Consider the following 72,089-nt stretch of genomic DNA (forward strand, 5'->3'; position numbering starts at 1 on the left):
CTGTGTGGAATATCAGCAGGCAGCCGGCCACTCCGGGCCACCAGGCCCTGGACATGAACCATGGCCTTTCCCCAGAGAAACAAAAGTCACCAGGCCAGGTTCCTGATGTCAGTTTGCAGGAGGCACTTGGCACTGTCAAACCAGCCACAGTTACCTGTGGGGGCACCTTCCATCTGGGAGGTATCCTCAACCGTGAGGAATTTCAGCAGGCAGCCGGCCACTGCAGGCAGCGGGGCACTGGACAAGAATGATGGCCTTTCCCCAGAGAAACAAAAATCACCAGGCCAGGTTCCTGATGTCAGTTTGCAGGAGGCACTTGGCACTGTCAAACCAGCCACAGTTGCCTGTGGGGGCACCTTTCATCTGGGAGGCATCCTGATCCATGTGGAATTTCAGCAGGCAGCCTGCCACTCGAGCCACCGGGCCCTGGAGAGGAACGATGGCCTTTCCCCAGAGAAACAGAACTCAGCAGGCCAGGTCGCTGATGTCAGTTTGCAGGAGGCACTTGGCACTGTCAAACCAGCCACATTTGCCTTGGGTGGTACTTTCGGTCTGGGAGGCATCCTGATCCTTTTGGAATTTCAGCAGGCAGCCGGCCACTCCGGGCCACCGGGACCCAGAAAAGAATGTTGGCCTTTTCCCAGAGAAACAAAAGTCACCAGGCCAGGTTCCTGGTGCCAGTTTGCAAGAGGCACTTGGCACTGTCAAACCAGCCACAGTTGCCTCTGGGGGCATTTTTCATGTGGGAGGCATCCTGATCCATGCGGAATTTCAGCAGGCAGCCGGCAACTCCGGGCCACCAGGCCCTGGATATGAACCATGGCCTTTCCCCTGAGAAACAAAAGTCACCAGGCCAGGTTCCTGATGTCAGTTTGCAGGAGGCACTTGGCACTGTCAAACCAGACGCAGTTGCCTGTGGGGTCCTTGCATCTGGGAGGTATCCTCATCCGTGCGGAATTTCAGCAGGCATCCGGCCACTCCAGTACACCGGGCACTGGACAAGAATGAAGGCCTTTCCCCAGAGAAACAAAAGTCACCAGGCCAGGTTCCTGATGTCAGTTTGCAGGAGGCACTTGGCACTGTCAAACCAGCCACAGTTGCCTGTAGGGGCAGTTTTCATCTGGGAGGCATCCTGATCCATGTGGAAATTCAGCAGGCAGCTGGCCACCCCTGGCCACAAGGCCCTGGACATGAACCATGGCCTTTTCCCAGAGAAACAAAAGTCACCAGGCCAGGTTCCTGATGTCAGTTTGCAGGAGGCACTTGGCACTGTCAAACCAGCCACAGTTGCCTCTGGGGGCATTTTTCATGTGGGAGACATCCTCAACTGTGTGGAATTTCAGCAGCCAGCCGGCCACTCCGTCCGCTCTGGGCCCCGGAAAAGAAGGATGGCCTTTACCCAGAGAAACAAAAGTCACCAGGCCAGGTCGCTGATGTCTGTTTGCAGGAGGCACTTGGCACTGTCAAACCAGCCACATTTGCCTTGGGTGATACTTTCGGTCTGGGAGGCATCCTGATCCGTGCGGAATTTCAGCAGGCAGCCGGCCACTCCGGGCCACCGTACCCCGGAAAAGAATCATGGCCTTTCCACGGAGAAACAAAAGTCACCAGGCCAGGTTCCTGATGTCAGTTTGCAGGAGGCACTTGGCACTGTCAAACCAGCCGCAGTTGCCTGTGGGGGCATTTTTCATCTGGGAGGCATCCTGATCCATGCGGAATTTCAGCAGGCAGCCGGCCACTCCGAGCCCCCAGGCCCTGGACATGAACCATGGCCTTTCCCCAGAGAAACAAAAGTCACCAGGCCAGGTTCCTGATGTCAGTTTGCAGGAGGCACTTGGCACTGTCAAACCAGCCACAGTTGCCTGTGGGGGCACCTTGCATCTGGGAGGTATCCTCAACCGTGCGGAATTTCAGCAGGCAGCCGGCCACCGCAGGCCACTCTGGGCCCCGGACAAGTATGATGGCCTTTCCCCAGAGAAACAAAAGTCACCAGGCCAGGTTCCTGATGTCAGTTTGCAGGAGGCACTTGGCACTGTCAAACCAGCCACAGGTGCCTGTGGTGGCACCTTCCATCTCGGCGGCATCCTGATCCATGCAGAATTTCAGCAGGCAGCCGGCCACTCCGGGCCACCAGGCCATGGACATGAACCATGGCCTTTCCCGAGAGAAACAAAAGTCACCAGGCCAGGTTCCTGATGTCAGTTGGCAGGAGGCACTTGGCACTGTCAAACCAGCCACAGTTACCTGTGGGGGCACATTCCATCTGGGAGGTATCCTGATCCGTTTGGAATTTCAGCAGGCAGCCTGTCACTCGAGCCACCGGGCCCTGGACATGAACCATGGCCTTTCCCCAGAGAAACAGAATTCAGCAGGCCAGGTCGCTGATGTCTGTTTGCAGGAGGCACTTGGCACTGTCAAACCAGCCACAGTTGCCTTGGGTGGTTCTTTCGGTCTGGGAGGCATCCTGATCCTTTTGGAATTTCAGCAGGCAGCCGGCCACTCCGGGCCACCATACCCCGGAAAAGAATCATGGCCTTTCCCCAGAGAAACAAAAGTCACCAGGCCAGGTTCCTGATGTCAGTTTGCAGGAGGCACTTGGCACTGTCAAACCAGCCACAGTTGCCTCTGGTGGTACTTTCGCTCTGGGAGGCATCCTGATCCATTTGGAATTTCAGCAGGCAGCCGGCCACTCCGGGCCACCAAGCCCTGGACATGAACCATGGCCTTTCCCCTGAGAAAAAAAAGTCACCGGGCCAGGTTCCTGATGTGTGTTTGCAGGAGGCACTTGGCACTGTCAAACCTGCCACAGTTGCCTGTGGGGGCAATTTTCATCTGGGAGGCATCCTGATTCATGCGGAATTTCAGCAGGCATCCGGCGACTCCGGGCCACCAGGCCCTAGACAAGAATGTTGGCCTTTCCCCAGAGAAACAAAAGTCACCAGGCCAGGTTCCTGATGTCAGTTTGCAGGAGGCACTTGGCACTGTCAAACCAGCCACAGTTACCTGTGGGGGCACCTTTCATCTGGGAGGTATCCTCAACCGTGAGGAATTTCAGCAGGCAGCCGGCCACTGCAGGCAGCAGGGCACTGGACACGAATGATGGCCTTTACCCAGAGAAAAAAAAGTCACCAGGCCAGGTTCCTGATGTCAGTTTGCAGGAGGCACTTGGCACTGTCAAACCAGCCACAGTTGCCTGTGGGAGCAATTTTCATCTGGGAGGCATCCTGATTCATGCGGAATTTCAGCAGGCAGCCGGCCACTCCGGGCCACCAGGCCCGGGACAAGATTGATGGCCTTTCCCCAGAGAAACAAAAGTCACCAGGCCAGGTTCCTGATGTCAGTTTGCAGGAGGCACTTGGCACTGTCAAACCAGCCACAGTTGTCTGTGGGTCCCCCTTGCATCTGGGAGGTATCCTCAACCGTGCGGAATTTCAGCAGGCAGCCAGCCACTCCGGGCCACCGTGCCCCGGACAAGAATGATGGCCTTTCCCCAGAGAAAAAAAAGTCACCAGGCCAAGTTCCTGATGTCATTTTGCAGGAGGCACTTGGCACTGTCAAACCAGATGCAGTTGCCTCTGGGGTCATTTTTCACCGGGGAGGCATCCTGATCCATGCGGAATTTCAGCAGGCACCAGGCCACTCCGGGCCGCCAGGCCCTGGACATGAGCCATGTCCATTCCCCTGAGAAACAAAAGTCACCAGGCCAGGTTCCTGATGTCAGTTTGCAGGAGGCACTTGGCACTGTCAAACCAGCCACAGTTGCCTGTGGGGGCACCTTGCATCTGGGAGGTATCCTCAACCGTGTGGAATATCAGCAGGCAGCCGGCCACTCCTGGCCACCGTGCCCCGGACAAGAATGATGGCCTTTCCCCAGAGAAACAAAAGTCACCAGGCCAGGTTCCTGATGTCAGTTTGCAGGAGGCACTTGGCACTGTCAAACCAGCCACAGTTACCTGTGGTGGTACTTTCGGTCGGGTATGCATCCTGATCCGTGCGGAATTTCAGCAGGCAGCCGGCCACTCCGGGCCACCGTACCCCGGAAAAGAATGATGGCCTTTCCCCAGAGAAACAAAAGTCACCAGGCCAGGTTCCTGATGTCAGTTTGCTGGAGGCACTTGGCACTGTCAAACCAGCCACAGTTGCCTCTGGGGTACCTTGCATCTGGGAGGTATCCTCAACCGTGAGGAATTTCAGCAGGCAGCCGGCCACTCCGGGCCACCGGGACCCGGACATAATGATGGCCTTTCCCCAGAGAAACAAAAGTCACCAGGCCAGGTTCCTGATGTCGGTTTGCAGGAGGCACTTGGCACTGTCAAACCAGCCACAGTTGCCTCTGGGGCCACTTTCCATCTGGGAGGCATCCTGATCCGTTTGGAATTTCAGCAGGCAGCCTGTCACTCGAGCCACCGGGCCCTGGACATGAACCATGGCCTTTCCCCAGAGAAACAGAAGTCACCAGGCCAGGTCGCTGATGTCTGTTTGCAGGAGGCACTTGGCACTGTCAAACCAGCCACAGTTGCCTCTGGTGGTACTTTCGGTCTGGGAGGCATCCTGATCCGTGCGGAATTTCAGCAGGCAGCCGGCCACTCCGGGCCACCATACCCCGGAAAAGAATGTTGGCCTTTCCCCAGAGAAACAAAAGTCACCAGGCCAGGTTCCTGATGTCAGTTTGCAGGAGGCACTTGGCACTGTCAAACCAGCCACAGTTGCCTCTGGTGGTACTTTCGCTCTGGGAGGCACCCTGATCCGTGCGGAATTTCAGCAGGCAGCCGGCCACTCCGAGCCACCAGGCCCTGGACATGAACCATGGCTTTTCCCCAGAGAAACAAAAGTCACCAGGCCAGGTTCCTGATGTCAGTTTGCAGGAGGCACTTGGCACTGTCAAACCAGCCACAGTTGTCTGTGGGTCCCCCTTGCATCTGGGAGGTATCCTCAACCGTGCGGAATTTCAGCAGGCAGCCAGCCACTCCGGGCCACCGTGCCCCGGACAAGAATGATGGCCTTTCATCAGAGAAACAAAAGTCACCAGGCCAAGTTCCTGATGTCATTTTGCAGGAGGCACTTGGCACTGTCAAACCAGACGCAGTTGCCTCTGGGGTCATTTTTCACCGGGGAGGCATCCTGATCCATGCGGAATTTCAGCAGGCACCAGGCCACTCCGGGCCGCCAGGCCCTGGACATGAGCCATGTCCATTCCCCTGAGAAACAAAAGTCACCAGGCCAGGTTCCTGATGTCAGTTTGCAGGAGGCACTTGGCACTGTCAAACCAGCCACAGTTGCCTGTGGGGGCACCTTGCATCTGGGAGGTATCCTCAACCGTGTGGAATATCAGCAGGCAGCCGGCCACTCCTGGCCACCGTGCCCCGGACAAGAATGATGGCCTTTCCCCAGAGAAACAAAAGTCACCAGGCCAGGTTCCTGATGTCAGTTTGCAGGAGGCACTTGGCACTGTCAAACCAGCCACAGTTACCTGTGGTGGTACTTTCGGTCGGGTATGCATCCTGATCCGTGCGGAATTTCAGCAGGCAGCCGGCCACTCCGGGCCACCGTACCCCGGAAAAGAATGATGGCCTTTCCCCAGAGAAACAAAAGTCACCAGGCCAGGTTCCTGATGTCAGTTTGCTGGAGGCACTTGGCACTGTCAAACCAGCCACAGTTGCCTCTGGGGTACCTTGCATCTGGGAGGTATCCTCAACCGTGAGGAATTTCAGCAGGCAGCCGGCCACTCCGGGCCACCGGGACCCGGACATAATGATGGCCTTTCCCCAGAGAAACAAAAGTCACCAGGCCAGGTTCCTGATGTCGGTTTGCAGGAGGCACTTGGCACTGTCAAACCAGCCACAGTTGCCTCTGGGGCCACTTTCCATCTGGGAGGCATCCTGATCCGTTTGGAATTTCAGCAGGCAGCCTGTCACTCGAGCCACCGGGCCCTGGACATGAACCATGGCCTTTCCCCAGAGAAACAGAAGTCACCAGGCCAGGTCGCTGATGTCTGTTTGCAGGAGGCACTTGGCACTGTCAAACCAGCCACAGTTGCCTCTGGTGGTACTTTCACTCTGGGAGGCATCCTGATCCGTGCGGAATTTCAGCAGGCAGCCGGCCACTCCGGGCCACCATACCCCGGAAAAGAATGTTGGCCTTTCCCCAGAGAAACAAAAGTCACCAGGCCAGGTTCCTGATGTCAGTTTGCAGGAGGCACTTGGCACTGTCAAACCAGCCACAGTTGCCTCTGGTGGTACTTTCGCTCTGGGAGGCACCCTGATCCGTGCGGAATTTCAGCAGGCAGCCGGCCACTCCGAGCCACCAGGCCCTGGACATGAACCATGGCTTTTCCCCAGAGAAACAAAAGTCACCAGGCCAGGTTCCTGATGTCAGTTTGCAGGAGGCACTTGGCACTGTCAAACCAGCCACAGTTGTCTGTGGGTCCCCCTTGCATCTGGGAGGTATCCTCAACCGTGCGGAATTTCAGCAGGCAGCCAGCCACTCCGGGCCACCGTGCCCCGGACAAGAATGATGGCCTTTCATCAGAGAAACAAAAGTCACCAGGCCAAGTTCCTGATGTCATTTTGCAGGAGGCACTTGGCACTGTCAAACCAGACGCAGTTGCCTCTGGGGTCATTTTTCATCTGGGAGGCATCCTGATCCATGCGGAATTTCAGCAGGCACCAGGCCACTCCGGGCCACCAGGCCCTGGACATGAGCCATGTCCATTCCCCTGAGAAACAAAAGTCACCAGGCCAGGTTCCTGATGTCAGTTTGCAGGAGGCACTTGGCACTGTCAAACCAGCCACATTTGCCTCTGGGGGCATTTTTCATGAGGCAGGCATCCTGATCCATGCGGAATTTCAGCAGGCAGCCGGCCACTCCGGGCCACCAGGCCCTGGACATGAACCATGGCCTTTCCCCAGAGAAACAAAAGTCATCAGGCCAGGTTCCTGATGTCAGTTTGCAGGAGGCACTTGGCACTGTCCAACTAGACGCAGTTGCCAGTGGGAGCATTTTTCATCTGGGAGGTATCCTCATCCGTGCGGAATTACAGCAGGCATCCGGCCACTCCAGAACACCGGGAACTGGACAAGAATGAATGCCTTTCCCCAGAGAAACAAAAGTCACCAGGCCAGGTTCCTGATGTCAGTTTGCAGGAGGCACTTGGCACTGTCAAACCAGCCACAGTTGCCTGTGGGGGCACCTTCCATCTCGGCGGCATCCTGTTCCATGCAGAATTTCAGCAGGCAGCCTGCCACTCCGGGCCCCCAGTCCATGGACATGAACCATGGCCATTTCCCCTGAGAAACAAAAGTCACCAGGCCAGGTTCCTGATGTCTGTTTGCAGGAGGCATTTGGCACTGTCAAACCAGCCACAGTTGCCTGTGGGGGCACCTTGCATCTGGGAGGTATCCTCAACCGTGAGGAATTTCAGCAGGCAGCCGGCCACTGCAGGCAGCGGGGCACTGGACACGAATGATGGCCTTTCCCCAGAGAAACAAAAGTCACCAGGCCAGGTTCCTGATGTCAGTTTGCAGGAGGCAATTGGCACTGTCAAACCAGCCACAGTTGCCTTGGGTGGTACTTTCGGTCTGGGAGGCATCCTGATCCGTGCGGAATTTCAGCAGGCAGCCGGCGACTCCGGGCCACCGGGACCCAGAAAAGGATGTTGGCCTTTCCCCAGAGAAACAAAAGTCACCAGGCCAGGTTCCTGGTGTCAGTTTGCAGGAGGCACTTGGCACTGTCAAACCAGCCGCAGTTGCCTCTGGGTGCATTTTTCATGTGGGAGGCATCCTGATCCATGCGGAATTTCAGCAGGCAGCCGGCCACTCCGGGCCACCAGGCCCTGGACATGAACCATGGCCTTTCCCCAGAGAAACAAAAGTCACCAGGCCAGGTTACTGATGTCAGTTTGCAGGAGGCACTTGGCACTGTCAAACCTGACGCAGTTGCCTGTGGGGGCTCCTTGCATCTGGGAGGTATCCTCATCCGTGCGGAATTTCAGCAGGCATCCGGCCACTATAGTACACCGGGCACTGGACAAGAATGAAGGCCTTTCCCCAGAGAAACAAAAGTCACCAGGCCAGGTTCCTGATGTCAGTTTGCAGGAGGCACTTGGCACTGTCAAACCCGCCGCAGTTGCCTGTAGGGGCAGTTTTCATCTGGGAGGCATCCTGATCCATGTGGAATTTCAGCAGGCAGCCGGCCACTCCTGGCCACAAGGCCCTGGACATGAACCATGGCCTTTTCCCAGAGAAACAACAGTCACCAGGCCAGGTTCCTGATGTCAGTTTGCAGGAGGTACTTGTCGCTGTCAAACTAGACGCAGTTGCCTCTGGGGGCATTTTTCATCTAGGAGACATCCTCAACTGTGTGGAATTTCAGCAGGCATCCGGCCACTCCGGCCGCTCTGGGCCCCGGACAAGAATGATGGCCTTTCCCCAGAGAAACAAAAGTCACCAGGCCAGGTTCCTGATGTCAGTTTGCAGGAGGCACTTGGCACTGTCAAACCAGCCACAGTTGCCTCTGGTGGTACTTTCGGTCTGGGAGGTATCCTGATCCGTTTGGAATTTCAGCAGGTAGCCGGCCACTCCGGGCCACCGTGCCCCAAACAAGAATGATGGCCATTCCCCAGAGAAACAAAAGTCACCAGGCCAGGTTCCTGATGTCAGTTTGCAGGAGGCACTTGGCACTGTCAAACCAGCCGCAGTTGCCTGTGGGGGAATTTTTCATGTGGGAGGCATCCTGATCCATGCGGAATTTCAGCAGGCAGCCGGCCACTCCGAGCCCCCAGGCCCTGGACATGAACCATGGCCTTTCCCCAGAGAAACAAAAGTCACCAGGCCAGGTTCCTGATGTCAGTTTGCAGGAGGCACTTGGCACTGTCAAACCCGCCGCAGTTGCCTGTGGGGGCATTTTTCATGTGGGAGGCATCCTGATCCATGCGGAATTTCAGCAGGCAGCCAGCCACTCCGGGCCACCAGGCCCTGGACATGAACCATGGCTTTTCCCCAGAGAAACAAAAGTCACCAGGCCAGGTTCCTGATGTCAGTTTGCAGGAGGCACTTGGCACTGTCAAACCAGACGCAGTTGCCTGTGGGAGCAATTTTCATCTGGGAGGCGTCCTGATTCATGCGGAATTTCAGCAGGCAGCCGGCGACTCCGGGCCACCAGGCCCTAGACAAGAATGAAGGCCTTTCCCCAGAGAAACAAAAGTCACCAGGCCAGGTTCCTGATGTCAGTTTGCAGGAGGCACTTGGCACTGTCAAACCAGCCACAGTTGTCTGTGGGTCCCCCTTGCATCTGGGAGGTATCCTCAACCGTGCGGAATTTCAGCAGGCAGCCAGCCACTCCGGGCCACCGTGCCCCGGACAAGAATGATGGCCTTTCATCAGAGAAACAAAAGTCACCAGGCCAAGTTCCTGATGTCATTTTGCAGGAGGCACTTGGCACTGTCAAACCCGACGCAGTTGCCTGTGGGAGCAATTTTCATCTGGGAGGCATCCTGATCCATGCGGAATTTCAGCAGGCACCAGGCCACTCCGGGCCGCCAGGCCCTGGACATGAGCCATGTCCATTCCCCTGAGAAACAAAAGTCACCAGGCCAGGTTCCTGATGTCAGTTTGCAGGAGGCACTTGGCACTGTCAAACCAGCCACAGTTGCCTCTGGGGTCATTTTTCATCTGGGAGGCATCCTGATCCATGCGGAATTTCAGCAGGCACCAGGCCACTCCGGGCCGCCAGGCCCTGGACATGAGCCATGTCCATTCCCCTGAGAAACAAAAGTCACCAGGCCAGGTTCCTGATGTCAGTTTGCAGGAGGCACTTGGCACTGTCAAACCAGCCACGGTTGCCTGTGGGGGCATTTTTCATGAGGCAGGCATCCTGATCCATGCGGAATTTCAGCAGGCAGCCGGCCACTCCGGGCCCCCGGGCCCTGGACATGAACCATGGCCTTTCCCCTGAGAAACAAAAGTCACCAGGCCAGGTTCCTGATGTCAGTTTGCAGGAGGCACTTGGCACTGTCAAACCAGCCACAGTTAACTGTGGGGGCACCTTCCGTCTGGGAGGTATCCTCAACCGTGAGGAATTTCAGCAGGCAGCCGGCCACTCCAGGCCACGGGGCACTGGACATGAACCATGGCCTTTCCCCAGAGAAACAAAAGTCACCAGGCCAGGTTCCTGATGTCTGTTTGCAGGAGGCACTTGGCACTGTCAAACCCGACGCAGTTGCCTGTGGGAGCAATTTTCATCTGGGAGGCATCCTGATTCATGCGGAATTTCAGCAGGCAGCCGGCCACTCCGGGCCACCAGGCCCTAGACAAGAATGTTGGCCTTTCCCCAGAGAAACAAAAGTCACCAGGCCAGGTTCCTGATGTCAGTTTGCAGGAGGCACTTGGCACTGTCAAACCAGCCACAGTTGTCTGTGGGTCCCCCTTGCATCTGGGAGGTATCCTCAACCGTGCGGAATTTCAGCAGGCAGCCAGCCACTCCGGGCCACCGTGCCCCGGAAAAGAATGTTGGCCTTTCCCCAGAGAAACAAAAGTCACCAGGCCAGGTTCCTGATGTCAGTTTGCAGGAGGCACTTGGCACTGTCAAACCAGCCACAGTTGCCTCTGGTGGTACTTTCGCTCTGGGAGGCATCCTGATCCGTGCGGAATTTCAGCAGGCAGCCGGCCATTCCGGGCCACCAGGCCCTGGACATGGACCATGGCTTTTCCCCTGAGAAAAAAAAGTCACCAGGCCAGGTTCCTGATGTCAGTTTGCAGGAGGCACTTGGCACTGTCAAACCCGCCGCAGTTGCCTGTGGGGGCATTTTTCATGAGGGAGGCATCCTGATCCATGCAGAATTTCAGCAGGCAGCCGGCCACTCCGAGCCACCAGGCCCTGGACATGAACCATGGCTTTTCCCCAGAGAAACAAAAGTCACCAGGCCAGGTTCCTGATGTCATTTTGCAGGTGGCACTTGGCACTGTCAAACCAGACGCAGTTGCCTCTGGGGTCATTTTTCATCTGGGAGGCATCCTGATCCATGCGGAATTTCAGCATGCACCAGGCCACTCCGGGCCACCGTGCCCCGTACATGAGCCATGTCCATTCCCCTGAGAAACAAAAGTCACCAGGCCAGGTTCCTGATGTCAGTTTGCAGGAGGCACTTGGCACTGTCCAACTAGACCCAGTTGCCTGTGCGGGCTCCTTGCATCTGGGAGGTATCCTCATCCGTGCGGAATTTCAGCAGTCATCCGGCCACTCTAGAACACCGGGAACTGGACAAGAATGAATGCCTTTCCCCAGAGAAACAAAAGTCACCAGGCCAGGTTCCTGATGTCAGTTTGCAGGAGGCACTTGGCACTGTCAAACCAGCCACAGTTGCCTGTGGTGGCACCTTCCATCTCGGCGGCATCCTGATCCATGCAGAATTTCAGCAGGCAGCCGGCCACTCCGGGCCACCAGGCCATGGACATGAACCATGGACTTTCCCGAGAGAAACAAAAGTCACCAGGCCAGGTTCCTGATGTCAGTTTGCAGGAGGCACTTGGCACTGTCAAACCAGCCACAGTTACCTGTGGTGGTACTTTCGGTCGGGTATGCATCCTGATCCGTGCGGAATTTCAGCAGGCAGCCGGCCACTCCGGGCCACCGTACCCCGTAAAAGAATGACGGCCTTTCCCCAGAGAAACAAAAGTCACCAGGCCAGGTTCCTGATGTCAGTTTGCAGGAGGCACTTGGCACTGTCAAACCAGCCGCAGTTGCCTCTGGGGTACCTTGCATCTGGGAGGTATCCTCAACCGTGAGGAATTTCAGCAGGCAGCCGGCCACTCCGGGCCACCGGGACCCGGACATAATGATGGCCTTTCCCCTGAGAAACAAAAGTCACCAGGCCAGGTTCCTGATGTCAATTTGCAGGAGGCACTTGGCACTGTCAAACCAGCCACAGTTGCCTGTGGGGGCACCTTGCATCTGGGAGGCATCCTGATCCATGCGTAATTTCAGCATGCACCAGGCCACTCCGGGCCACCAGGCCCTGGACATGAGCCATGTCCATTCCCCTGAGAAACAAAAGTCACCAGGCCAGGTTCCTGATGTCAGTTTGCAGGAGGCACTTGGCACTGTCAAACCAGCCACACTTGCCTGTGGGGGCACCATGCATCTCGGAGGTATCCTCAACCGTGCGGAATTTCAGCAGGCAGCCGGCAGCCGCAGTCCACTCTGGGCCCTGGACATGAACCATGGCCTTTCCCCAGAGAAACAAAAGTCACCAGGCCAGGTTCCTGATGTCAGTTTGCAGGAGGCACTTGGCACTGTCAAACCAGCCACGGGTGCCTGTGGTGGCACCTTCCATCTCGGCGGCATCCTGATCCATGCAGAATTTCAGCAGGCAGCCGGCCACTCCGGGCCACCAGGCCATGGACATGAACCATGGCCTTTCCCGAGAGAAACAAAAGTCACCAGGCCAGATTCCTGATGTCAGTTTGCAGGAGGCACTTGGCACGGTCAAACCAGCTGCAGTTACCTGTGGGGGCACCTTCCATCTGGGAGGTATCCTCAACCGTGAGGAATTTCAGCAGGCAGCCGGCCACTCCAGGCCACGGGGCACTGGACATGAACCATGGCCTTTCCCCAGAGAAACAAAAGTCACCAGGCCAGGTTCCTGATGTCAGTTTGCAGGAGGCACTTGGCACTGTCAAACCAGCCACAGGTGCCTGTGGGGGCATCTTGAATCCTTGTGGTATCCTGATCCGTTCAGAATTTCAGCAGGCAGCCGGACACTCCGGGGCACCAGGCCCTGGACATGAGCCATGGCCTTTCCCCAGAGAAACCGAACTCAGCAGGCCAGGTCGCTGATGTCTGTTTGCAGGAGGCACTTGGCACTGTCAAACCAGCCACAGTTGCCTTGGGTGGTACTTTCGGTCTGGGAGGCATCCTGATCCTTTTGGAATTTCTGCAGGCAGCCGGCCACTCCGGGCCAACGTACCCCGGACAAGAATGATGGCCTTTCCCCAGAGAAACAAAAGTCACCAGGCCAGGTTCCTGATGTCAGTTTGCAGGAGGCACTTGGCACTGTCAAACCAGCCACAGTTGCCTCTGGTGGTACTTTCACTCTGGGAGGCATCCTGATCCATGCAGAATTTCAGCAGGCAGCCGGCCACTCCGGGCCACCAAGCCCTGGACATGAACCATGGCCTTTCCCCTGAGAAACAAAAGTCACCAGGCCAGGTTCCTGATGTCAGTTTGCAGGAGGCACTTGGCACTGTCAAACCAGCCACAGGTGCCTGTGGGGGCATTTTTCATGTGGGAGGCATCCTGATCCGTGCGGAATTTCAGCAGGCAGCCGGCCACTCGGGTCCAGCGTGCCCCGGACATGAACCATGGCCTTTCCCCTGAGAAACAAAAGTCACCAGGCCAGGTTCCTGATGTCAGTTTGCAGGAGGCACTTGGCACTGTCAAACCAGCCACAGGTGCCTGTGGTGGCACCTTCCATCTCGGCGGCATCCTGATCCATGCGGAATTTCGGCAGTCAGCCGGCCACTCCAGGTCACCGTACCCCGTAAAAGAATGATGGCCTTTCCCCAGAGAAACAAAAGTCACCAGGCCAGGTTCCTGATGTCAGTTTGCAGGAGGCACTTGGCACTGTCAAACCAGCCGCAGTTGCCTCTGGGGTACCTTGCATCTGGGAGGTATCCTCAACCGTGAGGAATTTCAGCAGGCAGCCGGCCACTCTGGGCCACCGGGACCCGGACATAATGATGGCCTTTCCCCAGAGAAACAAAAGTCACCAGGCCAGGTTCCTGATGTCAGTTTGCAGGTGGCGCTTGGCACTGTCAAACCAGCCACAGTTGCCTCTGGGGCCACATTCCATCTGGTAGGCATCCTGATCCGTTTGGAATTTCAGCAGGCAGCCTGTCACTCGAGCCACCGGGCCCTGGACATGAACCATGGCCTTTTCCCTGAGAAACAGAACTCAGCAGGCCAGGTCGCTGATGTCTGTTTGCAGGAGGCACTTGGCACTGTCAAACCAGCCACAGTTACCTGTGGGGGCACCTTCCGTCTGGGAGGTATCCTCAACCGTGAGGAATTTCAGCAGGCAGCCGGCCACTCCAGGCCACGGGGCACTGGACATGAACCATGGCCTTTCCCCAGAGAAACAAAAGTCACCAGGCCAGGTTCCTGATGTCAGTTTGCAGGAGGCACTTGGCACTGTCAAATCCGCCGCAGTTGCCTGTGGGGACATTTTTCTTCTGGGAGGCATCCTGATCCATGCGGAATTTCAGCAGGCAGCCGGCCACTCCGGGCCACCAGGCCCTGGACATGAACCATGGCTTTTCCCCAGAGAAACAAAAGTCACCAGGCCAGGTTCCTGATGTCAGTTTGCAGGAGGCACTTGGCACTGTCAAACCAGACGCAGTTGCCTGTGGGAGCAATTTTCATCTGGGAGGCATCCTGATTCATGCGGAATTTCAGCAGGCAGCCGGCGACTCCGGGCCACCAGGCCCTAGACAAAAATGTTGGCCTTTCCCCAGAGAAACAAAAGTCACCAGGCCAGGTTCCTGATGTCAGTTTGCAGGAGGCACTTGGCACTGTCAAACCAGCCACAGTTGTCTGTGGGTCCCCCTTGCATCTGGGAGGTATCCTCAACCGTGCGGAATTTCAGCAGGCAGCCAGCCACTCCGGGCCACCGTGCCCCGGACAAGAATGATGGCCTTTCATCAGAGAAACAAAAGTCACCAGGCCAAGTTCCTGATGTCATTTTGCAGGAGGCACTTGGCACTGTCAAACCAGACGCAGTTGCCTCTGGGGTCATTTTTCATCTGGGAGGCATCCTGATCCATGCGGAATTTCAGCAGGCACCAGGCCACTCCGGGCCACCAGGCCCTGGACATGAGCCATGTCCATTCCCCTGAGAAACAAAAGTCACCAGGCCAGGTTCCTGATGTCAGTTTGCAGGAGGCACTTGGCACTGTCAAACCAGCCACATTTGCCTCTGGGGGCATTTTTCATGAGGCAGGCATCCTGATCCATGCGGAATTTCAGCAGGCAGCCGGCCACTCCGGGCCCCCGGGCCCTGGACATGAACCATGGCCTTTCCCCAGAGAAACAAAAGTCATCAGGCCAGGTTCCTGATGTCAGTTTGCAGGAGGCACTTGGCACTGTCCAACTAGACGCAGTTGCCAGTGGGGGCATTTTTCATCTGGGAGGTATCCTCATCCGTGCGGAATTACAGCAGGCATCCGGCCACTCCAGAACACCGGGAACTGGACAAGAATGAATGCCTTTCCCCAGAGAAACAAAAGTCACCAGGCCAGGTTCCTGATGTCAGTTTGCAGGAGGCACTTGGCACTGTCAAACCAGCCACAGTTGCCTGTGGGGGCACCTTCCATCTCGGCGGCATCCTGATCCATGCAGAATTTCAGCAGGCAGCCTGCCACTCCGGGCCCCCAGTCCATGGACATGAACCATGGCCATTTCCCCTGAGAAACAAAAGTCACCAGGCCAGGTTCCTGATGTCTGTTTGCAGGAGGCATTTGGCACTGTCAAACCAGCCACAGTTGCCTGTGGGGGCACCTTGCATCTGGGAGGTATCCTCAACCGTGAGGAATTTCAGCAGGCAGCCGGCCACTGCAGGCAGCGGGGCACTGGACACGAATGATGGCCTTTCCCCAGAGAAACAAAAGTCACCAGGCCAGGTTCCTGATGTCAGTTTGCAGGAGGCAATTGGCACTGTCAAACCAGCCACAGTTGCCTTGGGTGGTACTTTCGGTCTGGGAGGCATCCTGATCCGTGCGGAATTTCAGCAGGCAGCCGGCGACTCCGGGCCACCGGGACCTAGAAAAGGATGTTGGCCTTTCCCCAGAGAAACAAAAGTCACCAGGCCTGGTTCCTGGTGTCAGTTTGCAGGAGGCACTTGGCACTGTCAAACCCGCCGCAGTTGCCTGTGGGGGCATTTTTCATGTGGGAGGCATCCTGATCCATGCGGAATTTCAGCAGGCAGCCGGCCACTCCGGGCCACCAGGCCCTGGACATGAACCATGGCCTTTCCCCAGAGAAACAAAAGTCACCAGGCCAGGTTACTGATGTCAGTTTGCAGGAGGCACTTGGCACTGTCAAACCTGACGCAGTTGCCTGTGGGGGCTCCTTGCATCTGGGAGGTATCCTCATCCGTGCGGAATTTCAGCAGGCATCCGGCCACTATAGTACACCGGGCACTGGACAAGAATGAAGGCCTTTCCCCAGAGAAACAAAAGTCACCAGGCCAGGTTCCTGATGTCAGTTTGCAGGAGGCACTTGGCACTGTCAAACCCGCCGCAGTTGCCTGTAGGGGCAGTTTTCATCTGGGAGGCATCCTGATCCATGTGGAATTTCAGCAGGCAGCCGGCCACTCCTGGCCACAAGGCCCTGGACATGAACCATGGCCTTTTCCCAGAGAAACAACAGTCACCAGGCCAGGTTCCTGATGTCAGTTTGCAGGAGGCACTTGTCGCTGTCAAACTAGATGCAGTTGCCTCTGGGGGCATTTTTCATCTAGGAGACATCCTCAACTGTGTGGAATTTCAGCAGGCATCCGGCCACTCCGGCCGCTCTGGGCCCCGGACAAGAATGATGGCCTTTCCCCAGAGGAAGAAAAGTCACCAGGCCAGGTTCCTGATGTCAGTTTGCAGGAGGCACTTGGCACTGTCAAACCAGCCACAGTTGCCTCTGGTGGTACTTTCGGTCTGGGAGGTATCCTGATCCGTTTGGAATTTCAGCAGGTAGCCGGCCACTCCGGGCCACCGTGCCCCAAACAAGAATGATGGCCATTCCCCAGAGAAACAAAAGTCACCCGGCCAGGTTCCTGATGTCAGTTTGCAGGAGGCACTTGGCACTGTCAAACCAGCCACAGTTACCTGTGGGGGCATTTTTCATCTGGGAGGTATCCTCAACCGTGAGGAATTTCAGCAGGCAGCCGGCCACTCCAGGCCACGGGGCACTGGACACGAATGATGGCCTTTACCCAGAGAAATAAAAGTCACCAGGCCAGGTTCCTGATGTCAGTTTGCAGGAGGCACTTGGCACTGTCAAACCAGACACAGTTGGCTGTGGTGGCACCTTTCATCTGGGAGGCATCCTGATCCGTTTGGAATTTCAGCAGGCAGCCTGCCACTCGATCCACCGGGCCCTGGACATGAACCATGGCCTTTCCCCAGAGAAACAGAACTCAGCAGGCCAGGTCGCTGATGTCTGTTTGCAGGAGGCACTTGGCACTGTCAAACCAGCCACATTTACCTTGGGTGGTACTTTCGGTCTGGGAGGCATCCTGATCCGTGCGGAATTTCAGCAGGCAGCCGGCCACTCCGGGCCACCGTACCCCGGAAAAGAATGATGGCCTTTCCACAGAGAAACAAAAGTCACCAGGCCAGGTTCCTGATGTCAGTTTGCAGGAGGCACTTGGCACTGTCAAACCAGCCGCAGTTGCCTGTGGGGGAATTTTTCATGTGGGAGGCATCCTGATCCATGCGGAATTTCAGCAGGCAGCCGGCCACTCCGAGCCCCCAGGCCGTGGACATGAACCATGGCCTTTCCCCAGAGAAACAAAAGTCACCAGGCCAGGTTCCTGATGTCAGTTTGCAGGAGGCACTTGGCACTGTCAAACCCGCCGCAGTTGCCTGTGGGGGCATTTTTCATGTGGGAGGCATCCTGATCCATGCGGAATTTCAGCAGGCAGCCAGCCACTCCGGGCCACCAGGCCCTGGACATGAACCATGGCTTTTCCCCAGAGAAACAAAAGTCACCAGGCCAGGTTCCTGATGTCAGTTTGCAGGAGGCACTTGGCACTGTCAAACCAGACGCAGTTGCCTGTGGGAGCAATTTTCATCTGGGAGGCGTCCTGATTCATGCGGAATTTCAGCAGGCAGCCGGCGACTCCGGGCCACCAGGCCCTAGACAAGAATGTTGGCCTTTCCCCAGAGAAACAAAAGTCACCAGGCCAGGTTCCTGATGTCAGTTTGCAGGAGGCACTTGGCACTGTCAAACCAGCCACAGTTGTCTGTGGGTCCCCCTTGCATCTGGGAGGTATCCTCAACCGTGCGGAATTTCAGCAGGCAGCCAGCCACTCCGGGCCACCGTGCCCCGGACAAGAATGATGGCCTTTCATCAGAGAAACAAAAGTCACCAGGCCAGGTTCCTGATGTCAGTTTGCAGGAGGCACTTGGCACTGTCCAACTAGACGCAGTTGCCAGTGGGGGCATTTTTCATCTGGGAGGCATCCTGATCCATGCGGAATTTCAGCAGGCACCAGGCCACTCCGGGCTGCCAGGCCCTGGACATGAGCCATGTCCATTCCCCTGAGAAACAAAAGTCACCAGGCCAGGTTCCTGATGTCAGTTTGCAGGAGGCACTTGGCACTGTCAAACCAGCCACGGTTGCCTGTGGGGGCATTTTTCATGAGGCAGGCATCCTGATCCATGCGGAATTTCAGCAGGCAGCCGGCCACTCCGGGCCACCAGGCCATGGACATGAAGCATGGCCTTTCCCCAGAGAAACAAAAGTCACCAGGCCAGGTTACTGATGTCAGTTTGCAGGAGGCACTTGGCACTGTCAAACCTGACGCAGTTGCCTGTGGGGGCTCCTTGCATCTGGGAGGTATCCTCATCCGTGCGGAATTTCAGCAGGCATCCGGCCACTCCAGTACACCGGGCACTGGACAAGAATGAAGGCCTTTCCCCAGAGAAACAAAAGTCACCAGGCCAGGTGCCTGATGTCAGTTTGCAGGAGGCACTTGGCACTGTCAAACCCGCCGCAGTTGCCTGTAGGGGCAGTTTTCATCTGGGAGGCATCCTGATCCATGTGGAATTTCAGCAGGCAGCCGGCCACTCCTGGCCACAAGGCCCTGGACATGAACCATGGCCTTTTCCCAGAGAAACAAAAGTCACCAGGCCAGGTTCCTGATGTCAGTTTGCAGGAGGCACTTGTCGCTGTCAAACTAGACGCAGTTGCCTCTGGGGGCATTTTTCATCTAGGAGACATCCTCAACTGTGTGGAATTTCAGCAGGCATCCGGCCACTCCGGCCGCACTGGGCCCCGGACAAGAATGATGGCCTTTCCCCAGAGAAACAAAAGTCACCAGGCCAGGTTCCTGATGTCAGTTTGCAGGAGGCACTTGGCACTGTCAGACCAACCACAGTTGCCTCTGGTGGTACTTTCGGTCTGGGAGGTATCCTGATCCGTTTGGAATTTCAGCAGGTAGCTGGCCACTCCGGGCCACCGTGCCCCAAACAAGAATGATGGCCATTCCCCAGAGAAACAAAAGTCACCAGGCCAGGTTCCTGATGTCAGTTTGCAGGAGGCACTTGGCACTGTCAAACCAGCCACAGTTGCCTGTGGGGGCATTTTTCATCTGGGAGGTATCCTCAACCGTGAGGAATTTCAGCAGGCAGCCGGCCACTCCAGGCCACGGGGCACTGGACACGAATGATGGCCTTTACCCAGAGAAATAAAAGTCACCAGGCCAGGTTCCTGATGTCAGTTTAGAGGTGGCACTTGGCACTGTCAAACCAGCCACAGTTGCCTGTGGGGGCAACTTGCATCTGGGATGTATCCTCATCCGTGCGGAATTTCAGCAGGCAGCCGGCCACTCCAGGCCCCCGGGCACTGGACACGAACCATGGCCTTTCCCCAGAGAAACAAAAGTCACCAGGCCAGGTTCCTGTTGTCAGTTTGCAGGAGGCACTTTTCACTGTAAAAATCAGCCACAGTTGCATTTTCTGGCAGCTTGCCGCTCGGAGGCATCCTGCGATGTTCGGAATTTTGGTAGTCAGTCAGCCACTCTGGGCCACTGTCACCTGCAAACGAACACTGGGCCTTTTGCCTGGGAAACAAATCTGACCAGGCCAGATGCCTGATGTCAGTTTGCAGGAGGCACTTGGCACTGTCAAACCAGCCACTGTTGCTCATGTTGGTACCTTCGTCTGGGAGGCATCATGCGACATTCGGAATTTCTGGAGGCAGCCTGCCATCCTGCGCCATTGGCACCTTGCAAAAAACAGTGGACCTTTTGGCTGGGGAACAAAACTGATCATCCCTGGTTCTTGATGTCCGTTTGCAGGAGGCACGTGACACTGTCAGTCCAGCCGCAGTTGCCTCTGGTGGCACCTTGCGTCTGAGATGCATCCTGCCACCTTTGGAATTTCAGCAGGCAGTTGTCCATTCCATGCCCCTTGCCCCTCAACATGAACCCTGACCCTTTTCCCTGGGAAACAAAACTCACCAGGCCAGGTACCTGATGTCAGTTTGCAGGAGGCACTTGGATCTTTCAAACCAGCCACCATTGCTGATGGTGGCACATTGGTCTGGGTGGCATCCTGCGACTTTTGGAATTTCAGCAGGCATCCGGCCTGTCTGGGCCACTGGTGGTTGGGCCCAAATGCTGGCCCTTTTCCCTGGGAAATAAAACTCATCCGCCCAGTTTCCTGATAGTTCGCAGGAGGCACGTGTTACTGTCATACCAGCCAGACTTGCTGATGTTTGCACTTTGTGTCCTGGCGGCATCCTGCTACCTTTGGAATTTCAGCAGGCAGCAGGCCACTCCCTGCCACTGGCCGTTTTACACAACTGCTGGCCCTTTTAACTGGGAAACAAAACTTACCAGTCCAGGTTCCTGATGTCAATTTGCAGGAGACACTTGGCACTGTCAAACCATCCATGTAGTATTGCATTTTATTTAAATGGTATTCTCTGTCTCACCCCTCCAAAAGTTATTGTCTATCCCAAGCCTGTGGTCCTGTCCTGGAGCATCCCGTATCTGTAATCCTTTGGCATCCTGTATCTGTAATCCAAGTCTCATTCCGTGCCCACTTTCAATCTGCCTTATAAACCGTGCGAGTGAGACCAGTTGCTCTCTTATCCTTTCCTCCCTCTTCGCCTTCCTACCCTGTTGGCCCTTCCCTCCCCTAGGCTCCCCCTCCTTCCCCCTCCCCCTTCCCCCTTTTTCCCTCAGAAACCGTGCTGTTCCCGGGGATGGGACCCCCAATAAACCCTCATTTAATCTGCACCCTCAGAATCCCTGTGGAATCTCCTTGCCTGCCTGCTGCTGCCAGTGCACTCACAGCCTAGGGGGCCCTCCGGTAACTCCCCGGGGTGCCCCCTCCCAAAATGGACTGCAACACAGCCAAGGTTGCATTTGGTGGCAGCTGCATCTGGGAGGCATCCTGTGATCTTTGGAATTTCAGCAGGCAGCCATTGACTCCAGAACTCTTTCCCATGGACAGGGACGCGACCATTTTCCCTGGGAAAAAAAAACTCATGTGCCTATGTTCCTGATGTCAGTTTACAGGAGGCACGTGGCACTGTCAAAGTAGACACAGTGGCGTCTGGAGGCACATTGCACCTGGATACAGAGCATTAGAACATAAGTACTACTGCCAGGCGTCATGCCACAGAAGCGCCACGAAGCGCCCCGAAACTGGCACCATAATCTCTGCGAGAAGAGCCAAAATATTAAAAAATCTAAAAACACGCCAAAATATAAAACCAGCCAGAAGTGATCGAAACATTCAAAAAAACCCGCCAAAATATAGTAAAAACAATCTAAAGAAACCACAATATTATAAACAACCTCTAAAATATCTTAAAACTCGCCAAAACTGATCAAAACATTCTGAAAATCGGCCAACATATTAGAAACCCAGCCAGAACTGATCAAACCAAAAAAAAACCTTGCCAAAACATAACCAAAAAAAATGAAAACAAACAAAACCTTCCAAATACATGCCAAAATATTTTAAACTAGACAAAACAAATCAAAACATTCCAAAACCCACAAAATAATATTTAAAAGAAATCAAAACCAAACAAAACATTCTGAAAACCCGCAAAATCAAAATAAAAACGACTCAAAACCAACCAAAACATTCCAAAAACCCGACAAAACATCATAAAAACAAATCAAAACCAACCAAAACATTCCGAAAACCCGCCAAAATTATTTAGACCCGCAAAACTCATCAAAACATTCTGAAAAGATGCCAAAACATTAGAAAACCAGCCAGAACTGATCAAAACATTCAAAAAACTTGGCAATGCATCATAAAACAAATCAAAACCAACCAAAACATTCCAAAAACCCGACAAAATAGTTTAGAACCCGCCAAAACTGATCAAAACATTCTGAAAAGATGCCAAAATACTAGAAAACCAGTCTGAAGTGATCGAAACTTTCAATAACTTGCCAAAACATAATCAAAACAAATGAAAGCAACCCAAAACATTCCAAATACCCGCCAAAATATTTTAAAACCCGCCAAAACAAATCCAAACATTCCAAAACCTGCCAAGACAATATAAACAACACAAGAGAAAACAAAACATTCTGAAACACCACCAAAACATTCCGAAAACCCGCCAAAACATCATAAAAACAAATCAAAACAAACCAAACAATAAGAGGAACACGGCAACATATTGGCAAGCAAGAGACAGAGAGCGCGGCACCTTCTAGGAGGCCAAGAAGGAAATCGCACAACACCTGCACTGTGTCTGCAACTTTCAAACTGCTAGAAGCTAGTGGCTTGCCACTGGCCTGCCTCTTCAATTGCCATTAGCATTCCAATGGAAGCTATTCTTGGACAACTTTGCTCTGCTTGCTGCTAGTTCTGCCCCAGCCTACCATAGATAACCTTGCTCTTCCCTTGAGGCTCTGAGATGCCAAGAACTTGTCAACTTCAAAGGGCGGGCCGGGCTACATCTACTCAGATGCCACAGTTTCTCCTTGCTAGACCTAGTGGGAAAGCATTTTGCTGAGATGCAGAAGGCAAGAAACACAGAATACGGAGACGCGGAGCTGTCCCAAGTGCCGCTGCCAGGCGTCTTTCCGCACAAGGAGCGCCCCGGAGCGCACCGCAACCGGCACCGTCATCTCTGCGCAAAGAGCCAAAATATTTTCAAACCCGCCAAAACTCATCCAAAACTATTTTCAAACCCGCCAAAATAGAAAACCAGACAGAAGTGATCAATACATTCGAAAAAACCTCACAAAACATGATAAAGCCCACCAAAGCTAATCCAAACACATCAAAAACTGGGCTAAACAGAATCAAAACAAATCAAAACAAACCTAAATCTTCTAAAAACCCGCCAAAATAATTCAAAACCCGTCAAAACTAATCAAAACCTTCCGAATACCCGTTAAAAAACATTCCAAATACCCGCCAAAAGATTTTAAAACACGCGAAAATGAATCCAAACATTCCAAAACCTGCCAACACAATAAAAACAACTCAAGAGAATACAAAACATTCTAAAAGCCAACCAAAACATTCCGAAAACCCGCCAAAACATCATCAAAACAAATCAAAACCAACCAAAATATTCCAAAAACCCGCCAAAATGATTTAGACCCGCAAAACTCATCAAAACATTCTGAAAAGATGCCAAAACATTAGAAAACCAGCCAGAACTGATCAAAACATTCAAAAAACTTGGCAAAACATCATAAAAACAAATCATAAACCAACCGAAACATTCTAAAAACCAGCCAAAATATTCCGAAATCCGGCCAAAACATAATAAAAACAAATCATAACCAACCGAAACATTCCAAAAACCCGACAAAGTAGTTTAGAACCCGCCAAAACTCATCAAAACATTCTGAAAAGATGCCAAAATACTAGAAAACCAGTAAGAAGTGATCCAAACTTTCAATAACTTGCCAAAACATAATCAAAACAAATGAAAGCAACCCAAAACATTCCAAATACCCGCCAAAATATTTTCAAACCCGCCAAAACTCATCCAAAAATATTTTCAAACCCGCCAAAATAGAAAACCAGAGAGAAGTGATCAATACATTCGAAAAAACCTCACAAAACATGATAAAGCCCACCAAAGCTAATCCAAACACATCAAAAACTGGGCTAAACAGAATCAAAACAAATCAAAACAAACCTAAACCTTCTAAAAACCCGCCAAAATAATTCAAAACCCGTCAAAACTAATCAAAACCTTCCGAATACCCGTTAAAAAACATTCCAAATACCCGCCAAAAGATTTTAAAACCCGCCAAAAGGAATCCAAACATTCCAAAACCTGCCAAGACAATATAAACAACACAAGAGAAAACAAAACATTCTAAAACCCAACCAAAACATTCCGAAATCCCGCCAAAACATCATCAAAACAAATCAAAACCAACCAAAATATTCCAAAATCCCGCCAAAATGATTTAGACCCGCAAAACTCATCAAAACATTCTGAAAAGATGCCAAAACATTAGAAAACCAGCCAGAACTGATCAAAACATTCAAAAAACTTTGCAAAACATCATAAAAACAAATCATAAACCAACCGAAACATTCCAAAAACCAGCCAAAATATTCCGAAATCCGGCCAAAACATCATAAAAACAAATCATAACCAACCGAAACATTCCAAAAACCCGACAAAGTAGTTTAGAACCCGCCAAAACTCATCAAAACATTCTGAAAAGATGCCAAAATACTAGAAAACCAGTCTGAAGTGATCAAAACTTTCAATAACTTGCCAAAACATAATCAAAACAAATGAAAGCAAACCAAAACATTCCAAATACCCGCCAAAATATTTGAAAACCCGCCAAAACGAATCCAAACATTCCAAAACCTGCCAAGACAATATAAACAACACAAGAGAAAACAAAACATTCTAAAACACCACCAAAACATTCCGAAAACCCACCAAAACATCATAAAAACAAATCAAAACAAACCAAACAATAAGAGGAACACGGCAACATATTGGCAAGCAAGAGACAGAGAGCGCGGCACCTTCTAGGAGGCCAAGAAGGAAATCGCACAACACCTGCACTGTGTCTGCAACTTTCAAACTGCTAGAAGCTAGTGGCTTGCCACTGGCCTGCCTCTTCAATTGCCATTAGCATTCCAATGGAAGCTATTCTTGGACAACTTTGCTCTGCTTGCTGCTAGTTCTGCCCCAGCCTACCATAGATAACCTTGCTCTTCCCTTGAGGCTCTGAGATGCCAAGAACTTGTCAACTTCAAAGGGCGGGCCGGGCTACATCTACTCAGATGCCACAGTTTCTCCTTGCTAGACCTAGTGGGAAAGCATTTTGCTGAGATGCAGAAGGCAAGAAACACAGAATACGGAGACGCGGAGCTGTCCCAAGTGCCGCTGCCAGGCGTCTTTCCGCACAAGGAGCGCCCCGGAGCGCACCGCAACCGGCACCGTCATCTCTGCGCAAAGAGCCAAAATATTTTCAAACCCGCCAAAACTCATCCAAAAATATTTTCAAACCCGCCAAAATAGAAAACCAGACAGAAGTGATCAATACATTCGAAAAAACCTGACAAAACATGATAAAGCCCACCAAAGCTAATCCAAACACATCAAAAACTGGGCTAAACAGAATCAAAACAAATCAAAACAAACCTAAACCTTCTAAAAACCCGCCAAAATAATTCAAAACCCGTCAAAACTAATCAAAACCTTCCGAATACCCGTTAAAAAACATTCCAAATACCCGCCAAAAGATTTTAAAACACGCAAAAAGCAATCCAAACATTCCAAAACCTGCCAACACAATAAAAACAATTCATGAGAATACAAAACATTCTAAAACCCAACCAAAACATTCCGAAATCCCGCCAAAACATCATCAAAACAAATCAAAACCAACCAAAATATTCCGAAAACCCGCCAAAATGATTTAGACCCACAAAACTCATCAAAACATTCTGAAAAGATGCCAAAACATTAGAAAACCAGCCTGAACTGATCAAAACATTCAAAAAACTTGGCAAAACATCATAAAAACAAGTCAAAACCAACCAAAACATTCCAAAAACCCGACAAAGTAGTTTAGAACCCGCCAAAACTGATCAAAACATTCTGAAAAGATGCCAAAATACTAGAAAACCAGTCTGAAGTGATCAAAACTTTCAATAACTTGCCAAAACATAATCAAAACAAATGAAAGCAAACCAAAACATTCCAAATACCCGCCAAAAGATTTTAAAACCCGCCAAAAGGAATCCAAACATTCCAAAACCTGCCAAGACAATATAAACAACACAAGAGAAAACAAAACATTCTAAAACACCACCAAAACATTCCGAAAACCCACCAAAACATCATAAAAACAAATCAAAACAAACCAAACAATAAGAGGAACACGGCAACATATTGGCAAGCAAGAGACAGAGAGCACGGCACCTTCTAGGAGGCCAAGAAGGAAGCCGCACAACACCTGCACTGTGTCTGCAACTTTCAAACTGCTAGAAGCTAGTGGCTTGCCACTGGCCTGCCTCTTCAATTGCCATTAGCATTCCAATGGAAGCTATTCTTGGACAACTTTGCTCTGCTTGCTGCTAGTTCTGCCCCAGCCTACCATAGATAACCTTGCTCTTCCCTTGAGGTTCTGAGATGCCAAGAACTTGTCAACTTCAAAGGGTGGGCCGGGCTACATCTACTCAGATGCCACAGTTTCTCCTTGCTAGACCTAGTGGGAAAGCATTTTGCTGAGATGCAGAAGGCAAGAAACACAGAATACGGAGACGCGGAGCTGTCCCAAGTGCCGCTGCCAGGCGTCTTTCCGCAGAAGGAGCGCCCCGGAGCGCACCGCAACCGGCACCGTCATCTCTGCGCAAAGAGCCAAAATATTTTCAAACCCGCCAAAACTAATCCAAAAATATTTTCAAACCCGCCAAAATAGAAAACCAGACAGAAGTGATCAATACATTCGAAAAAACCTCACAAAACATGATAAAGCCCACCAAAGCTAATCCAAACACACCAAAAACTGGGCTAAACATAATCAAAACAAATCAAAACAAATCTAAACCTTCTAAAAACCTGCCAAAATATTTCAAAACCCGTCAAAACTAATCAAAACCTTCCGAATACCCGCCAAAACATTCCAAATACATGCCAAAATATTTTAAAACCCGCCAAAAGGAATCCAAACATTCCAAAACCTGCCAAGACAATATAAACAACACAAGAGAAAACAAAACATTCTAAAACCCAACCAAAACATTCCGAAAACCCGCCAAAACATCATCAAAACAAATCAAAACCAACCAAAATATTCCAAAAACCCGCCAAAATGATTTAGACCCGCAAAACTCATCAAAACATTCTGAAAAGATGCCAAAACATTAGAAAACCAGCCTGAACTGATCAAAACATTCAAAAAACTAGGCAAAACATCATAAAAACAAGTCATAACCAACCGAAACATTCCAAAAACCCGACAAAGTAGTTTAGAACCCGCCAAAACTCATCAAAACATTCTGAAAAGATGCCAAAATACTAGAAAACCAGTCTGAAGTGATCAAAACTTTCAATAACTTGCCAAAACATAATCAAAACAAATGAAAGCAAACCAAAACATTCCAAATACCCGCCAAAATATTTGAAAACCCGCCAAAACGAATCCAAACATTCCAAAACCTGCCAAGACAATATAAACAACACAAGAGAAAACAAAACATTCTAAAACACCACCAAAACATTCCGAAAACCCACCAAAACATCATAAAAACAAATCAAAACAAACCAAACAATAAGAGGAACACGGCAACATATTGGCAAGCAAGAGACAGAGAGCGCGGCACCTTCTAGGAGGCCAAGAAGGAAGCCGCACAACACCTGCACTGTGTCTGCAACTTTCAAACTGCTAGAAGCTAGTGGCTTGCCACTGGCCTGCCTCTTCAATTGCCATTAGCATTCCAATGGAAGCTATTCTTGGACAACTTTGCTCTGCTTGCTGCTAGTTCTGCCCCAGCCTACCATAGATAACCTTGCTCTTCCCTTGAGGCTCTGAGATGCCAAGAACTTGTCAACTTCAAAGGGCGGGCCGGGCTACATCTACTCAGCTGCCACAGTTTCTCCTTGCTAGACCTAGTGGGAAAGCATTTTGCTGAGATGCAGAAGGCAAGAAACACAGAATACGGAGACGCGGAGCTGTCCCAAGTGCCGCTGCCAGGCGTCTTTCCGCAGAAGGAGCGCCCCGGAGCGCACCGCAACCGGCACCGTCATCTCTGCGCAAAGAGCCAAAATATTTTCAAACCCGCCAAAACTCATCCAAAAATATTTTCAAACCCGCCAAAATAGAAAACCAGACAGAAGTGATCAATACATTCGAAAAAACCTCACAAAACATGATAAAGCCCACCAAAGCTAATCCAAACACATCAAAAACTGGGCTAAACAGAATCAAAACAAATCAAAACAAACCTAAATCTTCTAAAAACCCGCCAAAATAATTCAAAACCCGTCAAAACTAATCAAAACCTTCCGAATACCCGTTAAAAAACATTCCAAATACCCGCCAAAAGATTTTAAAACACGCGAAAATGAATCCAAACATTCCAAAACCTGCCAAGACAATAAAAACAACTCAAGAGAATACAAAACATTCTAAAAGCCAACCAAAACATTCCGAAAACCCGCCAAAACATCATCAAAACAAATCAAAACCAACCAAAATATTCCAAAAACCCGCCAAAATTATTTAGACCCGCAAAACTCATCAAAACATTCTGAAAAGATGCCAAAACATTAGAAAACCAGCCAGAACTGATCAAAACATTCAAAAAACTTTGCAAAACATCATAAAAACAAATCATAAACCAACCGAAACATTCTAAAAACCAGCCAAAATATTCCGAAATCCGGCCAAAACATCATAAAAACAAATCATAACCAACCGAAACATTCCAAAAACCCAACAAAGTAGTTTAGAACCCGCCAAAACTCACCAAAACATTCTGAAAAGATGCCAAAATACTAGAAAACCAGTAAGAAGTGATCCAAACTTTCAATAACTTGCCAAAACATAATCAAAACAAATGAAAGCAACCCAAAACATTCCAAATACCCGCCAAAATATTTTCAAACCCGCCAAAACTCATCCAAAAATATTTTCAAACCCGCCAAAATAGAAAACCAGACAGAAGTGATCAATACATTCGAAAAAACCTCACAAAACATGATAAAGCCCACCAAAGCTAATCCAAACACATCAAAAACTGGGCTAAACAGAATCAAAACAAATCAAAACAAACCTAAATCTTCTAAAAACCCGCCAAAATAATTCAAAACCCGTCAAAACTAATCAAAACCTTCCGAATACCCGTTAAAAAACATTCCAAATACCCGCCAAAAGATTTTAAAACCCGCCAAAAGGAATCCAAACATTCCAAAACCTGCCAAGACAATATAAACAACACAAGAGAAAACAAAACATTCTAAAACCCAACCAAAACATTCCGAAATCCCGCCAAAACATCATCAAAACAAATCAAAACCAACCAAAATATTCCAAAATCCCGCCAAAATGATTTAGACCCGCAAAACTCATCAAAACATTCTGAAAAGATGCCAAAACATTAGAAAACCAGCCAGAACTGATCAAAACATTCAAAAAACTTTGCAAAACATCATAAAAACAAATCATAAACCAACCGAAACATTCCAAAAACCAGCCAAAATATTCCGAAATCCGGCCAAAACATCATAAAAACAAATCATAACCAACCGAAACATTCCAAAAACCCGACAAAGTAGTTTAGAACCCGCCAAAACTCATCAAAACATTCTGAAAAGATGCCAAAATACTAGAAAACCAGTCAGAAGTGATCCAAACTTTCAATAACTTGCCAAAACATAATCAAAACAAATGAAAGCAACCCAAAACATTCCAAATACCCGCCAAAATATTTTCAAACCCGCCAAAACTCATCCAAAAATATTTTCAAACCCGCCAAAATAGAAAACCAGACAGAAGTGATCAATACATTCGAAAAAACCTGACAAAACATGATAAAGCCCACCAAAGCTAATCCAAACACATCAAAAACTGGGCTAAACAGAATCAAAACAAATCAAAACAAACCTAAATCTTCTAAAAACCCGCCAAAATAATTCAAAACCCGTCAAAACTAATCAAAACCTTCCGAATACCCGTTAAAAAACATTCCAAATACCCGCCAAAAGATTTTAAAACCCGCCAAAAGGAATCCAAACATTCCAAAACCTGCCAAGACAATATAAACAACACAAGAGAAAACAAAACATTCTAAAACCCAACCAAAACATTCCGAAATCCCGCCAAAACATCATCAAAACAAATCAAAACCAACCAAAATATTCCAAAATCCCGCCAAAATGATTTAGACCCGCAAAACTCATCAAAACATTCTGAAAAGATGCCAAAACATTAGAAAACCAGCCAGAACTGATCAAAACATTCAAAAAACTTTGCAAAACATCATAAAAACAAATCATAAACCAACCGAAACATTCCAAAAAACAGCCAAAATATTCCGAAATCCGGCCAAAACATCATAAAAACAAATCATAACCAACCGAAACATTCCAAAAACCCGACAAAGTAGTTTAGAACCCGCCAAAACTCATCAAAACATTCTGAAAAGATGCCAAAATACTAGAAAACCAGTCAGAAGTGATCAAAACTTTCAATAACTTGCCAAAACATAATCAAAACAAATGAAAGCAAACCAAAACATTCCAAATACCCGCCAAAATATTTGAAAACCCGCCAAAACGAATCCAAACATTCCAAAACCTGCCAAGACAATATAAACAACACAAGAGAAAACAAAACATTCTAAAACACCACCAAAACATTCCGAAAACCCACCAAAACATCATAAAAACAAATCAAAACAAACCAAACAATAAGAGGAACACGGCAACATATTGGCAAGCAAGAGACAGAGAGCGCGGCACCTTCTAGGAGGCCAAGAAGGAAATCGCACAACACCTGCACTGTGTCTGCAACTTTCAAACTGCTAGAAGCTAGTGGCTTGCCACTGGCCTGCCTCTTCAATTGCCATTAGCATTCCAATGGAAGCTATTCTTGGACAACTTTGCTCTGCTTGCTGCTAGTTCTGCCCCAGCCTACCATAGATAACCTTGCTCTTCCCTTGAGGCTCTGAGATGCCAAGAACTTGTCAACTTCAAAGGGTGGGCCGGGCTACATCTACTCAGATGCCACAGTTTCTCCTTGCTAGACCTAGTGGGAAAGCATTTTGCTGAGATGCAGAAGGCAAGAAACACAGAATACGGAGACGCGGAGCTGTCCCAAGTGCCGCTGCCAGGCGTCTTTCCGCAGAAGGAGCGCCCCGGAGCGCACCGCAACCGGCACCGTCATCTCTGCGCAAAGAGCCAAAATATTTTCAAACCCGCCAAAACTCATCCAAAAATATTTTCAAACCCGCCAAAATAGAAAACCAGACAGAAGTGATCAATACATTCGAAAAAACCTCACAAAACATGATAAAGCCCACCAAAGCTAATCCAAACACATCAAAAACTGGGCTAAACAGAATCAAAACAAATCAAAACAAACCTAAACCTTCTAAAAACCCGCCAAAATAATTCAAAACCCGTCAAAACTAATCAAAACCTTCCGAATACCCGTTAAAAAACATTCCAAATACCCGCCAAAAGATTTTAAAACACGCAAAAAGCAATCCAAACATTCCAAAACCTGCCAACACAATAAAAACAATTCAAGAGAATACAAAACATTCTAAAACCCAACCAAAACATTCCGAAAACCCGCCAAAACATCATCAAAACAAATCAAAACCAACCAAAATATTCCGAAAACCCGCCAAAATGATTTAGACCCACAAAACTCATCAAAACATTCTGAAAAGATGCCAAAACATTAGAAAACCAGCCTGAACTGATCAAAACATTCAAAAAACTTGGCAAAACATCATAAAAACAAGTCAAAACCAACCAAAACATTCCAAAAACCCGACAAAGTAGTTTAGAACCCGCCAAAACTCATCAAAACATTCTGAAAAGATGCCAAAATACTAGAAAACCAGTCTGAAGTGATCAAAACTTTCAATAACTTGCCAAAACATAATCAAAACAAATGAAAGCAAACCAAAACATTCCAAATACCCGCCAAAAGATTTTAAAACCCGCCAAAAGGAATCCAAACATTCCAAAACCTGCCAAGACAATATAAACAACACAAGAGAAAACAAAACATTCTAAAACACCACCAAAACATTCCGAAAACCCACCAAAACATCATAAAAACAAATCAAAACAAACCAAACAATAAGAGGAACACGGCAACATATTGGCAAGCAAGAGACAGAGAGCGCGGCACCTTCTAGGAGGCCAAGAAGGAAGCCGCACAACACCTGCACTGTGTCTGCAACTTTCAAACTGCTAGAAGCTAGTGGCTTGCCACTGGCCTGCCTCTTCAATTGCCATTAGCATTCCAATGGAAGCTATTCTTGGACAACTTTGCTCTGCTTGCTGCTAGTTCTGCCCCAGCCTACCATAGATAACCTTGCTCTTCCCTTGAGGTTCTGAGATGCCAAGAACTTGTCAACTTCAAAGGGTGGGCCGGGCTACATCTACTCAGCTGCCACAGTTTCTCCTTGCTAGACCTAGTGGGAAAGCATTTTGCTGAGATGCAGAAGGCAAGAAACACAGAATACGGAGACGCGGAGCTGTCCCAAGTGCCGCTGCCAGGCGTCTTTCCGCAGAAGGAGCGCCCCGGAGCGCACCGCAACCGGCACCGTCATCTCTGCGCAAAGAGCCAAAATATTTTCAAACCCGCCAAAACTCATCCAAAAATATTTTCAAACCCGCCAAAATAGAAAACCAGACAGAAGTGATCAATACATTCGAAAAAACCTGACAAAACATGATAAAGCCCACCAAAGCTAATCCAAACACACCAAAAACTGGGCTAAACAGAATCAAAACAAATCAAAACAAATCTAAACCTTCTAAAAACCTGCCAAAATATTTCAAAACCCGTCAAAACTAATCAAAACCTTCCGAATACCCGCCAAAACATTCCAAATACCTGCCAAAATATTTTAAAACCCGCCAAAAGGAATCCAAACATTCCAAAACCTGCCAAGACAATATAAACAACACAAGAGAAAACAAAACATTCTAAAACCCAACCAAAACATTCCGAAAACCCGCCAAAACATCATCAAAACAAATCAAAACCAACCAAAATATTCCAAAATCCCGCCAAAATGATTTAGACCCGCAAAACTCATCAAAACATTCTGAAAAGATGCCAAAACATTAGAAAACCAGCCTGAACTGATCAAAACATTCAAAAAACTTGGCAAAACATCATAAAAACAAGTCATAACCAACCGAAACATTCCAAAAACCCGACAAAGTAGTTTAGAACCCGCCAAAACTCATCAAAACATTCTGAAAAGATGCCAAAATACTAGAAAACCAGTCTGAAGTGATCAAAACTTTCAATAACTTGCCAAAACATAATCAAAACAAATGAAAGCAAACCAAAACATTCCAAATACCCGCCAAAATATTTGAAAACCCGCCAAAAGGAATCCAAACATTCCAAAACCGGCCAAGACAATATAAACAACACAAGAGAAAACAAAACATTCTAAAACACCACCAAAACATTCCGAAAACCCACCAAAACATCATAAAAACAAATCAAAACAAACCAAACAATAAGAGGAACACGGCAACATATTGGCAAGCAAGAGACAGAGAGCGCGGCACCTTCTAGGAGGCCAAGAAGGAAGCCGCACAACACCTGCACTGTGTCTGCAACTTTCAAACTGCTAGAAGCTAGTGGCTTGCCACTGGCCTGCCTCTTCAATTGCCATTAGCATTCCAATGGAAGCTATTCTTGGACAACTTTGCTCTGCTTGCTGCTAGTTCTGCCCCAGCCTACCATAGATAACCTTGCTCTTCCCTTGAGGTTCTGAGATGCCAAGAACTTGTCAACTTCAAAGGGTGGGCCGGGCTACATCTACTCAGATGCCACAGTTTCTCCTTGCTAGACCTAGTGGGAAAGCATTTTGCTGAGATGCAGAAGGCAAGAAACACAGAATACGGAGACGCGGAGCTGTCCCAAGTGCCGCTGCCAGGCGTCTTTCCGCAGAAGGAGCGCCCCGCAGCGCACCGCAACCGGCACCGTCGTCTCTGCGCAAAGAGCCAAAATATTTTAAAACCCGCCAAAACTAATCCAAAAGTATTTTCAAACCCGCCAAAATAGAAAACCAGACAGAAGTGATCAATACATTCGAAAAAACCTCACAAAACATGATAAAGCCCACCAAAGCTAATCCAAACACATCAAAAACTGGGCTAAACATAATCAAAAAAAATCAAAACAAATCTAAACCTTCTAAAAACCTGCCAAAATATTTCAAAACCCGTCAAAACTAATCAAAACCTTCCGAATACCCGCCAAAACATTCCAAATACCTGCCAAAATATTTTAAAACCCGCCAAAAGGAATCCAAACATTCCAAAACCTGCCAAGACAATATAAACAACACAAGAGAAAACAAAACATTCTAAAACCCAACCAAAACATTCCGAAAACCCGCCAAAACATCATCAAAACAAATCAAAACCAACCAAAATATTCCAAAAACCCGCCAAAATGATTTAGACCAACAAAACTCATCAAAACATTCTGAAAAGATGCCAAAACATTAGAAAATCAGCCTGAACTGATCAAAACATTCAAAAAACTTGGCAAAACATCATAAAAACAAGTCAAAACCAACCAAAACATTCCAAAAACTCAACAAAGTAGTTTAGAACCCGCCAAAACTCATCAAAACATTCTGAAAAGATGCCAAAATACTAGAAAACCAGTCTGAAGTGATCAAAACTTTCAATAACTTGCCAAAACATAATCAAAACAAATGAAAGCAACCCAAAACATTCCAAATACCCGCCAAAAGATTTTAAAACCCGCCAAAAGGAATCCAAACATTCCAAAACCTGCCAAGACAATATAAACAACACAAGAGAAAACAAAACATTCTAAAACACCACCAAAACATTCCGAAAACCCACCAAAACATCATAAAAACAAATCAAAACAAACCAAACAATAAGAGGAACACGGCAACATATTGGCAAGCAAGAGACAGAGAGCGCGGCACCTTCTAGGAGGCCAAGAAGGAAGCCGCACAACACCTGCACTGTGTCTGCAACTTTCAAACTGCTAGAAGCTAGTGGCTTGCCACTGGCCTGCCTCTTCAATTGCCATTAGCATTCCAATGGAAGCTATTCTTGGACAACTTTGCTCTGCTTGCTGCTAGTTCTGCCCCAGCCTACCATAGATAACCTTGCTCTTCCCTTGAGGTTCTGAGATGCCAAGAACTTGTCAACTTCAAAGGGTGGGCCGGGCTACATCTACTCAGCTGCCACAGTTTCTCCTTGCTAGACCTAGTGGGAAAGCATTTTGCTGAGATGCAGAAGGCAAGAAACGCAGAATACGGAGACGCGGAGCTGTCCCAAGTGCCGCTGCCAGGCGTCTTTCCGCAGAAGGAGCGCCCCGGAGCGCACCGCAACCGGCACCGTCGTCTCTGCGCAAAGAGCCAAAATATTTTCAAACCCGCCAAAACTCATCCAAAAATATTTTCAAACCCGCCAAAATAGAAAACCAGACAGAAGTGATCAATACATTCGAAAAAACCTCACAAAACATGATAAAGCCCACCAAAGCTAATCCAAACACATCAAAAACTGGGCTAAACAGAATCAAAACAAATCAAAACAAACCTAAATCTTCTAAAAACCCGCCAAAATAATTCAAAACCCGTCAAAACTAATCAAAACCTTCCGAATACCTGTTAAAAAACATTCCAAATACCCGCCAAAAGATTTTAAAACCCGCCAAAAGGAATCCAAACATTCCAAAACCTGCCAAGACAATATAAACAACACAAGAGAAAACAAAACATTCTAAAACCCAACCAAAACATTCCGAAAACCCGCCAAAACATCATCAAAACAAATCAAAACCAACCAAAATATTCCAAAATCCCGCCAAAATGATTTAGACCCGCAAAACTCATCAAAACATTCTGAAAAGATGCCAAAACATTAGAAAACCAGCCTGAACTGATCAAAACATTCAAAAAACTTGGCAAAACATCATAAAAACAAGTCATAACCAACCGAAACATTCCAAAAACCCGACAAAGTAGTTTAGAACCCGCCAAAACTCATCAAAACATTCTGAAAAGATGCCAAAATACTAGAAAACCAGTCTGAAGTGATCAAAACTTTCAATAACTTGCCAAAACATAATCAAAACAAATGAAAGCAAACCAAAACATTCCAAATACCCGCCAAAATATTTGAAAACCCGCCAAAAGGAATCCAAACATTCCAAAACCGGCCAAGACAATATAAACAACACAAGAGAAAACAAAACATTCTAAAACACCACCAAAACATTCCGAAAACCCACCAAAACATCATAAAAACAAATCAAAACAAACCAAACAATAAGAGGAACACGGCAACATATTGGCAAGCAAGAGACAGAGAGCGCGGCACCTTCTAGGAGGCCAAGAAGGAAGCCGCACAACACCTGCACTGTGTCTGCAACTTTCAAACTGCTAGAAGCTAGTGGCTTGCCACTGGCCTGCCTCTTCAATTGCCATTAGCATTCCAATGGAAGCTATTCTTGGACAACTTTGCTCTGCTTGCTGCTAGTTCTGCCCCAGCCTACCATAGATAACCTTGCTCTTCCCTTGAGGTTCTGAGATGCCAAGAACTTGTCAACTTCAAAGGGTGGGCCGGGCTACATCTACTCAGATGCCACAGTTTCTCCTTGCTAGACCTAGTGGGAAAGCATTTTGCTGAGATGCAGAAGGCAAGAAACACAGAATACGGAGACGCGGAGCTGTCCCAAGTGCCGCTGCCAGGCGTCTTTCCGCAGAAGGAGCGCCCCGCAGCGCACCGCAACCGGCACCGTCGTCTCTGCGCAAAGAGCCAAAATATTTTAAAACCCGCCAAAACTAATCCAAAAGTATTTTCAAACCCGCCAAAATAGAAAACCAGACAGAAGTGATCAATACATTCGAAAAAACCTCACAAAACATGATAAAGCCCACCAAAGCTAATCCAAACACATCAAAAACTGGGCTAAACATAATCAAAAAAAATCAAAACAAATCTAAACCTTCTAAAAACCTGCCAAAATATTTCAAAACCCGTCAAAACTAATCAAAACCTTCCGAATACCCGCCAAAACATTCCAAATACCTGCCAAAATATTTTAAAACCCGCCAAAAGGAATCCAAACATTCCAAAACCTGCCAAGACAATATAAACAACACAAGAGAAAACAAAACATTCTAAAACCCAACCAAAACATTCCGAAAACCCGCCAAAACATCATCAAAACAAATCAAAACCAACCAAAATATTCCAAAAACCCGCCAAAATGATTTAGACCAACAAAACTCATCAAAACATTCTGAAAAGATGCCAAAACATTAGAAAATCAGCCTGAACTGATCAAAACATTCAAAAAACTTGGCAAAACATCATAAAAACAAGTCAAAACCAACCAAAACATTCCAAAAACTCAACAAAGTAGTTTAGAACCCGCCAAAACTCATCAAAACATTCTGAAAAGATGCCAAAATACTAGAAAACCAGTCTGAAGTGATCAAAACTTTCAATAACTTGCCAAAACATAATCAAAACAAATGAAAGCAACCCAAAACATTCCAAATACCCGCCAAAAGATTTTAAAACCCGCCAAAAGGAATCCAAACATTCCAAAACCTGCCAAGACAATATAAACAACACAAGAGAAAACAAAACATTCTAAAACACCACCAAAACATTCCGAAAACCCACCAAAACATCATAAAAACAAATCAAAACAAACCAAACAATAAGAGGAACACGGCAACATATTGGCAAGCAAGAGACAGAGAGCGCGGCACCTTCTAGGAGGCCAAGAAGGAAGCCGCACAACACCTGCACTGTGTCTGCAACTTTCAAACTGCTAGAAGCTAGTGGCTTGCCACTGGCCTGCCTCTTCAATTGCCATTAGCATTCCAATGGAAGCTATTCTTGGACAACTTTGCTCTGCTTGCTGCTAGTTCTGCCCCAGCCTACCATAGATAACCTTGCTCTTCCCTTGAGGTTCTGAGATGCCAAGAACTTGTCAACTTCAAAGGGTGGGCCGGGCTACATCTACTCAGCTGCCACAGTTTCTCCTTGCTAGACCTAGTGGGAAAGCATTTTGCTGAGATGCAGAAGGCAAGAAACGCAGAATACGGAGACGCGGAGCTGTCCCAAGTGCCGCTGCCAGGCGTCTTTCCGCAGAAGGAGCGCCCCGGAGCGCACCGCAACCGGCACCGTCGTCTCTGCGCAAAGAGCCAAAATATTTTCAAACCCGCCAAAACTCATCCAAAAATATTTTCAAACCCGCCAAAATAGAAAACCAGACAGAAGTGATCAATACATTCGAAAAAACCTCACAAAACATGATAAAGCCCACCAAAGCTAATCCAAACACATCAAAAACTGGGCTAAACAGAATCAAAACAAATCAAAACAAACCTAAATCTTCTAAAAACCCGCCAAAATAATTCAAAACCCGTCAAAACTAATCAAAACCTTCCGAATACCTGTTAAAAAACATTCCAAATACCCGCCAAAAGATTTTAAAACCCGCCAAAAGGAATCCAAACATTCCAAAACCTGCCAAGACAATATAAACAACACAAGAGAAAACAAAACATTCTAAAACCCAACCAAAACATTCCGAAAACCCGCCAAAACATCATCAAAACAAATCAAAACCAACCAAAATATTCCAAAATCCCGCCAAAATGATTTAGACCCGCAAAACTCATCAAAACATTCTGAAAATATGCCAAAACATTAGAAAACCAGCCAGAACTGATCAAAACATTCAAAAAACTTAGCAAAACATCATAAAAACAAATCATAAACCAACCGAAACATTCCAAAAACCAGCCAAAATATTCCGAAATCCGGCCAAAACATCATAAAAACAAATCATAACCAACAGAAACATTCCAAAAACCCGACAAAGTAGTTTAGAACCCGCCAAAACACATCAAAACATTCTGAAAAGATGCCAAAATACTAGAAAACCAGTAAGAAGTGATCCAAACTTTCAATAAATTGCCAAAACATAATCAAAACAAATGAAAGCAACCCAAAACATTCCAAATACCCGCCAAAAGATTTTAAAACCCGCCAAAACTCATCCAAAAATATTTTCAAACCCGCCAAAATAGAAAACCAGACAGAAGTGATCAATACATTCGAAAAAACCTCACAAAACATGATAAAGCCCACCAAAGCTAATCCAAACACATCAAAAACTGGGCTAAACAGAAACAAAATAAATCAAAACAAACCTAAATCTTCTAAAAACCCGCCAAAATAATTCAAAACCCGTCAAAACTAATCAAAACCTTCCGAATACCCGTTAAAAAACATTCCAAATACCCGCCAAAAGATTTTAAAACCCGCCAAAAGGAATCCAAACATTCCAAAACCTGCCAAGACAATATAAACAACACAAGAGAAAACAAAACATTCTAAAACCCAACCAAAACATTCCGAAAACCCGCCAAAACATCATCAAAACAAATCAAAACCAACCAAAATATTCCAAAATCCCGCCAAAATGATTTAGACCCGCAAAACTCATCAAAACATTGTGAAAAGATGCCAAAACATTAGAAAACCAGCCAGAACTGATCAAAACATTCAAAAAACTTTGCAAAACATCATAAAAACAAATCATAAACCAACCGAAACATTCCAAAAACAAGCCAAAATATTCCGAAATCCGGCCAAAACATCATAAAAACAAATCATAACCAACCGAAACATTCCAAAAACCCGACAAAGTAGTTTAGAACCCGCCAAAACTCATCAAAACATTCTGAAAAGATGCCAAAATACTAGAAAACCAGTCTGAAGTGATCGAAACTTTCAATAACTTGCCAAAACATAATCAAAACAAATGAAAGCAAACCAAAACATTCCAAATACCCGCCAAAAGATTTTAAAACCCGCCAAAAGGAATCCAAACATTCAAAAACCTGCCAAGACAATATAAACAACACAAGAGAAAACAAAACATTCTAAAACACCACCAAAACATTCCGAAAACCCACCAAAACATCATAAAAACAAATCAAAACAAACCAAACAATAAGAGGAACACGGCAACATATTGGCAAGCAAGAGACAGAGAGCGCGGCACCTTCTAGGAGGCCAAGAAGGAAATCGCACAACACCTGCACTGTGTCTGCAACTTTCAAACTGCTAGAAGCTAGTGGCTTGCCACTGGCCTGCCTCTTCAATTGCCATTAGCATTCCAATGGAAGCTATTCTTGGACAACTTTGCTCTGCTTGCTGCTAGTTCTGCCCCAGCCTACCATAGATAACCTTGCTCTTCCCTTGAGGCTCTGAGATGCCAAGAACTTGTCAACTTCAAAGGGCGGGCCGGGCTACATCTACTCAGCTGCCACAGTTTCTCCTTGCTAGACCTAGTGGGAAAGCATTTTGCTGAGATGCAGAAGGCAAGAAACGCAGAATACGGAGACGCGGAGCTGTCCCAAGTGCCGCTGCCAGGCGTCTTTCCGCAGAAGGAGCGCCCCGGAGCGCACCGCAACCGGCACCGTCATCTCTGCGCAAAGAGCCAAAATATTTTCAAACCCGCCAAAACTCATCCAAAAATATTTTCAAACCCGCCAAAATAGAAAACCAGACAGAAGTGATCAATACATTCGAAAAAACCTCACAAAACATGATAAAGCCCACCAAAGCTAATCCAAACACATCAAAAACTCGGCTAAACAGAATCAAAACAAATCAAAACAAACCTAAACCTTCTAAAAACCCGCCAAAATAATTCAAAACCCGTCAAAACTAATCAAAACCTTCCGAATACCCGTTAAAAAACATTCCAAATACCCGCCAAAAGATTTTAAAACCCGCCAAAAGGAATCCAAACATTCCAAAACCTGCCAAGACAATATAAACAACTCAAGAGAATACAAAACATTCTAAAACCCAACCAAAACATTCCGAAAACCCGCCAAAACATCATCAAAACAAATCAAAACCAACCAAAATATTCCAAAATCCCGCCAAAATGATTTAGACCCGCAAAACTCATCAAAACATTCTGAAAAGATGCCAAAACATTAGAAAACCAGCCAGAACTGATCAAAACATTCAAAAAACTTTGCAAAACATCATAAAAACAAATCATAAACCAACTGAAACATTCCAAAAACCAGCCAAAATATTCCGAAATCCGGCCAAAACATCATAAAACAAATCATAACCAACCGAAACATTCCAAAAACCCGACAAAGTAGTTTAGAACCCGCCAAAACACATCAAAACATTCTGAAAAGATGCCAAAATACTAGAAAACCAGTAAGAAGTGATCCAAACTTTCAATAACTTGCCAAAACATAATCAAAACAAATGAAAGCAACCCAAAACATTCCAAATACCCGCCAAAAGATTTTAAAACCCGCCAAAACTCATCCAAAAATATTTTCAAACCCACCAAAATAGAAAACCAGACAGAAGTGATCAATACATTCGAAAAAACCTCACAAAACATGATAAAGCCCACCAAAGCTAATCCAAACACATCAAAAACTGGGCTAAACAGAAACAAAACAAATCAAAACAAACCTAAACCTTCTAAAAACCCGCCAAAATAATTCAAAACCCGTCAAAACTAATCAAAACCTTCCGAATACCCGTTAAATACATTCCAAATACCCGCCAAAATATTTTAAAACCCGCCAAAACGAATCCAAACATTCCAAAACCTGCCAAGACAATATAAACAACACAAGAGAAAACAAAACATTCTAAAACACCACCAAAACATTCCGAAAACCCACCAAAACATCATAAAAACAAATCAAAACAAACCAAACAATAAGAGGAACACGGCAACATATTGGCAAGCAAGAGACAGAGAGCGCGGCACCTTCTAGGAGGCCAAGAAGGAAGCCGCACAACACCTGCACTGTGTCTGCAACTTTCAAACTGCTAGAAGCTAGTGGCTTGCCACTGGCCTGCCTCTTCAATTGCCATTAGCATTCCAATGGAAGCTATTCTTGGACAACTTTGCTCTGCTTGCTGCTAGTTCTGCCCCAGCCTACCATAGATAACCTTGCTCTTCCCTTGAGGCTCTGAGATGCCAAGAACTTGTCAACTTCAAAGGGTGGGCCGGGCTACATCTACTCAGATGCCACAGTTTCTCCTTGCTAGACCTAGTGGGAAAGCATTTTGCTGAGATGCAGAAGGCAAGAAACACAGAATACGGAGACGCGGAGCTGTCCCAAGTGCCGCTGCCAGGCGTCTTTCCGCAGAAGGAGCGCCCCGGAGCGCACCGCAACCGGCACCGTCATCTCTGCGCAAAGAGCCAAAATATTTTCAAACCCGCCAAAACTCATCCAAAAATATTTTCAAACCCGCCAAAATAGAAAACCAGACAGAAGTGATCAATACATTCGAAAAAACCTCACAAAACATGATAAAGCCCACCAAAGCTAATCCAAACACATCAAAAACTGGGCTAAACAGAATCAAAACAAATCAAAACAAACCTAAACCTTCTAAAAACCCGCCAAAATAATTCAAAACCCGTCAAAACTAATCAAAACCTTCCGAATACCCGTTAAAAAACATTCCAAATACCCGCCAAAAGATTTTAAAACACGCAAAAAGCAATCCAAACATTCCAAAACCTGCCAACACAATAAAAACAATTCAAGAGAATACAAAACATTCTAAAACCCAACCAAAACATTCCGAAAACCCGCCAAAACATCATCAAAACAAATCAAAACCAACCAAAATATTCCGAAAACCCGCCAAAATGATTTAGACCCACAAAACTCATCAAAACATTCTGAAAAGATGCCAAAACATTAGAAAACCAGCCTGAACTGATCAAAACATTCAAAAAACTTGGCAAAACATCATAAAAACAAGTCAAAACCAACCAAAACATTCCAAAAACCCGACAAAGTAGTTTAGAACCCGCCAAAACTCATCAAAACATTCTGAAAAGATGCCAAAATACTAGAAAACCAGTCTGAAGTGATCAAAACTTTCAATAACTTGCCAAAACATAATCAAAACAAATGAAAGCAAACCAAAACATTCCAAATACCCGCCAAAAGATTTTAAAACCCGCCAAAAGGAATCCAAACATTCCAAAACCTGCCAAGACAATATAAACAACACAAGAGAAAACAAAACATTCTAAAACACCACCAAAACATTCCGAAAACCCACCAAAACATCATAAAAACAAATCAAAACAAACCAAACAATAAGAGGAACACGGCAACATATTGGCAAGCAAGAGACAGAGAGCGCGGCACCTTCTAGGAGGCCAAGAAGGAAGCCGCACAACACCTGCACTGTGTCTGCAACTTTCAAACTGCTAGAAGCTAGTGGCTTGCCACTGGCCTGCCTCTTCAATTGCCATTAGCATTCCAATGGAAGCTATTCTTGGACAACTTTGCTCTGCTTGCTGCTAGTTCTGCCCCAGCCTACCATAGATAACCTTGCTCTTCCCTTGAGGTTCTGAGATGCCAAGAACTTGTCAACTTCAAAGGGTGGGCCGGGCTACATCTACTCAGCTGCCACAGTTTCTCCTTGCTAGACCTAGTGGGAAAGCATTTTGCTGAGATGCAGAAGGCAAGAAACACAGAATACGGAGACGCGGAGCTGTCCCAAGTGCCGCTGCCAGGCGTCTTTCCGCAGAAGGAGCGCCCCGGAGCGCACCGCAACCGGCACCGTCATCTCTGCGCAAAGAGCCAAAATATTTTCAAACCCGCCAAAACTCATCCAAAAATATTTTCAAACCCGCCAAAATAGAAAACCAGACAGAAGTGATCAATACATTCGAAAAAACCTGACAAAACATGATAAAGCCCACCAAAGCTAATCCAAACACACCAAAAACTGGGCTAAACAGAATCAAAACAAATCAAAACAAATCTAAACCTTCTAAAAACCTGCCAAAATATTTCAAAACCCGTCAAAACTAATCAAAACCTTCCGAATACCCGCCAAAACATTCCAAATACCTGCCAAAATATTTTAAAACCCGCCAAAAGGAATCCAAACATTCCAAAACCTGCCAAGACAATATAAACAACACAAGAGAAAACAAAACATTCTAAAACCCAACCAAAACATTCCGAAAACCCGCCAAAACATCATCAAAACAAATCAAAACCAACCAAAATATTCCAAAATCCCGCCAAAATGATTTAGACCCGCAAAACTCATCAAAACATTCTGAAAAGATGCCAAAACATTAGAAAACCAGCCTGAACTGATCAAAACATTCAAAAAACTTGGCAAAACATCATAAAAACAAGTCATAACCAACCGAAACATTCCAAAAACCCGACAAAGTAGTTTAGAACCCGCCAAAACTCATCAAAACATTCTGAAAAGATGCCAAAATACTAGAAAACCAGTCTGAAGTGATCAAAACTTTCAATAACTTGCCAAAACATAATCAAAACAAATGAAAGCAAACCAAAACATTCCAAATACCCGCCAAAATATTTGAAAACCCGCCAAAAGGAATCCAAACATTCCAAAACCGGCCAAGACAATATAAACAACACAAGAGAAAACAAAACATTCTAAAACACCACCAAAACATTCCGAAAACCCACCAAAACATCATAAAAACAAATCAAAACAAACCAAACAATAAGAGGAACACGGCAACATATTGGCAAGCAAGAGACAGAGAGCGCGGCACCTTCTAGGAGGCCAAGAAGGAAGCCGCACAACACCTGCACTGTGTCTGCAACTTTCAAACTGCTAGAAGCTAGTGGCTTGCCACTGGCCTGCCTCTTCAATTGCCATTAGCATTCCAATGGAAGCTATTCTTGGACAACTTTGCTCTGCTTGCTGCTAGTTCTGCCCCAGCCTACCATAGATAACCTTGCTCTTCCCTTGAGGTTCTGAGATGCCAAGAACTTGTCAACTTCAAAGGGTGGGCCGGGCTACATCTACTCAGATGCCACAGTTTCTCCTTGCTAGACCTAGTGGGAAAGCATTTTGCTGAGATGCAGAAGGCAAGAAACACAGAATACGGAGACGCGGAGCTGTCCCAAGTGCCGCTGCCAGGCGTCTTTCCGCAGAAGGAGCGCCCCGGAGCGCACCGCAACCGGCACCGTCATCTCTGCGCAAAGAGCCAAAATATTTTAAAACCCGCCAAAACTAATCCAAAAGTATTTTCAAACCCGCCAAAATAGAAAACCAGACAGAAGTGATCAATACATTCGAAAAAACCTCACAAAACATGATAAAGCCCACCAAAGCTAATCCAAACACATCAAAAACTGGGCTAAACATAATCAAAAAAAATCAAAACAAATCTAAACCTTCTAAAAACCTGCCAAAATATTTCAAAACCCGTCAAAACTAATCAAAACCTTCCGAATACCCGCCAAAACATTCCAAATACCTGCCAAAATATTTTAAAACCCGCCAAAAGGAATCCAAACATTCCAAAACCTGCCAAGACAATATAAACAACACAAGAGAAAACAAAACATTCTAAAACCCAACCAAAACATTCCGAAAACCCGCCAAAACATCATCAAAACAAATCAAAACCAACCAAAATATTCCAAAAACCCGCCAAAATGATTTAGACCAACAAAACTCATCAAAACATTCTGAAAAGATGCCAAAACATTAGAAAATCAGCCTGAACTGATCAAAACATTCAAAAAACTTGGCAAAACATCATAAAAACAAGTCAAAACCAACCAAAACATTCCAAAAACTCAACAAAGTAGTTTAGAACCCGCCAAAACTCATCAAAACATTCTGAAAAGATGCCAAAATACTAGAAAACCAGTCTGAAGTGATCAAAACTTTCAATAACTTGCCAAAACATAATCAAAACAAATGAAAGCAACCCAAAACATTCCAAATACCCGCCAAAAGATTTTAAAACCTGCCAAAAGGAATCCAAACATTCCAAAACCTGCCAAGACAATATAAACAACACAAGAGAAAACAAAACATTCTAAAACACCACCAAAACATTCCGAAAACCCACCAAAACATCATAAAAACAAATCAAAACAAACCAAACAATAAGAGGAACACGGCAACATATTGGCAAGCAAGAGACAGAGAGCGCGGCACCTTCTAGGAGGCCAAGAAGGAAGCCGCACAACACCTGCACTGTGTCTGCAACTTTCAAACTGCTAGAAGCTAGTGGCTTGCCACTGGCCTGCCTCTTCAATTGCCATTAGCATTCCAATGGAAGCTATTCTTGGACAACTTTGCTCTGCTTGCTGCTAGTTCTGCCCCAGCCTACCATAGATAACCTTGCTCTTCCCTTGAGGTTCTGAGATGCCAAGAACTTGTCAACTTCAAAGGGTGGGCCGGGCTACATCTACTCAGCTGCCACAGTTTCTCCTTGCTAGACCTAGTGGGAAAGCATTTTGCTGAGATGCAGAAGGCAAGAAACGCAGAATACGGAGACGCGGAGCTGTCCCAAGTGCCGCTGCCAGGCGTCTTTCCGCAGAAGGAGCGCCCCGGAGCGCACCGCAACCGGCACCGTCGTCTCTGCGCAAAGAGCCAAAATATTTTCAAACCCGCCAAAACTAATCCAAAAGTATTTTCAAACCCGCCAAAATAGAAAACCAGACAGAAGTGATCAATACATTCGAAAAAACCTCACAAAACATGATAAAGCCCACCAAAGCTAATCCAAACACATCAAAAACTGGGCTAAACATAATCAAAAAAAATCAAAACAAATCTAAACCTTCTAAAAACCTGCCAAAATATTTCAAAACCCGTCAAAACTAATCAAAACCTTCCGAATACCCGCCAAAACATTCCAAATACCTGCCAAAATATTTTAAAACCCGCCAAAAGGAATCCAAACATTCCAAAACCTGCCAAGACAATATAAACAACACAAGAGAAAACAAAACATTCTAAAACCCAACCAAAACATTCCGAAAACCCGCCAAAACATCATCAAAACAAATCAAAACCAACCAAAATATTCCAAAAACCCGCCAAAATGATTTAGACCAACAAAACTCATCAAAACATTCTGAAAAGATGCCAAAACATTAGAAAATCAGCCTGAACTGATCAAAACATTCAAAAAACTTGGCAAAACATCATAAAAACAAGTCAAAACCAACCAAAACATTCCAAAAACTCAACAAAGTAGTTTAGAACCCGCCAAAACTCATCAAAACATTCTGAAAAGATGCCAAAATACTAGAAAACCAGTCTGAAGTGATCAAAACTTTCAATAACTTGCCAAAACATAATCAAAACAAATGAAAGCAACCCAAAACATTCCAAATACCCGCCAAAAGATTTTAAAACCTGCCAAAAGGAATCCAAACATTCCAAAACCTGCCAAGACAATATAAACAACACAAGAGAAAACAAAACATTCTAAAACACCACCAAAACATTCCGAAAACCCACCAAAACATCATAAAAACAAATCAAAACAAACCAAACAATAAGAGGAACACGGCAACATATTGGCAAGCAAGAGACAGAGAGCGCGGCACCTTCTAGGAGGCCAAGAAGGAAGCCGCACAACACCTGCACTGTGTCTGCAACTTTCAAACTGCTAGAAGCTAGTGGCTTGCCACTGGCCTGCCTCTTCAATTGCCATTAGCATTCCAATGGAAGCTATTCTTGGACAACTTTGCTCTGCTTGCTGCTAGTTCTGCCCCAGCCTACCATAGATAACCTTGCTCTTCCCTTGAGGTTCTGAGATGCCAAGAACTTGTCAACTTCAAAGGGTGGGCCGGGCTACATCTACTCAGCTGCCACAGTTTCTCCTTGCTAGACCTAGTGGGAAAGCATTTTGCTGAGATGCAGAAGGCAAGAAACGCAGAATACGGAGACGCGGAGCTGTCCCAAGTGCCGCTGCCAGGCGTCTTTCCGCAGAAGGAGCGCCCCGGAGCGCACCGCAACCGGCACCGTCGTCTCTGCGCAAAGAGCCAAAATATTTTCAAACCCGCCAAAACTCATCCAAAAATATTTTCAAACCCGCCAAAATAGAAAACCAGACAGAAGTGATCAATACATTCGAAAAAACCTCACAAAACATGATAAAGCCCACCAAAGCTAATCCAAACACATCAAAAACTGGGCTAAACAGAATCAAAACAAATCAAAACAAACCTAAATCTTCTAAAAACCCGCCAAAATAATTCAAAACCCGTCAAAACTAATCAAAACCTTCCGAATACCTGTTAAAAAACATTCCAAATACCCGCCAAAAGATTTTAAAACCCGCCAAAAGGAATCCAAACATTCCAAAACCTGCCAAGACAATATAAACAACACAAGAGAAAACAAAACATTCTAAAACCCAACCAAAACATTCCGAAAACCCGCCAAAACATCATCAAAACAAATCAAAACCAACCAAAATATTCCAAAATCCCGCCAAAATGATTTAGACCCGCAAAACTCATCAAAACATTCTGAAAATATGCCAAAACATTAGAAAACCAGCCAGAACTGATCAAAACATTCAAAAAACTTAGCAAAACATCATAAAAACAAATCATAAACCAACCGAAACATTCCAAAAACCAGCCAAAATATTCCGAAATCCGGCCAAAACATCATAAAAACAAATCATAACCAACAGAAACATTCCAAAAACCCGACAAAGTAGTTTAGAACCCGCCAAAACACATCAAAACATTCTGAAAAGATGCCAAAATACTAGAAAACCAGTAAGAAGTGATCCAAACTTTCAATAAATTGCCAAAACATAATCAAAACAAATGAAAGCAACCCAAAACATTCCAAATACCCGCCAAAAGATTTTAAAACCCGCCAAAACTCATCCAAAAATATTTTCAAACCCGCCAAAATAGAAAACCAGACAGAAGTGATCAATACATTCGAAAAAACCTCACAAAACATGATAAAGCCCACCAAAGCTAATCCAAACACATCAAAAACTGGGCTAAACAGAAACAAAATAAATCAAAACAAACCTAAATCTTCTAAAAACCCGCCAAAATAATTCAAAACCCGTCAAAACTAATCAAAACCTTCCGAATACCCGTTAAAAAACATTCCAAATACCCGCCAAAAGATTTTAAAACCCGCCAAAAGGAATCCAAACATTCCAAAACCTGCCAAGACAATATAAACAACACAAGAGAAAACAAAACATTCTAAAACCCAACCAAAACATTCCGAAAACCCGCCAAAACATCATCAAAACAAATCAAAACCAACCAAAATATTCCAAAATCCCGCCAAAATGATTTAGACCCGCAAAACTCATCAAAACATTGTGAAAAGATGCCAAAACATTAGAAAACCAGCCAGAACTGATCAAAACATTCAAAAAACTTTGCAAAACATCATAAAAACAAATCATAAACCAACCGAAACATTCCAAAAACAAGCCAAAATATTCCGAAATCCGGCCAAAACATCATAAAAACAAATCATAACCAACCGAAACATTCCAAAAACCCGACAAAGTAGTTTAGAACCCGCCAAAACTCATCAAAACATTCTGAAAAGATGCCAAAATACTAGAAAACCAGTCTGAAGTGATCGAAACTTTCAATAACTTGCCAAAACATAATCAAAACAAATGAAAGCAAACCAAAACATTCCAAATACCCGCCAAAAGATTTTAAAACCCGCCAAAAGGAATCCAAACATTCAAAAACCTGCCAAGACAATATAAACAACACAAGAGAAAACAAAACATTCTAAAACACCACCAAAACATTCCGAAAACCCACCAAAACATCATAAAAACAAATCAAAACAAACCAAACAATAAGAGGAACACGGCAACATATTGGCAAGCAAGAGACAGAGAGCGCGGCACCTTCTAGGAGGCCAAGAAGGAAATCGCACAACACCTGCACTGTGTCTGCAACTTTCAAACTGCTAGAAGCTAGTGGCTTGCCACTGGCCTGCCTCTTCAATTGCCATTAGCATTCCAATGGAAGCTATTCTTGGACAACTTTGCTCTGCTTGCTGCTAGTTCTGCCCCAGCCTACCATAGATAACCTTGCTCTTCCCTTGAGGCTCTGAGATGCCAAGAACTTGTCAACTTCAAAGGGCGGGCCGGGCTACATCTACTCAGCTGCCACAGTTTCTCCTTGCTAGACCTAGTGGGAAAGCATTTTGCTGAGATGCAGAAGGCAAGAAACGCAGAATACGGAGACGCGGAGCTGTCCCAAGTGCCGCTGCCAGGCGTCTTTCCGCAGAAGGAGCGCCCCGGAGCGCACCGCAACCGGCACCGTCATCTCTGCGCAAAGAGCCAAAATATTTTCAAACCCGCCAAAACTCATCCAAAAATATTTTCAAACCCGCCAAAATAGAAAACCAGACAGAAGTGATCAATACATTCGAAAAAACCTCACAAAACATGATAAAGCCCACCAAAGCTAATCCAAACACATCAAAAACTCGGCTAAACAGAATCAAAACAAATCAAAACAAACCTAAACCTTCTAAAAACCCGCCAAAATAATTCAAAACCCGTCAAAACTAATCAAAACCTTCCGAATACCCGTTAAAAAACATTCCAAATACCCGCCAAAAGATTTTAAAACCCGCCAAAAGGAATCCAAACATTCCAAAACCTGCCAAGACAATATAAACAACTCAAGAGAATACAAAACATTCTAAAACCCAACCAAAACATTCCGAAAACCCGCCAAAACATCATCAAAACAAATCAAAACCAACCAAAATATTCCAAAATCCCGCCAAAATGATTTAGACCCGCAAAACTCATCAAAACATTCTGAAAAGATGCCAAAACATTAGAAAACCAGCCAGAACTGATCAAAACATTCAAAAAACTTTGCAAAACATCATAAAAACAAATCATAAACCAACTGAAACATTCCAAAAACCAGCCAAAATATTCCGAAATCCGGCCAAAACATCATAAAACAAATCATAACCAACCGAAACATTCCAAAAACCCGACAAAGTAGTTTAGAACCCGCCAAAACACATCAAAACATTCTGAAAAGATGCCAAAATACTAGAAAACCAGTAAGAAGTGATCCAAACTTTCAATAACTTGCCAAAACATAATCAAAACAAATGAAAGCAACCCAAAACATTCCAAATACCCGCCAAAAGATTTTAAAACCCGCCAAAACTCATCCAAAAATATTTTCAAACCCACCAAAATAGAAAACCAGACAGAAGTGATCAATACATTCGAAAAAACCTCACAAAACATGATAAAGCCCACCAAAGCTAATCCAAACACATCAAAAACTGGGCTAAACAGAAACAAAACAAATCAAAACAAACCTAAACCTTCTAAAAACCCGCCAAAATAATTCAAAACCCGTCAAAACTAATCAAAACCTTCCGAATACCCGTTAAATACATTCCAAATACCCGCCAAAATATTTTAAAACCCGCCAAAACGAATCCAAACATTCCAAAACCTGCCAAGACAATATAAACAACACAAGAGAAAACAAAACATTCTAAAACACCACCAAAACATTCCGAAAACCCACCAAAACATCATAAAAACAAATCAAAACAAACCAAACAATAAGAGGAACACGGCAACATATTGGCAAGCAAGAGACAGAGAGCGCGGCACCTTCTAGGAGGCCAAGAAGGAAGCCGCACAACACCTGCACTGTGTCTGCAACTTTCAAACTGCTAGAAGCTAGTGGCTTGCCACTGGCCTGCCTCTTCAATTGCCATTAGCATTCCAATGGAAGCTATTCTTGGACAACTTTGCTCTGCTTGCTGCTAGTTCTGCCCCAGCCTACCATAGATAACCTTGCTCTTCCCTTGAGGCTCTGAGATGCCAAGAACTTGTCAACTTCAAAGGGTGGGCCGGGCTACATCTACTCAGATGCCACAGTTTCTCCTTGCTAGACCTAGTGGGAAAGCATTTTGCTGAGATGCAGAAGGCAAGAAACACAGAATACGGAGACGCGGAGCTGTCCCAAGTGCCGCTGCCAGGCGTCTTTCCGCAGAAGGAGCGCCCCGGAGCGCACCGCAACCGGCACCGTCATCTCTGCGCAAAGAGCCAAAATATTTTCAAACCCGCCAAAACTCATCCAAAAATATTTTCAAACCCGCCAAAATAGAAAACCAGACAGAAGTGATCAATACATTCGAAAAAACCTCACAAAACATGATAAAGCCCACCAAAGCTAATCCAAACACATCAAAAACTGGGCTAAACAGAATCAAAACAAATCAAAACAAACCTAAACCTTCTAAAAACCCGCCAAAATAATTCAAAACCCGTCAAAACTAATCAAAACCTTCCGAATACCCGTTAAAAAACATTCCAAATACCCGCCAAAAGATTTTAAAACACGCAAAAAGCAATCCAAACATTCCAAAACCTGCCAACACAATAAAAACAATTCAAGAGAATACAAAACATTCTAAAACCCAACCAAAACATTCCGAAAACCCGCCAAAACATCATCAAAACAAATCAAAACCAACCAAAATATTCCGAAAACCCGCCAAAATGATTTAGACCCACAAAACTCATCAAAACATTCTGAAAAGATGCCAAAACATTAGAAAACCAGCCTGAACTGATCAAAACATTCAAAAAACTTGGCAAAACATCATAAAAACAAGTCAAAACCAACCAAAACATTCCAAAAACCCGACAAAGTAGTTTAGAACCCGCCAAAACTCATCAAAACATTCTGAAAAGATGCCAAAATACTAGAAAACCAGTCTGAAGTGATCAAAACTTTCAATAACTTGCCAAAACATAATCAAAACAAATGAAAGCAAACCAAAACATTCCAAATACCCGCCAAAAGATTTTAAAACCCGCCAAAAGGAATCCAAACATTCCAAAACCTGCCAAGACAATATAAACAACACAAGAGAAAACAAAACATTCTAAAACACCACCAAAACATTCCGAAAACCCACCAAAACATCATAAAAACAAATCAAAACAAACCAAACAATAAGAGGAACACGGCAACATATTGGCAAGCAAGAGACAGAGAGCGCGGCACCTTCTAGGAGGCCAAGAAGGAAGCCGCACAACACCTGCACTGTGTCTGCAACTTTCAAACTGCTAGAAGCTAGTGGCTTGCCACTGGCCTGCCTCTTCAATTGCCATTAGCATTCCAATGGAAGCTATTCTTGGACAACTTTGCTCTGCTTGCTGCTAGTTCTGCCCCAGCCTACCATAGATAACCTTGCTCTTCCCTTGAGGTTCTGAGATGCCAAGAACTTGTCAACTTCAAAGGGTGGGCCGGGCTACATCTACTCAGCTGCCACAGTTTCTCCTTGCTAGACCTAGTGGGAAAGCATTTTGCTGAGATGCAGAAGGCAAGAAACACAGAATACGGAGACGCGGAGCTGTCCCAAGTGCCGCTGCCAGGCGTCTTTCCGCAGAAGGAGCGCCCCGGAGCGCACCGCAACCGGCACCGTCATCTCTGCGCAAAGAGCCAAAATATTTTCAAACCCGCCAAAACTCATCCAAAAATATTTTCAAACCCGCCAAAATAGAAAACCAGACAGAAGTGATCAATACATTCGAAAAAACCTGACAAAACATGATAAAGCCCACCAAAGCTAATCCAAACACACCAAAAACTGGGCTAAACAGAATCAAAACAAATCAAAACAAATCTAAACCTTCTAAAAACCTGCCAAAATATTTCAAAACCCGTCAAAACTAATCAAAACCTTCCGAATACCCGCCAAAACATTCCAAATACCTGCCAAAATATTTTAAAACCCGCCAAAAGGAATCCAAACATTCCAAAACCTGCCAAGACAATATAAACAACACAAGAGAAAACAAAACATTCTAAAACCCAACCAAAACATTCCGAAAACCCGCCAAAACATCATCAAAACAAATCAAAACCAACCAAAATATTCCAAAATCCCGCCAAAATGATTTAGACCCGCAAAACTCATCAAAACATTCTGAAAAGATGCCAAAACATTAGAAAACCAGCCTGAACTGATCAAAACATTCAAAAAACTTGGCAAAACATCATAAAAACAAGTCATAACCAACCGAAACATTCCAAAAACCCGACAAAGTAGTTTAGAACCCGCCAAAACTCATCAAAACATTCTGAAAAGATGCCAAAATACTAGAAAACCAGTCTGAAGTGATCAAAACTTTCAATAACTTGCCAAAACATAATCAAAACAAATGAAAGCAAACCAAAACATTCCAAATACCCGCCAAAATATTTGAAAACCCGCCAAAAGGAATCCAAACATTCCAAAACCGGCCAAGACAATATAAACAACACAAGAGAAAACAAAACATTCTAAAACACCACCAAAACATTCCGAAAACCCACCAAAACATCATAAAAACAAATCAAAACAAACCAAACAATAAGAGGAACACGGCAACATATTGGCAAGCAAGAGACAGAGAGCGCGGCACCTTCTAGGAGGCCAAGAAGGAAGCCGCACAACACCTGCACTGTGTCTGCAACTTTCAAACTGCTAGAAGCTAGTGGCTTGCCACTGGCCTGCCTCTTCAATTGCCATTAGCATTCCAATGGAAGCTATTCTTGGACAACTTTGCTCTGCTTGCTGCTAGTTCTGCCCCAGCCTACCATAGATAACCTTGCTCTTCCCTTGAGGTTCTGAGATGCCAAGAACTTGTCAACTTCAAAGGGTGGGCCGGGCTACATCTACTCAGATGCCACAGTTTCTCCTTGCTAGACCTAGTGGGAAAGCATTTTGCTGAGATGCAGAAGGCAAGAAACACAGAATACGGAGACGCGGAGCTGTCCCAAGTGCCGCTGCCAGGCGTCTTTCCGCAGAAGGAGCGCCCCGGAGCGCACCGCAACCGGCACCGTCATCTCTGCGCAAAGAGCCAAAATATTTTAAAACCCGCCAAAACTAATCCAAAAGTATTTTCAAACCCGCCAAAATAGAAAACCAGACAGAAGTGATCAATACATTCGAAAAAACCTCACAAAACATGATAAAGCCCACCAAAGCTAATCCAAACACATCAAAAACTGGGCTAAACATAATCAAAAAAAATCAAAACAAATCTAAACCTTCTAAAAACCTGCCAAAATATTTCAAAACCCGTCAAAACTAATCAAAACCTTCCGAATACCCGCCAAAACATTCCAAATACCTGCCAAAATATTTTAAAACCCGCCAAAAGGAATCCAAACATTCCAAAACCTGCCAAGACAATATAAACAACACAAGAGAAAACAAAACATTCTAAAACCCAACCAAAACATTCCGAAAACCCGCCAAAACATCATCAAAACAAATCAAAACCAACCAAAATATTCCAAAAACCCGCCAAAATGATTTAGACCAACAAAACTCATCAAAACATTCTGAAAAGATGCCAAAACATTAGAAAATCAGCCTGAACTGATCAAAACATTCAAAAAACTTGGCAAAACATCATAAAAACAAGTCAAAACCAACCAAAACATTCCAAAAACTCAACAAAGTAGTTTAGAACCCGCCAAAACTCATCAAAACATTCTGAAAAGATGCCAAAATACTAGAAAACCAGTCTGAAGTGATCAAAACTTTCAATAACTTGCCAAAACATAATCAAAACAAATGAAAGCAACCCAAAACATTCCAAATACCCGCCAAAAGATTTTAAAACCTGCCAAAAGGAATCCAAACATTCCAAAACCTGCCAAGACAATATAAACAACACAAGAGAAAACAAAACATTCTAAAACACCACCAAAACATTCCGAAAACCCACCAAAACATCATAAAAACAAATCAAAACAAACCAAACAATAAGAGGAACACGGCAACATATTGGCAAGCAAGAGACAGAGAGCGCGGCACCTTCTAGGAGGCCAAGAAGGAAGCCGCACAACACCTGCACTGTGTCTGCAACTTTCAAACTGCTAGAAGCTAGTGGCTTGCCACTGGCCTGCCTCTTCAATTGCCATTAGCATTCCAATGGAAGCTATTCTTGGACAACTTTGCTCTGCTTGCTGCTAGTTCTGCCCCAGCCTACCATAGATAACCTTGCTCTTCCCTTGAGGTTCTGAGATGCCAAGAACTTGTCAACTTCAAAGGGTGGGCCGGGCTACATCTACTCAGCTGCCACAGTTTCTCCTTGCTAGACCTAGTGGGAAAGCATTTTGCTGAGATGCAGAAGGCAAGAAACGCAGAATACGGAGACGCGGAGCTGTCCCAAGTGCCGCTGCCAGGCGTCTTTCCGCAGAAGGAGCGCCCCGGAGCGCACCGCAACCGGCACCGTCGTCTCTGCGCAAAGAGCCAAAATATTTTCAAACCCGCCAAAACTAATCCAAAAGTATTTTCAAACCCGCCAAAATAGAAAACCAGACAGAAGTGATCAATACATTCGAAAAAACCTCACAAAACATGATAAAGCCCACCAAAGCTAATCCAAACACATCAAAAACTGGGCTAAACATAATCAAAAAAAATCAAAACAAATCTAAACCTTCTAAAAACCTGCCAAAATATTTCAAAACCCGTCAAAACTAATCAAAACCTTCCGAATACCCGCCAAAACATTCCAAATACCTGCCAAAATATTTTAAAACCCGCCAAAAGGAATCCAAACATTCCAAAACCTGCCAAGACAATATAAACAACACAAGAGAAAACAAAACATTCTAAAACCCAACCAAAACATTCCGAAAACCCGCCAAAACATCATCAAAACAAATCAAAACCAACCAAAATATTCCAAAAACCCGCCAAAATGATTTAGACCAACAAAACTCATCAAAACATTCTGAAAAGATGCCAAAACATTAGAAAATCAGCCTGAACTGATCAAAACATTCAAAAAACTTGGCAAAACATCATAAAAACAAGTCAAAACCAACCAAAACATTCCAAAAACTCAACAAAGTAGTTTAGAACCCGCCAAAACTCATCAAAACATTCTGAAAAGATGCCAAAATACTAGAAAACCAGTCTGAAGTGATCAAAACTTTCAATAACTTGCCAAAACATAATCAAAACAAATGAAAGCAACCCAAAACATTCCAAATACCCGCCAAAAGATTTTAAAACCTGCCAAAAGGAATCCAAACATTCCAAAACCTGCCAAGACAATATAAACAACACAAGAGAAAACAAAACATTCTAAAACACCACCAAAACATTCCGAAAACCCACCAAAACATCATAAAAACAAATCAAAACAAACCAAACAATAAGAGGAACACGGCAACATATTGGCAAGCAAGAGACAGAGAGCGCGGCACCTTCTAGGAGGCCAAGAAGGAAGCCGCACAACACCTGCACTGTGTCTGCAACTTTCAAACTGCTAGAAGCTAGTGGCTTGCCACTGGCCTGCCTCTTCAATTGCCATTAGCATTCCAATGGAAGCTATTCTTGGACAACTTTGCTCTGCTTGCTGCTAGTTCTGCCCCAGCCTACCATAGATAACCTTGCTCTTCCCTTGAGGTTCTGAGATGCCAAGAACTTGTCAACTTCAAAGGGTGGGCCGGGCTACATCTACTCAGCTGCCACAGTTTCTCCTTGCTAGACCTAGTGGGAAAGCATTTTGCTGAGATGCAGAAGGCAAGAAACGCAGAATACGGAGACGCGGAGCTGTCCCAAGTGCCGCTGCCAGGCGTCTTTCCGCAGAAGGAGCGCCCCGGAGCGCACCGCAACCGGCACCGTCGTCTCTGCGCAAAGAGCCAAAATATTTTCAAACCCGCCAAAACTCATCCAAAAATATTTTCAAACCCGCCAAAATAGAAAACCAGACAGAAGTGATCAATACATTCGAAAAAACCTCACAAAACATGATAAAGCCCACCAAAGCTAATCCAAACACATCAAAAACTGGGCTAAACAGAATCAAAACAAATCAAAACAAACCTAAATCTTCTAAAAACCCGCCAAAATAATTCAAAACCCGTCAAAACTAATCAAAACCTTCCGAATACCTGTTAAAAAACATTCCAAATACCCGCCAAAAGATTTTAAAACCCGCCAAAAGGAATCCAAACATTCCAAAACCTGCCAAGACAATATAAACAACACAAGAGAAAACAAAACATTCTAAAACCCAACCAAAACATTCCGAAAACCCGCCAAAACATCATCAAAACAAATCAAAACCAACCAAAATATTCCAAAATCCCGCCAAAATGATTTAGACCCGCAAAACTCATCAAAACATTCTGAAAATATGCCAAAACATTAGAAAACCAGCCAGAACTGATCAAAACATTCAAAAAACTTAGCAAAACATCATAAAAACAAATCATAAACCAACCGAAACATTCCAAAAACCAGCCAAAATATTCCGAAATCCGGCCAAAACATCATAAAAACAAATCATAACCAACAGAAACATTCCAAAAACCCGACAAAGTAGTTTAGAACCCGCCAAAACACATCAAAACATTCTGAAAAGATGCCAAAATACTAGAAAACCAGTAAGAAGTGATCCAAACTTTCAATAACTTGCCAAAACATAATCAAAACAAATGAAAGCAACCCAAAACATTCCAAATACCCGCCAAAAGATTTTAAAACCCGCCAAAACTCATCCAAAAATATTTTCAAACCCGCCAAAATAGAAAACCAGACAGAAGTGATCAATACATTCGAAAAAACCTCACAAAACATGATAAAGCCCACCAAAGCTAATCCAAACACATCAAAAACTGGGCTAAACAGAAACAAAATAAATCAAAACAAACCTAAATCTTCTAAAAACCCGCCAAAATAATTCAAAACCCGTCAAAACTAATCAAAACCTTCCGAATACCCGTTAAAAAACATTCCAAATACCCGCCAAAAGATTTTAAAACCCGCCAAAAGGAATCCAAACATTCCAAAACCTGCCAAGACAATATAAACAACACAAGAGAAAACAAAACATTCTAAAACCCAACCAAAACATTCCGAAAACCCGCCAAAACATCATCAAAACAAATCAAAACCAACCAAAATATTCCAAAATCCCGCCAAAATGATTTAGACCCGCAAAACTCATCAAAACATTGTGAAAAGATGCCAAAACATTAGAAAACCAGCCAGAACTGATCAAAACATTCAAAAAACTTTGCAAAACATCATAAAAACAAATCATAAACCAACCGAAACATTCCAAAAACAAGCCAAAATATTCCGAAATCCGGCCAAAACATCATAAAAACAAATCATAACCAACCGAAACATTCCAAAAACCCGACAAAGTAGTTTAGAACCCGCCAAAACTCATCAAAACATTCTGAAAAGATGCCAAAATACTAGAAAACCAGTCTGAAGTGATCGAAACTTTCAATAACTTGCCAAAACATAATCAAAACAAATGAAAGCAAACCAAAACATTCCAAATACCCGCCAAAAGATTTTAAAACCCGCCAAAAGGAATCCAAACATTCAAAAACCTGCCAAGACAATATAAACAACACAAGAGAAAACAAAACATTCTAAAACACCACCAAAACATTCCGAAAACCCACCAAAACATCATAAAAACAAATCAAAACAAACCAAACAATAAGAGGAACACGGCAACATATTGGCAAGCAAGAGACAGAGAGCGCGGCACCTTCTAGGAGGCCAAGAAGGAAATCGCACAACACCTGCACTGTGTCTGCAACTTTCAAACTGCTAGAAGCTAGTGGCTTGCCACTGGCCTGCCTCTTCAATTGCCATTAGCATTCCAATGGAAGCTATTCTTGGACAACTTTGCTCTGCTTGCTGCTAGTTCTGCCCCAGCCTACCATAGATAACCTTGCTCTTCCCTTGAGGCTCTGAGATGCCAAGAACTTGTCAACTTCAAAGGGCGGGCCGGGCTACATCTACTCAGCTGCCACAGTTTCTCCTTGCTAGACCTAGTGGGAAAGCATTTTGCTGAGATGCAGAAGGCAAGAAACGCAGAATACGGAGACGCGGAGCTGTCCCAAGTGCCGCTGCCAGGCGTCTTTCCGCAGAAGGAGCGCCCCGGAGCGCACCGCAACCGGCACCGTCATCTCTGCGCAAAGAGCCAAAATATTTTCAAACCCGCCAAAACTCATCCAAAAATATTTTCAAACCCGCCAAAATAGAAAACCAGACAGAAGTGATCAATACATTCGAAAAAACCTCACAAAACATGATAAAGCCCACCAAAGCTAATCCAAACACATCAAAAACTCGGCTAAACAGAATCAAAACAAATCAAAACAGACCTAAACCTTCTAAAAACCCGCCAAAATAATTCAAAACCCGTCAAAACTAATCAAAACCTTCCGAATACCCGTTAAAAAACATTCCAAATACCCGCCAAAAGATTTTAAAACCCGCCAAAAGGAATCCAAACATTCCAAAACCTGCCAAGACAATATAAACAACTCAAGAGAATACAAAACATTCTAAAACCCAACCAAAACATTCCGAAAACCCGCCAAAACATCATCAAAACAAATCAAAACCAACCAAAATATTCCAAAATCCCGCCAAAATGATTTAGACCCGCAAAACTCATCAAAACATTCTGAAAAGATGCCAAAACATTAGAAAACCAGCCAGAACTGATCAAAACATTCAAAAAACTTTGCAAAACATCATAAAAACAAATCATAAACCAACTGAAACATTCCAAAAACCAGCCAAAATATTCCGAAATCCGGCCAAAACATCATAAAACAAATCATAACCAACCGAAACATTCCAAAAACCCGACAAAGTAGTTTAGAACCCGCCAAAACACATCAAAACATTCTGAAAAGATGCCAAAATACTAGAAAACCAGTAAGAAGTGATCCAAACTTTCAATAACTTGCCAAAACATAATCAAAACAAATGAAAGCAACCCAAAACATTCCAAATACCCGCCAAAAGATTTTAAAACCCGCCAAAACTCATCCAAAAATATTTTCAAACCCACCAAAATAGAAAACCAGACAGAAGTGATCAATACATTCGAAAAAACCTCACAAAACATGATAAAGCCCACCAAAGCTAATCCAAACACATCAAAAACTGGGCTAAACAGAAACAAAACAAATCAAAACAAACCTAAACCTTCTAAAAACCCGCCAAAATAATTCAAAACCCGTCAAAACTAATCAAAACCTTCCGAATACCCGTTAAATACATTCCAAATACCCGCCAAAATATTTTAAAACCCGCCAAAACGAATCCAAACATTCCAAAACCTGCCAAGACAATATAAACAACACAAGAGAAAACAAAACATTCTAAAACACCACCAAAACATTCCGAAAACCCACCAAAACATCATAAAAACAAATCAAAACAAACCAAACAATAAGAGGAACACGGCAACATATTGGCAAGCAAGAGACAGAGAGCGCGGCACCTTCTAGGAGGCCAAGAAGGAAGCCGCACAACACCTGCACTGTGTCTGCAACTTTCAAACTGCTAGAAGCTAGTGGCTTGCCACTGGCCTGCCTCTTCAATTGCCATTAGCATTCCAATGGAAGCTATTCTTGGACAACTTTGCTCTGCTTGCTGCTAGTTCTGCCCCAGCCTACCATAGATAACCTTGCTCTTCCCTTGAGGTTCTGAGATGCCAAGAACTTGTCAACTTCAAAGGGTGGGCCGGGCTACATCTACTCAGCTGCCACAGTTTCTCCTTGCTAGACCTAGTGGGAAAGCATTTTGCTGAGATGCAGAAGGCAAGAAACGCAGAATACGGAGACGCGGAGCTGTCCCAAGTGCCGCTGCCAGGCGTCTTTCCGCAGAAGGAGCGCCCCGGAGCGCACCGCAACCGGCACCGTCGTCTCTGCGCAAAGAGCCAAAATATTTTCAAACCCGCCAAAACTCATCCAAAAATATTTTCAAACCCGCCAAAATAGAAAACCAGACAGAAGTGATCAATACATTCGAAAAAACCTCACAAAACATGATAAAGCCCACCAAAGCTAATCCAAACACATCAAAAACTCGGCTAAACAGAATCAAAACAAATCAAAACAAACCTAAATCTTCTAAAAACCCGCCAAAATAATTCAAAACCCGTCAAAACTAATCAAAACCTTCCGAATACCTGTTAAAAAACATTCCAAATACCCGCCAAAAGATTTTAAAACCCGCCAAAAGGAATCCAAACATTCCAAAACCTGCCAAGACAATATAAACAACACAAGAGAAAACAAAACATTCTAAAACCCAACCAAAACATTCCGAAAACCCGCCAAAACATCATCAAAACAAATCAAAACCAACCAAAATATTCCAAAATCCCGCCAAAATGATTTAGACCCGCAAAACTCATCAAAACATTCTGAAAATATGCCAAAACATTAGAAAACCAGCCAGAACTGATCAAAACATTCAAAAAACTTAGCAAAACATCATAAAAACAAATCATAAACCAACCGAAACATTCCAAAAACCAGCCAAAATATTCCGAAATCCGGCCAAAACATCATAAAAACAAATCATAACCAACAGAAACATTCCAAAAACCCGACAAAGTAGTTTAGAACCCGCCAAAACACATCAAAACATTCTGAAAAGATGCCAAAATACTAGAAAACCAGTAAGAAGTGATCCAAACTTTCAATAACTTGCCAAAACATAATCAAAACAAATGAAAGCAACCCAAAACATTCCAAATACCCGCCAAAAGATTTTAAAACCCGCCAAAACTCATCCAAAAATATTTTCAAACCCGCCAAAATAGAAAACCAGACAGAAGTGATCAATACATTCGAAAAAACCTCACAAAACATGATAAAGCCCACCAAAGCTAATCCAAACACATCAAAAACTGGGCTAAACAGAAACAAAATAAATCAAAACAAACCTAAATCTTCTAAAAACCCGCCAAAATAATTCAAAACCCGTCAAAACTAATCAAAACCTTCCGAATACCCGTTAAAAAACATTCCAAATACCCGCCAAAAGATTTTAAAACCCGCCAAAAGGAATCCAAACATTCCAAAACCTGCCAAGACAATATAAACAACACAAGAGAAAACAAAACATTCTAAAACCCAACCAAAACATTCCGAAAACCCGCCAAAACATCATCAAAACAAATCAAAACCAACCAAAATATTCCAAAATCCCGCCAAAATGATTTAGACCCGCAAAACTCATCAAAACATTGTGAAAAGATGCCAAAACATTAGAAAACCAGCCAGAACTGATCAAAACATTCAAAAAACTTTGCAAAACATCATAAAAACAAATCATAAACCAACCGAAACATTCCAAAAACAAGCCAAAACATTCCGAAATCCGGCCAAAACATCATAAAAACAAATCATAACCAACCGAAACATTCCAAAAACCCGACAAAGTAGTTTAGAACCCGCCAAAACTCATCAAAACATTCTGAAAAGATGCCAAAATACTAGAAAACCAGTCTGAAGTGATCGAAACTTTCAATAACTTGCCAAAACATAATCAAAACAAATGAAAGCAAACCAAAACATTCCAAATACCCGCCAAAAGATTTTAAAACCCGCCAAAAGGAATCCAAACATTCCAAAACCGGCCAAGACAATATAAACAACACAAGAGAAAACAAAACATTCTAAAACACCACCAAAACATTCCGAAAACCCACCAAAACATCATAAAAACAAATCAAAACAAACCAAACAATAAGAGGAACACGGCAACATATTGGCAAGCAAGAGACAGAGAGCGCGGCACCTTCTAGGAGGCCAAGAAGGAAATCGCACAACACCTGCACTGTGTCTGCAACTTTCAAACTGCTAGAAGATAGTGGCTTGCCACTGGCCTGCCTCTTCAATTGCCATTAGCATTCCAATGGAAGCTATTCTTGGACAACTTTGCTCTGCTTGCTGCTAGTTCTGCCCCAGCCTACCATAGATAACCTTGCTCTTCCCTTGAGGCTCTGAGATGCCAAGAACTTGTCAACTTCAAAGGGCGGGCCGGGCTACATCTACTCAGCTGCCACAGTTTCTCCTTGCTAGACCTAGTGGGAAAGCATTTTGCTGAGATGCAGAAGGCAAGAAACGCAGAATACGGAGACGCGGAGCTGTCCCAAGTGCCGCTGCCAGGCGTCTTTCCGCAGAAGGAGCGCCCCGGAGCGCACCGCAACCGGCACCGTCATCTCTGCGCAAAGAGCCAAAATATTTTCAAACCCGCCAAAACTCATCCAAAAATATTTTCAAACCCGCCAAAATAGAAAACCAGACAGAAGTGATCAATACATTCGAAAAAACCTCACAAAACATGATAAAGCCCACCAAAGCTAATCCAAACACATCAAAAACTGGGCTAAACAGAATCAAAACAAATCAAAACAAACCTAAAACTTCTAAAAACCCGCCAAAATAATTCAAAACCCGTCAAAACTAATCAAAACCTTCCGAATACCCGTTAAAAAACATTCCAAATACCCGCCAAAAGATTTTAAAACCCGCCAAAAGGAATCCAAACATTCCAAAACCTGCCAAGACAATATAAACAACTCAAGAGAATACAAAACATTCTAAAACCCAACCAAAACATTCCGAAAACCCGCCAAAACATCATCAAAACAAATCAAAACCAACCAAAATATTCCAAAATCCCGCCAAAATGATTTAGACCCGCAAAACTCATCAAAACATTCTGAAAAGATGCCAAAACATTAGAAAACCAGCCAGAACTGATCAAAACATTCAAAAAACTTTGCAAAACATCATAAAAACAAATCATAAACCAACTGAAACATTCCAAAAACCAGCCAAAATATTCCGAAATCCGGCCAAAACATCATAAAACAAATCATAACCAACCGAAACATTCCAAAAACCCGACAAAGTAGTTTAGAACCCGCCAAAACACATCAAAACATTCTGAAAAGATGCCAAAATACTAGAAAACCAGTAAGAAGTGATCCAAACTTTCAATAACTTGCCAAAACATAATCAAAACAAATGAAAGCAACCCAAAACATTCCAAATACCCGCCAAAAGATTTTAAAACCCGCCAAAACTCATCCAAAAATATTTTCAAACCCACCAAAATAGAAAACCAGACAGAAGTGATCAATACATTCGAAAAAACCTCACAAAACATGATAAAGCCCACCAAAGCTAATCCAAACACATCAAAAACTGGGCTAAACAGAAACAAAACAAATCAAAACAAACCTAAACCTTCTAAAAACCCGCCAAAATAATTCAAAACCCGTCAAAACTAATCAAAACCTTCCGAATACCCGTTAAATACATTCCAAATACCCGCCAAAATATTTTAAAACCCGCCAAAACGAATCCAAACATTCCAAAACCTGCCAAGACAATATAAACAACACAAGAGAAAACAAAACATTCTAAAACACCACCAAAACATTCCGAAAACCCACCAAAACATCATAAAAACAAATCAAAACAAACCAAACAATAAGAGGAACACGGCAACATATTGGCAAGCAAGAGACAGAGAGCGCGGCACCTTCTAGGAGGCCAAGAAGGAAGCCGCACAACACCTGCACTGTGTCTGCAACTTTCAAACTGCTAGAAGCTAGTGGCTTGCCACTGGCCTGCCTCTTCAATTGCCATTAGCATTCCAATGGAAGCTATTCTTGGACAACTTTGCTCTGCTTGCTGCTAGTTCTGCCCCAGCCTACCATAGATAACCTTGCTCTTCCCTTGAGGTTCTGAGATGCCAAGAACTTGTCAACTTCAAAGGGTGGGCCGGGCTACATCTACTCAGCTGCCACAGTTTCTCCTTGCTAGACCTAGTGGGAAAGCATTTTGCTGAGATGCAGAAGGCAAGAAACACAGAATACGGAGACGCGGAGCTGTCCCAAGTGCCGCTGCCAGGCGTCTTTCCGCAGAAGGAGCGCCCCGGAGCGCACCGCAACCGGCACCGTCATCTCTGCGCAAAGAGCCAAAATATTTTCAAACCCGCCAAAACTCATCCAAAAATATTTTCAAACCCGCCAAAATAGAAAACCAGACAGAAGTGATCAATACATTCGAAAAAACCTGACAAAACATGATAAAGCCCACCAAAGCTAATCCAAACACACCAAAAACTGGGCTAAACAGAATCAAAACCTTCTAAAAACCCTCCAAAATATTTCAAAACCCGTCAAAACTAATCAAAACATTCCGAATACCCGCCAAAACATTCCAAATACCCGCCAAAATATTTTAAAACCCGCCAAAAGCAATCCAAACATTCCAAAACCTGCCAACAGAATAAAAACAACTCAAGAGAATACAAAACATTCTAAAACCCAACCAAAACATTCCGAAAACCCGCCAAAACATCATAAAAACAAATCAAAACCAACCAAAATATTCCAAAATCCCGCCAAAATGATTTAGACCCGCAAAACTCATCAAAACATTCTGAAAATTGCCAAAACATTAGAAAACCAGCCAGAACTGATCAAATCATTCAAAAAACTTGGCAAAACATCATAAAAACAAATCAAAACCAACCAAAACATTCCAAAAACCTGACAAAATAGTTTACAACCTGCTAAAACTGATCAAAACATTCTGAAAAGATCCCAAAATACTAGAAAACCTGTCAGAAGTGATCGAAACTTTCAATAACTTGCCAAAACATAATCAAAACAAATGAAAGCAAACCAAAACATTCCAAACACCCGCCAAAAGATTTTAAAACCCGCCAAAACGAATCCAAACGTTCCAAAACCTGCCAACACAATAAAAACAACACAAGAGAAAACAAAACATTCTAAAACACCACCAAAACATTCCGAAAACCCGCCAAAAGATCATCAAAACAAATCAAAACAAACCAAACAATAGGAGGAACACGGCAACATATTGGCAAGCAAGAGACGGAGAGCGCGGCACCTTCTAGGAGGCCAAGAAAGAAGCCGCACAACACCTGTACTGTGTCTGCAACTTTCAAACTGCTAGAAGATAGTGGCTTGCCACTGGCCTGCCTCTTCAATTGCCATTAGCATTCCAATGGAAGCTATTCTTGGACAACTTTGCTCTGCTTGCTGCTAGTTCTGCCCCAGCCTACCATAGATAACCTTGCTCTTCCCTTGAGGTTCTGAGATGCCAAGAACTTGTCAACTTCAAAGGGCGGGCCGGGCTACATCTACTCAGCTGCCACAGTTTCTCCTTGCTAGACCTAGTGGGAAAGCATTTTGCTGAGATGCAGAAGGCAAGAAACGCAGAATACGGAGACGCGGAGCTGTCCCAAGTGCCGCTGCCAGGCGTCTTTCCGCAGAAGGAGCGCCCCGCAGCGCACCGCAACCGGCACCGTCATCTCTGCGCAAAGAGCCAAAATATTTTCAAACCCGCCAAAACTCATCCAAAAATATTTTCAAACCCGCCAAAATAGAAAACCAGACAGAAGTGATCAATACATTCGAAAAAACCTGACAAAACATGATAAAGCCCACCAAAGCTAATCCAAACACACCAAAAACTGGGCTAAACAGAATCAAAACCTTCTAAAAACCCTCCAAAATATTTCAAAACCCGTCAAAACTAATCAAAACATTCCGAATACCCGCCAAAACATTCCAAATACCCGCCAAAATATTTTAAAACCCGCCAAAAGCAATCCAAACATTCCAAAACCTGCCAACAGAATAAAAACAACTCAAGAGAATACAAAACATTCTAAAACCCAACCAAAACATTCCGAAAACCGGACAAAACATCATCAAATCAAATCAAAAACAACCAAAATATTCCAAAAACCGCCAAAATAATTTAGACCCACAAAACTCATCAAAACATTCTGAAAATTGCCAAAACATTAGAAAACCAGCCAGAACTGATCAAATCATTCAAAAAACTTGGCAAAACATCATAAAAACAAATCAAAACCAACCAAAACATTCCAAAAACCTGACAAAATAGTTTACAACCTGCTAAAACTGATCAAAACATTCTGAAAAGATGCCAAAATACTAGAAAACCAGTCAGAAGTGATCGAAACTTTCAATAACTTGCCAAAACATAATCAAAACAAATGAAAGCAAACCAAAACATTCCAAACAACCGCCAAAATATTTTAAAACCCGCCAAAACGAATCCAAACGTTCCAAAACCTTCCAAGACAATAAAAACAACACAAGAGAAAACAAAACATTCTAAAACACCACCAAAACATTCCGAAAACCCGCCAAAAGATCATCAAAACAAATCAAAACAAACCAAACAATAGGAGGAACACGGCAACATATTGGCAAGCAAGAGACGGAGAGTGCGGCACCTTCTAGGAGGCCAAGAAAGAAGCCGCACAACACCTGTACTGTGTCTGCAACTTTCAAACTGCTAGAAGATAGTGGCTTGCCACTGGCCTGCCTCTTCAATTGCCATTAGCATTCCAATGGAAGCTATTCTTGGACAACTTTGCTCTGCTTGCTGCTAGTTCTGCCCCAGCCTACCATAGATAACCTTGCTCTTCCCTTGAGGTTCTGAGATGCCAAGAACTTGTCAACTTCAAAGGGCGGGCCGGGCTACATCTACTCAGCTGCCACAGTTTCTCCTTGCTAGACCTAGTGGGAAAGCATTTTGCTGAGATGCAGAAGGCAAGAAACGCAGAATACGGAGACGCGGAGCTGTCCCAAGTGCCGCTGCCAGGTGTCTTTCCGCAGAAGGAGCGCCCCGGAGCGCACCGCAACCGGCACCGTCGTCTCTGCGCAAAGAGCCATAATATATTCAAACCCACCAAAACTCATCCAAAAATATTTTCAAACCCGCCAAAATAGAAAACCAGACAGAAGTGATCAATACATTCGAAAAAACCTGACAAAACATGATAAAGCCCACCAAAGCTAATCCAAACACACCAAAAACTGGGCTAAACAGAATCAAAACAAGTCAAAACCTTCTAAAAACCCGCCAAAATATTTCAAAACCCGTCAAAACTAATCAAAACCTTCCGAATACCCGCCAAAACATTCCAAATACCCGCCAAAATATTTTAAAACCCGCCAAAAGGAATCCAAACATTCCAAAACCTGCCAAGACAATAAAAACAACTCAAGAGAATACAAAACATTCTAAAACCCAACCAAAACATTCCGAAAACCGGACAAAACATCATCAAATCAAATCAAAAACAACCAAAATATTCCAAAAACCGCCAAAATAATTTAGACCCACAAAACTCATCAAAACATTCTGAAAATTGCCAAAACATTAGAAAACCAGCCAGAACTGATCAAATCATTCAAAAAACTTGGCAAAACATCATAAAAACAAATCAAAACCAACCAAAACATTCCAAAAACCTGACAAAATAGTTTACAACCTGCTAAAACTGATCAAAACATTCTGAAAAGATGCCAAAATACTAGAAAACCAGTCAGAAGTGATCGAAACTTTCAATAACTTGCCAAAACATAATCAAAACAAATGAAAGCAAACCAAAACATTCCAAACAACCGCCAAAATATTTTAAAACCCGCCAAAACGAATCCAAACGTTCCAAAACCTTCCAAGACAATAAAAACAACACAAGAGAAAACAAAACATTCTAAAACACCACCAAAACATTCCGAAAACCCGCCAAAAGATCATCAAAACAAATCAAAACAAACCAAACAATAGGAGGAACACGGCAACATATTGGCAAGCAAGAGACGGAGAGTGCGGCACCTTCTAGGAGGCCAAGAAGGAAGCCGCACAACACCTGTACTGTGTCTGCAACTTTCAAACTGCTAGAAGATAGTGGCTTGCCACTGGCCTGCCTCTTCAATTGCCATTAGCATTCCAATGGAAGCTATTCTTGGACAACTTTGCTCTGCTTGCTGCTAGTTCTGCCCCAGCCTACCATAGATAACCTTGCTCTTCCCTTGAGGCTCTGAGATGCCAAGAACTTTTCAACTTCAAAGGGCGGGCCGGGCTACATCTACTCAGCTGCCACAGTTTCTCCTTGCTAGACCTAGTGGGAAAGCATTTTGCTGAGATGCAGAAGGCAAGAAACGCAGAATACGGAGACGCGGAGCTGTCCCAAGTGCCGCTGCCAGCCGTCTTTCCGCAGAAGGAGCGCCCCGGAGCGCACCGCAACCGGCACCGTCGTCTCTGCGCAAAGAGCCAAAATATTTTAAAACCTGCCAAAACTAATCCAAAAATATTTTCAAACCCGCCAAAATAGAAAACCAGACAGAAGTGATCAATACATTCGAAAAAACCTGACAAAACATGATAAAGCCCACCAAAGCTAATCCAAACACACCAAAAACTGGGCTAAACAGAATCAAAACAAGTCAAAACCTTCTAAAAACCCGCCAAAATATTTCAAAACCCGTCAAAACTAATCAAAACCTTCCGAATACCCGCCAAAACATTCCAAATACCCGCCAAAATATTTTAAAACCCGCCAAAAGCAATCCAAACATTCCAAAACCTGCCAAGACAATAAAAACAACTCAAGAGAATACAAAACATTCTAAAACTGATCAAAACATTCTGAAAAGATCCCAAAATACTAGAAAACCAGTCAGAAGTGATCGAAACTTTCAATAACTTGCCAAAACATAATCAAAACAAATGAAAGCAAACCAAAACATTCCAAACAACCGCCAAAATATTTTAAAACCCGCCAAAACGAATCCAAACGTTCCACAACCTGCCAAGACAATAAAAACAACACAAGAGAAAACAAAACATTCTAAAACACCACCAAAACATTCCGAAAACCCGCCAAAACATCATCAAAACAAATCAAAACAAACCAAACAATAGGAGGAACATGGCAACATATTGGCAAGCAAGAGACGGAGAGCGCGGCACCACGGCACCTTCTAGGAGGCCAAGAAGGAAGCCGCACAACACCTGCACTGTGTCTGCAACTTTCAAACTGCTAGAAGCTAGTGGCTTGCCACTGGCCTGCCTCTTCAATTGCCATTAGCATTCCAATGGAAGCTATTCTTGGACAACTTTGCTCTGCTTGCTGCTAGTTCTGCCCCAGCCTACCATAGATAACCTTGCTCTTCCCTTGAGGCTCTGAGATGCCAAGAACTTTTCAACTTCAAAGGGCGGGCCGGGCTACATCTACTCAGCTGCCACAGTTTCTCCTTGCTAGACCTAGTGGGAAAGCATTTTGCTGAGATGCAGAAGGCAAGAAACGCAGAATACGGAGACGCGGAGCTGTCCCAAGTGCCGCTGCCAGGCGTCTTTCCGCAGAAGGAGCGCCCCGCAGCGCACCGCAACCGGCACCGTCGTCTCTGCGCAAAGAGCCAAAATATTTTAAAACCTGCCAAAACTCATCCAAAAATATTTTCAAACCCGCCAAAATAGAAAACCAGACAGAAGTGATCAATACATTCAAAAAAACCTGACAAAACATGATAAAGCCCACCAAAGCTAATCCAAACACACCAAAAACTGGGCTAAACAGAATCAAAACCTTCTAAAAACCCTCCAAAATATTTCAAAACCCGTCAAAACTAATCAAAACATTCCGAATACCCGCCAAAACATTCCAAATACCCGCCAAAATATTTTAAAACCCGCCAAAAGCAATCCAAACATTCCAGAACCTGCCAAGACAATAAAAACAACTCAAGAGAATACAAAACATTCTAAAACCCAACCAAAACATTCCGAAAACCCGCCAAAACATCATAAAAACAAATCAAAACCAACCAAAATATTCCGAAAACCGCCAAAATGATTTAGACCCACAAAACTCATCAAAACATTCTGAAAATTGCCAAAACATTAGAAAACCAGCCAGAACTGATCAAAACATTCAAAAAACTTGGCAAAACATCATAAAAACAAATCAAAACCAACCAAAACATTCCAAAAACCTGACAAAATAGTTTACAACCTGCTAAAACTGATCAAAACATTCTGAAAAGATGCCAAAATACTCGAAAACCAGTCAGAAGTGATCAAAACTTTCAATAACTTCCCAAAACATAATCAAAACAAATGAAAGCAAACCAAAACATTCCAAATACCTGCCAAAATATTTTAAAACCCGCCAAAACGAATCCAAACGTTCCACAACCTGCCAAGACAATAAAAACAACACAAGAGAAAACAAAACATTCTAAAACACCACCAAAACATTCCGAAAACCCGCCAAAACATCATCAAAACAAATCAAAACAAACCAAACAATAGGAGGAACACGGCAACATATTGGCAAGCAAGAGACGGAGAGTGCGGCACCTTCTAGGAGGCCAAGAAAGAAGCCGCACAACACCTGTACTGTGTCTGCAACTTTCAAACTGCTAGAAGCTAGTGGCTTGCCACTGGCCTGCCTCTTCAATTGCCATTAGCATTCCAATGGAAGCTATTCTTGGACAACTTTGCTCTGCTTGCTGCTAGTTCTGCCCCAGCCTACCATAGATAACCTTGCTCTTCCCTTGA

The sequence above is a fragment of the Passer domesticus genome, chromosome 3 (genome assembly GCF_036417665.1).
Source record: "Passer domesticus isolate bPasDom1 chromosome 3, bPasDom1.hap1, whole genome shotgun sequence".
Classification (NCBI taxonomy): Eukaryota; Metazoa; Chordata; class Aves; order Passeriformes; family Passeridae; genus Passer; species Passer domesticus.